The sequence below is a fragment of the Miscanthus floridulus genome, chromosome 18 (assembly GCF_019320115.1).
Source record: "Miscanthus floridulus cultivar M001 chromosome 18, ASM1932011v1, whole genome shotgun sequence".
NCBI classification, from domain to species: Eukaryota; Viridiplantae; Streptophyta; class Magnoliopsida; order Poales; family Poaceae; genus Miscanthus; species Miscanthus floridulus.
In genome coordinates this window covers 118,001,602-118,056,022 of record NC_089597.1, presented here as the reverse complement: position 1 = coordinate 118,056,022, position 54,421 = coordinate 118,001,602, and the positions used below count along the sequence as shown (strand labels likewise).

Sequence of the window (54,421 nt, the reverse complement as noted above, 5' to 3'; positions counted from 1 at the left end):
TTCTCAAACTTTAGATAAATGTAAATATTATATTTTGTGTATTTTTTATATCTAGCTCGCGAACTTAATGAGCCAGCTTGAGCTCTTAACGAGCCAGAACGAGCCGAGCCGAGCCGAGCCAGCTTATTATCCGGTTAAAAGCATGCATAAGGTCAAATGACTCCGTACACCGATAGAAAAACTGGACGAGAGGGTTAGAACATACTCCTAGAAGATAATAATCATTTGGAGTTGCATATCCAAAATGTCAACTTTTTGTAAAACGATTAAACATGAATTTACGTGTAGTTTTTGCTTACACAAGAGTGCAAGACATTTGACACTTCGAAAAGGTTGGCAACATCGCATCCAAGATTAAGTTACCTTGAAAATCCCCTATCTATATAAGCTTCAAAATTTATCAACTAAAATATAGACATGAAAATATTATTTCACTAACACTTTTTTTTTGTCACGAATGATTGTGTAAGTCTTTGAGATATAGTGATAAAGATATATGATCTATTTGGATGGGCTAAAAACAACCTAATTTAGGTGTTGAGTATTTTTTTGGGGTCTGTAGCCACTAGAGCAACTTCAAAATCCTCTTTATATCATTTTGTGTTGATAGGAGATTTTCAACTACAGTCATCCTCTATTCTTAGTTTTCTCACTAAACAAAGATAGAGAACAAAAATGACTCTCCAAAGTGCGCATACAATATATAGAGAAGCCATTAGATGGAAAGATATAGACATTATTTTTATTCAAATGGCTCGAAACGAGAATTTAGAGAGTAAGCCTAAGAAAAAAATATAAGGGTAAATTTAAAAACGGTAAATTTAAGCTAACTTTAGCTAGCTAGTTATTCAAGTATGTCTATAGAAAAGTAAGGGTACGAATATGTGCTTGTAATTGTGGTCGTGCTCATAATAAAAAAGAAAATAATAGGCTTAGCACTTAATCATTGGTGGTCGTGATGCTATAGAGTTTTATTAAGGGCTTGTTTGGCAGGGCCCTAACTCCTTTGAAAATGGCTCCTACTCTGGCTTCTCTGAAGGAGCAGCTCCTCTGAAGGAGCTGAAGCCGTTCTAGAAAATGTTTGGCAAAACGGCTCCTTTGCACTAGACGACGTGAACCCACAGCAAGGAGCCGCGCGGAGCTCATTTTTTAGTTTCTCCTGCGCAGGCAAAAAATAGCTCTAGTTCTTGATCGGCTCTCCATGCGGAGCTCTTTCCAAAACAGACGTTTAGCACAGCTTCTGCAGGAGCCGGAGCTGAAACCTCTGCAAAAGCCTCGCCAAAGAAGCCCTAAAACAGCATAACCTAAATTAGGTGGAGTACTCCAAGATGGACCAGAAATGCCTAGAGGAAAAGAGCACGTCGGCATTCCTAGCGTGCCGTGCGCTTAACGGCCACGTCCGTTTGGCCGACGTGACTTTTACCTGCCCATCAATCCATTGCGCTCTCGTAGTCCTCCCTCCCAATCTTGCGGTTGCTTTTTGCTTTCGTCCAGTTTTATTATTCTTTTCGTTATTTTATTTGTGAAAGACGTATGATTAGACCGAACGTCCTTGTTCGTGTGATCGTGTCGGGGCCATTTCTCAGCGAGAAAAATCGTACAATACAGAAATGGCCGTCAACACACATTTCTTAATCGCGCGAGACAGAGACATTCCGCCTGGTTTCTTCGGGCGTGTGTAGTGGTGGGTCGACTCACCGAGGCCACGTATGTACACAACAAGATGCAATTGAGTCGATACCTTCGATCTTTAGTGGTAGCTCAACTCATCCTATGGGTCATTCAAATTAAAAAAAAGTTTTGTTCTTTTAAGCCGAACACATGGGTGAGCGATCCGGTGCTTTCCGTCCCTTTCCTCTTCCTTCCTCTTCCTCTTCTTTCCGTGTGTGCATGCATCGACTCATGCCAAATAAAATAATTCCATGAGTCTAGAAACACCAGTGGAGAAGCTCTTCTCCTCCTTCGAAGCCACAATCACATACGTAAGCAAAGCAAAGAATATTTTAATCATCTAGCAATGGCAGACAGCAGCATCTCCCTCTCTCGTCGTTTCCCTATTGGAAGGAAAGAAAAATTGGCATTGCTTGGTCCGGCAGACTTGCGCTGATGTAGGGTTCTAATTAAAAAAAAAAGATCATGAATGATGGAAGGATCCAAGATTCCAAGACCTCCAAAGAGAAAGCGTAGACCATACTCCATCCATTCCAAATTTTTAGTTGTTCTAACTTTTGTAGTATGTGTCTAGACGTGACAATATATATTTAAATATATAGTAAAAGTTATGTATTAAAAAAATCAGAACGACTTATAATTTAGGAGAGAAAGAGTTATGTTTGAAAAATTCAGCCGATAAGCAGGATTTTCTACTCAAGAATTATCAGGGTTTTTTTAGCGTCAAAGAATGCCTGCCGCTCAGAAAGTTTTTTTTGCCAAGTCATCACCTTTTTTTTAGGGGAGCCAAGTCATCACCTGCTCGAGTATCAAAAACCCACCAATTAGGCCATGACCGACGATGTTCTTAGAGTTCTGAGTGGGCCTAATACCGTAACACGCCAGGCCCGAGTATTATACACTGAAATGTAACCGAACTGGATGCAATGCAAGCTTTCGGGCTAAAATTAGCCCGCCCATTTTTTTTAAAAGAAAGTGTATCTTTCTTCTCTGAGTGATATCTTTTTAACCAGATTTTTTAGTTGGATGTACACAGGAGAGCAAATTTTACAGCAGCATTAAAAGTTGCTTGCCGTGGTGTTTTTACACTACTGTTTTGGCACTATCCACTCATCTGATTTAATTTTTGAGGGTTAAACCGGTAAAGGACACGTCGACATGGACACGAACCAAGCATGGTTGAAAAACTGCTATTGTTTAAACCTGCACTTTTTGGGGTTAGGGCAGGAAGAGATTTTCGTTTTTGAGCTATATAGGTAAGTTAAAACAAAAGCCATGAAAAGTAGACACATTTTTCTTGAAGGCCATACACGTAAATATCTCAATGTTCCAAGTTCTACCACACACACTTCAAAGTGTGACCCTCTCCAACCAACAGTGGAGGAAAGCAACAAAAGTCCATGGAAATAACTGGAAACAGGTGAAACTATATTCAGTCCATGGAAACAACATGTAACCGCGGTTGCAACGCAAGAGGTTGCAGAGATGGGGATAAAAAAAGTCTCAGTGTCTCTTACCACAGTAGATTTTGTATGTTATCTTATACTCATTGCTAACAACTTCTAGAATTTAGATAGAAAGGTAGAGAATGGTACAATGCATTGTACTGATGAAGATTTTAAACCGCATATTTGGGGTAGTACCTAGCTCCGGAGATTCTTAGATCTAGAGCCCTGTGTTAGTTGATCTCCACCAATAGACCCTTATCGGGCCCTTGCCTCTGCTCCCTGATCGGGGGAGCCCAACCCTAACTGGTTGGTGGGCCCCTGTCGCACAGCACATACAAATAGAGAAGGTGGGGATCGGGGCTCGTTTCACGAGGTTGACCAAAGCCGCCACACCCACCAAAAGAAAACCCTAATCCAATCTAAAGGCCGTACTGCCAGCGACGGGATGTGCCCCACCAACCTCACCCTCGCGCCTGCAGGTTCTCCGTCAGCGCCACTAGACTTCTCTCCACCGCGCTGGATGACTCCTACTACACCGCGGCACCGGCGTCTACGTTGCTGTGCCGCAAAGAGAAACGTCAAGGAGGCTAACCGGATCTACGGTCACACACAGAGGTACTAATCATCGATCCTAACAATGGTACCAGAGCATGGTTGCCTCTGTGTAACCCTAACCCTAATCGGGTAAAAGAAAAAGAAAGAGTGACCGGGGTGGCAGAAGTCACTGTCTATCGGTCGCCACCGCCACCGCGCGGGAAAAGTGCCGCACTGACACGGCAAGAAAGAACAGATCCGTGTTTGGATCAGAGAAGAAGTAAAGAAAGGGGAAAAGGATCTCAAGAACCCTAACCCTAACCCGCACAGAAAGCTCGGGGAAGAAGAAGAGAAAAGAACCGAACACTTCCTTTCGGATCTAAAAACAGAAGGGGTTCACGAACCCTAAACCCGTAAAAGCCTTCAACGGGGAAGAGAAACAGTACCTAGAAAGTACCCCCATCTCGATCTTGAATCCAAAACAGAAGAAATCAAAGAAAAGAAAGGAAGGAAAGAAAAGAACAGGGGTCGGCACACGAACCCTAACCCTAACCCTAATCCCCACCTTCGGTTCAGAAAACAGAGATCAATCCAAATCGGAGAAAGAAAAGGGGAAGAAGGGAAGAGATTCGGATGAACTCCGAAAAGGAAAAGAAATCAAAAGAAAATGAAACCCTAACCCTAGTACCTCGAATCGGGTTAATCCCAAAAGAAGAAGGGGAAGGGGGAAGAAGGGGAAGGGAAGAGATTCAGAACCCTAAACCCCTCATCCCAATTGGAATCAAATCCGAAAAGAAAAGAAAGGAAATTCAAGCGAAAAGAAAAAGAACAAAGAAAAGGGGTCGGCACACGAACCCTAACCCCAATCGGTCAAACAAAGAAAAGCAAACAAGATCTAGATCCGATTGGGGAAGAAGAAGAGAAAAAGAAGGGTTGGAACCCTAACCCTAACCCTAGTTTCCCATTCGGATGAACTCAAAAAGAAAAGGAAGAAGAACAATACAAATCCGAAGGGGAAGGGGTGGATCTACCTCGCCGTGCGTCGGGTTGTCCCTTCGTCGGTGCGGGAGAAGAAACCGAGCGGGGGTAGCTAGCTTGCCGGGCTCGGCCAAGGGGGCGCCGCGGCCAGGCCGCTCGATGGCGGCGTGCTCACCAGTTGGGGAGCACGCGCGCCGGCGAGGGGGCCGGCGACGGCGCCATGGTCGCTCCTCCATCTTCGCTCGCTCTCGGTGTCTCGCTGTGGCTGCGCTAAGGTAGAGAGAGGAGAGAGCGACGAAGAAGAGAGAGAGAGCAACGAAAGGAATGAACACTAGGGTTTGCTGACCGCGGCCGAAGGAGGCTTTTATTCGGCCGAGATGAACGGATGGCCGTCGGATGAGATCTGACGGTGATGGAAGCAAGGGCCGGTTTTCAGCCCAGGCGGGCGCGAGCACGCGCGGCACTTTGCCGGCCCAGGCCCAGGTTGCGGCCTGGGTGCGGCCTGTGCGCGCGCGGACAGATGGGCCGAACCGGCTTTTGACGTTTTTTGGGCCGACAGAGAAGGATTGAGCCTGTTATCTCTTTTTTCATTTTCCTGGAAAATTGAAAAATGCAAATTGGCTCAAATGAAAAATAGAAAAATGATTTTTCCCGTGGGTAAAATTCAAGAAATTGAGTATACGTTTTCCGCTGCTAAAGAAAAAGTATATTCTCTAGTGATTTTGAACCGACGTGATATTTAACTGGAGAAAAAGAAAGTTTTTCCAGAAAATGTTTATTTCCTGGAAAATGATTAATGGATTAAAGAAAATAGAAAAAGCAATTTTTCCCTGGGGGTAAAATTCAAGAAAAAGAAAGTTTTCCACAGATAAAGAAATTATTTTATGATGTTGTTGTTTTCTGACCAACGTTGTTAATAATAATATCATAATGTTAATAATTTATGCATTAATTCTACTTCTGTCCAACGGTGATGTGGAATTAGTGTATAAGAACATATGTTAATTTTAATGATTTATGCATTAATTCTATTTCTGCCCAACGGTGATGTAGAATTAGTGTGTAAGAACAGTTGTGAAAGTTAAAGATTTATGCATTAATTCTATTTCTGTCCAACGGTGATGTAGAATTAGTGTATAAGAATAATTGTATGTTTTGATTTTGACCAACGTTGGAATCAAGGCATGCAAATGGTGTTATTTTTATGTTAAGAAAAGTTTTGACCTGGTTTTCATCTTATCTAAGGTGGACTGGGTAGTCACCTCACCGTGTTCCACTGAGATTGTGGCACCAGTGAGGGAGACAAAAAGAGAATGATGCCACTTAGGCAACTAAAGAAAGGGATTTTGAATCCCAAAAGACATCATATGGCTTTTGAGCATAGGAAGTGGGTCACTGTAAACAAGAAATGTTTGACTGTGATAAAGAACATGATTGAACCTGTAATTGTGGGTTCAATCCTAGAATGTGACATGGTTACCGAGTACCTCGATAGAATAAAGAGTCAGTTCACTGGCTCTTCAAAGACATATGCCACTTAGCTGATAAAGCAGCTGGTCACAGAGTGTTAATCAGGAAAAGGTGGCATAAGAGAGCTCACGATGCGTTATCGAAATTATGGCACTGTCGTTTAGGCCATATTTCGAGGAGGAATAGAAAGACAAGTTAAGAATGATATTCTTTCTCCATTAGAGCTCTCGGATTAAGTTCAATGCAGGGAATGTATAAAAGAAAAGTATGTAAAGAAGATTAAGAAAGATGACAAACGAAGCGCAGGAATTTTATAGATTATTCATACAGACATCTGTGATCAGCTTTCCTGTAAAGAGTATAGATGGTTATGATTCGTTCATAACATTCACATATGAGTACTCCCATTATAGCTATATTTATCCAATCAAAGAAAGAAAAGATGTACTGGATAAATTTAAGATATTAAAGATTAAGATAGTCAGGTCTGACCGTAGGGGAGTACCGCGGTCGACATACCCTAAAAGAATGGCATAGTAGCCCAGTATTCTATACTGGGTGAACCTCAGCAGAATAGAGTAGCTAAAAGAATCAATCGTACCCTAATGGATATGGTGGACAGTATGATAAGTTACTCCACCTTACAGTTGAGCCTGTGGATGGAGGCGCTAAAAACCCTATTCATATTCTCAAAAGAGTACCAAGTAAATCGGTGCCCAAAACACCGTATGAGTTGTGGATAGAAAGTGTACCCTCACTAAACCACTTGCGTGTGTGTGGGGGAGCCCTGCTGAGGCTAAAGTATTTAACCCAAATATTGGGAAGTTAGATCCCAAAACAGTAAGGTACCATTTCATTGGCAACACAGAAAAGTAAAAATGTTTTCGTTTTCCACTGTCCAGAGAGACATACAAAGTTTGTGAAAACGAGACACGTTGTTTTCCTAGAGGATGAAAAGATGAGGGGGAGCATGGTAGCTCGAGTAATTGTCCTTGAAGTGAAGCGGGTGTATGCGTTCACTCCAATGATTCATGAGCCATTTTTCTCACTACCTGCTATAGCTGTACCGACAGTGCTAGATACTGTGGTGCCAGCACCTATTGTTATCCCACCTGTGACAACAATGAATGACGATGAGGAACCTGTTCCTCAGGATCCTATAGAACCTATTGCTACACATGAGGGGGAGCAACAACAGCCTCAAACAAAAGTTGTGCCAAATGTGGAGGCCCCTAGAAGGTCTCAAAGAGTTAGAAAATCAGTTATTTCTGCTGATTATGAAGTGTATAACACTAAGGAATTTCAAATGGAGGATGATCCCACCTCATTTTAAGAAGCCATGAGAAGTGATCATTCATCAAAGTGGCTTGAGGCCATGGAAGATGAAATGAAATCGATGAATGTCAATAAAGTTTAGGATTTGGACATAATTCCTAAAGGAGTTAAAACAGTAGGCTATAAATGGATCTACAAGACTAAACATGACTCTCAAGGGAATATAGAGACATATAAAGTGTGACTTGTGGCAAAAGGCTTTATGCAAAGAGAAGGAATTGATTACAATAAGACATTTTATCTAGTCTCTTGTAAAGTTTCTTTCAGAATCATAATGGCATTAGTGGCACATTACGATTGAGAATTACATCAGATGGATGTAAAGACGGCATTTCTCAATGGAGACTTGGAGAAAAATGTTTACATGGCACAACCAAAAGGTTTGTCATGGAAGAAAAAGAACGAATGAGATGCCGCCTAAAGAAATCCATTTATGGATTAAAACAAGCTTTAAGACAGTGGTACTTGAAGTTTGATCAGTCAATAAAGAATTTTGGGTTTTAAAAGAGAATATAGAGGACAATTGTGTCTATGCAAAGTTTAAGAATAGGAAGTTTATCTTCCTTGTCCTGTATGTGGATGATATCTTACTTGCTAGTAGTGATGTCAGTCTACTACAGGAGACAAAGAAGTTCTGTTCTCAAAACTTGATATGAAAGATCTTGACGAAGCCTCGTTCGTTCTAGGGATCGAGATTCACCGAGATAGAAGAAAAAGGGTATAATGACGGTCACAAAAGACATACATGGAAAAGATCTTAAAGAAATTCAGTATGCACAAATGTAGTCCCTCACCTGCTCTTATAGTCAAGGGCGACAGATATGGAGATTTTAAATGCCCCAGGAACCAATATGAGCTCAATCGATAAAGTGAAAGTGGTTCCATATGCTTCAGCTGTCGGAAGCTTGCAACATGCTCAAGTATATACACGCCCTGACTTGGCATTTGTTACCGGGTTTTATTTGGCAGATTCCAGAGCAATTCTGGAATAGAACACTAAAATTAGTAAAGAAAGTCTTGTATTATTTGCAAGGAACGAAAGGCCTCATGATGATATATAGAAGATCTGATTCACTCCATATGGTGGGATATTCAGATTCTGATTATGCGAGAGTGAATGCATATCCAGACGTGGATTTTCTATCATCTCGCAAAGGGGAGTTATTTCATGAAAAAGCTCAATGCGAACCGTCAGTACATTGTCCATAATGTATGACAGTTTGTAGCGTGTTATGAGGCAACGGACAGATGAACTGACTAAAGAAATTCATACCCGGTTTGAAGTTGGTTGACGATATCTATAAATCACTAAAGTAATACTGCGATTATAATCTGACAGTACAGGATGCTCACAACACAAGTCAAGTGGTGCTGCCAAACACATTGACATAGAGTATTATGTTGTGAAAGATAAAGTCTGGGATCAAGTCATAAGTCTTGAGCATATAAATATAGAAAGGATGCTCGCGGATCCGCTTACAAAAAGCTTACCACCCAACATGTTCAGAGAACATGGTGTTCAGAGAATATGTAGCTAGCAGGTTTAAGGGAAAGCCTCAAATATTCCTGGACAAAAGAAGGCCCAAAAGATAAGTATCTATTTCAGAATAGAGTAATGAGTTGTAGCTGTTAAGTCTATCGGTAATAGACCGTGACGATGAGACATGCTCTATGAGCTAATCTGTAATGGAATGAACAAAAGTAAATGATATGAAAATGAAAGATGGAATGAGATCAAGGGGAGAATGTTAGTTGATCTCCACCAATAGGCCCAACGGTCTATTGGGCCCTTGTCTCTACTCCCTGATCGGGGGAGCCCAACCCTAACTGGTTGGTGAGCCCCTGTCGCACAGCACATACAAATAGAGAAGATGGAGATCGGGGCTCGTTTCACAAGGTTGATCGGAGCCGTCACACCCACAAAAAAAAACCCTAATCTGATCTAAAGACCGTGCTGCCAGCGACGAAATGTGCCCCACCAACCTCACCATCACGTCTGCAGGTTCTCCGCCAACGCCACTTAACTTCTCTCCACGACGACGCTAGACGACTCTAGTATACCGCGGCACCGGCGTCTATACCGTGAAGAGAAACGTCACGGAGACTAACCGGATCTACGATCACACACAGAGGCACTGATCATCGATCCTAACACCCTGAGCATTAGAACATATTTGATTGAGCAACTTTGTTATTATTTTAGTTCATCAGCCTGTTCGTTTGATCCGGCTCCGCAAGGAGAGCCGCGGGAGCGCCCTCCGAGGAAGCGCTGCTCCGAGGCGGTGCCGTATGCACAATCGCACCCGCCGGCCCTTGAGAAGATGGTGGGTTCGGCATTGGTGTTTTTTTTCCCTTTTCGTTCTACAGTAGATTTGTTCGTTCCGTTCTGTTTTCGTTTCCTGTTTTTTTCTATATCTTGCGGGTGTAGTTGGGGAACCTGACGCAGTTGGCGGCAAGGTTATACTCGGATGAGAGCAGCATGCAATTTGAGGCGGCCAGGGAGTTTCGGAAGTTGCTCTCGATCGGTGTGTAGCTTTCGTCACCTGATGCGACTCGCAGAAGTGGGTATCTTCCTCTTTGATTTGTTGCTTCTTGGTAGAAATTTTTGTTTCTTATCCAATTTCTGTTTCCTATGCGTCCGGCCATCTTACAAATTTTTATTCTTGTTGTGTTTGAAGGGCAAAATGGCAGATTGGATCTTGAGATTTATGCTATGCATCAATCATGGATTCATGTCCAAACGTGACTCAGCAATGGTGGCCATGAATGATTTCCTTTTTCTGTCCCCGTGAATCATGCCAACAAGGGTGCAGACTGCTGACTAGCCTTCAACTGACCAAGGAGCAGGTTCGGACTGATCATCGCAATCCATCATAATTTGTTTTTTTTTGCTTGCTACGTTCCATCTTTATTATCAGAGTGTTTCCAGATTGAAAATTTGTTTCTTCTTGCAGTATGATGGGCAACTAACGAGTCAATGTTATGCAGCAACTTCAATTTGATTATTATACAGCCTGTTGTTCATGTAGTCGGTCTCTAATCAAACGCACTGGGATAAGCACAAAGAGAAAGGTCATGAATGAGCCAGGGGCTGTGGAGGAGCTTGCCATCCAATGGCTGGATTACGGCTGCTGTTATTCTCTTCCCATCTATTTAGGACTCTTTCACATTCTCATATGCAAGGTAAAACTGCAGTATGGCGTTTGGACTTTGGATCTCTTATATTTGTTTCGCTGTACAGGTGGCCTGGGTTTCAGGCATTAAAATATTTTGTTTACACAGGTTTATGCTGATTGAGATAGCTCACTGTCGACATATGAAAGGCAGGAAAGGGGATGAGAGGTATCCAAAGTCCTGATGAATTTATGGATTTTGTACTAAGAATTCATAGCGAAAGTGTAGTATCATTTGGTGTAAACGGAGTATCCGTTACAAAGAATATTACATGGACTGTTCTTTGCATTAAATGAAAATGGAGTTATTGTAGGGTTTGTTTCTAGAGGCTGAATTAAATTTGGCCAATATAGAGTATTTTCCTGCTCACCCTTTTCATTTCTTTGACCTTTGTTTTAACTTGTTTAAGTATTTGCTGATAGGCTGATGATTATTGTGTTGTTTATAGATGCCAAATGAGGCAAAGGAAAAGTTCAACAGACTGCAGATTCTTATCCTTTTACTTCCAATCACTTTACAGGTAATATTATTGCAATATCAGTATGCAGGTATTGCGATACCAACATCACTTTACAGTGAATAAGTTGAAACTGTATCTAGATAAAAGCTAGATCACATTTAGTTGTTTAAATTTGCATCTTAGTGGCCTGGAGGTGTGGTTTGGAATAACCATCATTATATATTGAGTATATTCTGGTGGTTGTGCATGCCTACTTGTTGGAAAAACAACATTGACCATAAGCTGATCATTTTTACTGATTACTAATGATTTACAGGTAAATTCATTTGCCTTCTGTCCAAATGTAGAGGTTGCATGCAGATATTTTACTAGAAAACCACTCTAGAATTCACTATGATCGCTAGGAGATATTTTGGGCTTCAACTTAGGTATGAGCAATTTCACTTCTCACTCGCAGGACACCTCATTTGATCATATCATTGTGAAGTGCAACATCACTAATTACAATATAGCAGCTATCTGTTTTTTTTAAGCACAAGTACATAATTTTTATGGGGATTGTTTCATCAGCCCTAAACCATGGTATTTCATTTCTGTAAATATGGTAGTGTTGAGGTATCAATCAGTCAAAGACCAAGGGCATTAGTGAAATCATTTTTAACCCTTTTGCCAAGATTCCTCTATCAGTTGATTAGGGTTATGCTAAGAAAGAATATTACCAAGCTAAATAACTAGAAATTACAATTTTTGACAATTTTACATGGTCAAAAATAGTTGATCAAATGATATTGCAAGAAGAGGGTAATATTAGCTCCTGTTTGAGAATACTGAAAAGGGACTGCTACTTAAAATTTGATGTTTCCATCCAATATTGACTTTTCAGTATCAGTGACACATTGGGTCAAATTTGAACATGATTAGCCTTAATTCCATTTTACTCTTTGTTGCTGTTTTTTTCTTGCTTGGAATATATTGGGTTAATAATTTTATAGAACTATTTTTTTGCTTGATAACATTGCTTAATGTCTAAGATATATTCTTATGTTTTTAGGTTCTTGGGAACAAATACCAAAGTAAGCCTCTTCAAATAATTGACGCTAGATAAGTGATGTTCAATCTACTACTTTCAGGGAATTTGTTTCCTTAATTGGTCGCTTATGATTATTGTTTCATTTGTAAAAAAAAATGCTCAGTGAATTGCCGGAATTCCTTGGTGGCACTTGTCATGCCTATGAATTTCTATGGTTGTTATTTACTGTGTGACTCTTATTAAATGTACCAAGCTCCAAGAGCACATTTTATTAATGGAAGCGTAAATTTCTCTTTATAGTTTTTATCACCAGAACAATTATAAGTATTGTTTCCCGTAGCGTTTCATCCATTTGAAATTGGTATATGAGATTATGGAGAATATGTGTTTGATCAATTTAGAGTTGGATGAAATGAACGGCAAAACCACTAGACCAGAGTGACAACTGTGAGTTCAACGCCATGGTGGTGACCGGCAAGAGTTGGTTTAGGTAGAGGCGGAGCGCGGCGCCGGCGAGAAAGGCATACTGTTTTTTTTTTTTTTTGGCTCTACCCGGCACAACGCAGGCATAGCCGAGTGGCCCATTTCTAATGCTGACGGTTGTGGCTGTATCTATGGCACTCACTTTTGTCGTACAAGGCTTTGTATCTATATGACTTCTGATTGCAGTTCATTGATGGATATATCATGCTTCTGAATTCCATCTTAGAGCGGCTCAGTTTTTTCATCTGAATCAAAATCGACTACAACATTGCTTGAAAAAAAAACTAAGCTGTCTTCTCTGTGCACTTTATAATTCACATTCCACATACCATACTACAAACTGTTATCACAGGATCATTAACCAATATATGTCTTCTTGGCAGATAAAAGACACAGTGACTAACATGCAGTCCATTGTTTCTCAAGAGGCTGTTGCTAGAAAGCGAAGTTGACAGAAAGGTCAGTTTTCAGTTTACATATAGACAACCTGATTTTGTCTTCAATTTCTTTATGCCATTCACTTATCCTCAAATAATCTACTGCTATATGATTGCCAAAAAAAGAAGAAGGAAAAAACGAGAAGAATACACATTGCATTTGCTACACTTAGATTTATATATGACTTACCTTCCATTTTTCCATGCTTCCTTATCAATTTAGCTTTTCTTGCATAAACTAAGTATCTTCATTGTGAACTCCGTAAATTAAGACAGACCGAGCTGAATGTTTTACAGATATTTGCATCACCAAATATTCTGGCGCTCTCATTAATTCTAATCATAAATGATTGATATTCAGCCTTTATGGATCACTTCTTTGATGCTTCCATCAGTACTTTATACAATACCTTTGCAGACAAAAGATAGTGATGATCAATTGGAAGGCAAAAGAAGGTAAAATGAAAGAACTCGCTGCAGCTTTAGAAAATGAAGCTACACTGCAGGCCCCCTCCCCTGTCCCCCAGTAAAAGTTTGGACTTACAAAAATGGCATGTGTTTACTTATGATCAATCAGACTTTTTGTACAAAGGGACAAAAAAACATCTGAGTGTTTCATGCATCTTCTGCAGGCTGAGAACTGAAAACTGGTCAACCAAAAAAGAAAAATGCAAGAGAGCTGGTGTTGATAAAAACCAAATCATCACTAAGAACACCAAGTGATTTAGATAAGCTTCTGCCTATAATCTTTTATGTAGCCACTGCAAATCCATTAACACTAATCAGTCTCATTCGACCTTCATATCTTGTAGCCCAACAATGAAACCCAGTCATGGTTACCTTTGCTAGCAGCTGTTCCCCAACTTGTGCAGTGGCAAGAACTACACCTTTCGCAATGTATTTGGAAGTGTTCTAGGTTCTAACTGATATTTTTGAGCAACGATGACTCAAACGATGCCCCACTTCAAATGACTATACAAATACAAAGCTAGCCATCACTGAGGATGCTTTAGTCAACAATAATCTAAACAATGTTCTCTTCTCAGTGCCTACAAAATCTATCTGTTTGTAGCTAGTGTCCAAAGTTGCAAATGTCATTTTCTCATCTATGCAATTTTGAGAATGATAAGCTGGTGGATCCATAAGTCGTTTTTCTCTAATGGATGATCTGACCATGCATCTGCTGTCATTTGACATGATGCTAAATAGCCTCTTGGTCTTGGAAACATCTTAAATCTGAATCTCGTGTGGATGTTTCTTATCCGGTTGGTTATTTTTTACAAAGTTCAACTTTGATGAACTTCCATTATAAAACACATTTGAACCTACAATCAAATAGTGACATGTACATGTGGAACCAAGTGAATTATAACCAAAGCCACTATGCAAATGTAGGAACGAGCGCACCTTATAATCATTGTTCGTATCCGAAGGTGCCTTCGGATACGAGCAATGATTATAAGGTGCGCTCGTTCCTACATTTGCATAGTGGCTTTGGTTATAATTCACTTGGTTCCACATATACATGTCACTATTTGATTGTAGGTTCAAATGTGTTTTATAATGGAAGTTCATCAAAGTTGAACTTTTGGTTGTTTTATATAGGTTTGCCGGTGCATTGCTACGGAACTGAAACAGAGTCTGGAGGTAGCGCGAGATGATCCACATGTGGATCTGAACGTCACTTGTGTTTGTTGCCGGAGAATTTTAGAATAGAAATGTTGATAATGTGATACGGTAAATCTGATATGAAAATGTATGCATTTCCAACCTATGATAAAGATTGTTTCTCATGGGTGTTTTCGGCTATTTGCTGTGTCAAACTGGCGGGCCTCCTAGGACAGCCGTTCCATCGTGATGACTCTTGGAAAAGGATATATTCCATGGGCCTGTTTGAAAGAATTGCTGTCTAATTTAATTTGTGGACTTATTGAAGGATATATATCCTTTTTCTTCTTTGATTGATTGTTGGCGTGGCTAAATAAATCATTTCTTGGGCACTGCTATATATATATGGAGAATTGGAGATACTATTAAAGTTTGAGAAAATGTGTCAAGAGAACACAGAATTTTCTCCACTATTTTCAAAGGTAGCACCTACTACTTCTCTGCAGACGGGTTCCATAGTACTATTGTAAACTACGAATAGATATCGTTTTCTAGACTACTGAGCAAGCACTGTACTTGAACTTGTGTGACTTTTAAAAATCTTGTATTTAACACAGGTCTTGCCATTCCTGTCTCCTTTTTCTATGTTATTTTGACTGCCGCGCCCTCGTCCGTGAGCGGTGGGTTTCGTGTCTCAACGGCAACCATGAGCCACGCGGCCCACGCCCATCACCCACCCCGCGTGAACTCGACCGTTCGGCCACCCAAACGACGCCAATGCAAGCAGCTCGTCCCCGGCTTGCCGCAGCGCATCATGCATCTTCGAGTTCGACTCGCGCGGCGCACTGCTGCCTGGCTGCCTGGCTCGCTCGCTCACTACATCGTCTATAAAAGAGGCGGCAGGCACCACCGTCCGGCCGGCCCATCACTTGGCATCTTCCACAACACGTACGTAGCTAGTAGCTCGCAGACGAGCATCGCCAAACCACAGAGTAGTGCTAGCGACCGCTCCACCGATCGAGACCATGGTGATGAAGCAGCTCGCCGCGCTAGCAGGCGTAGTGGTGGCGCTGGCGCTGCTGGAGCCGGCGGCGGCCGCCGGCGTGAAGTTCAGCAGCGACGCCCTCAAATCCAAGAATACAGCTGCCACAGTGACTTCTCGGACTTGAGGTCTTTGCTGCTGAACTTGAGGCCGACGGCCGCCGCCGGCTCCAGCAGCGCCGGCGCCACCACGCCTGCTAGCGCGGCGAGCTGCTCCATCGATCACCATTTCAAGTAGTGAACAGCAACTGCAAGGAGTTGTATTGTGTTTGCATAATCAACGCTTCAATTCGAGTGTGAATGAATGAATACACTAGCAGCTGATTGATCAATCTCTATTTTTTCCCTGCTGCTATGGCTGTAGGTGTACGGCGAGTCGGCGACCCTTGCTGGAGGAAGGCTCCTACGAGGTTCTGCAGATCAAGCTCTTCAAGAAGGAGAACGAGGAGAAGCAGAAGCTGGACTAGACCCTGTTCTGGTCTCCTGGAGCATCAGTAGCTGACTAGCAAGTGGAGGATGAGCCTCCACAGGTAGGGTGATTCCTCATTTTTTTACTTGCCTCTCTCAAATTCTCATTTTGTCATCAGCATTTAACAGCCAACCCAAGTAGCTGTGCTACCACCAGATCCACAAGCCATCAGCATATTTCTATTGCTCTGCTGCATCGTATTCCTTTGGTTACCTTTGGTAAACTGATGCATATGGATTTCGGATGTGCCAACTCCATCTAATGCACTTTGATCTTTTTAGCACTATAACCTATTGAGCTTTTGATTGATTTTATGTTCAGTTTCAAGGCACAGCCTTGTCTACACTGTAGCCTTAAATGTTTCGTTAAAAAAAAAGAGGTTGCGCTTGATTTTAGCTAAGAAAAGAAGTATGTGTCTGACTTTTTTTTAGTTCTCCAACATTGATCAAAACCTTAGTAACTCACATTTTGTTGTATATGATTTCAATGCAGAAAAATATCATGATGACAGCAACAAAACAAAAATAAGGTAGTACTCTCAAATTTGATTGTATTGGTTCAATCGTACACATGGAATTTGGTCATTCAATCATTCATGCTAGCCTCAACTAATTGGTATAGTCATTTGTTCAATGTTCTCTAATTTCTTCTCTGCCGACATTTGGAAAGGGTAAGAAATTAGTTATCAAGGAGAGTGGTGGTTCTCTAATTTTTTCTCTGCCGACATTTGGAAAGGGTAAGAAATTAGTTAGGGCATGTACAACGGTCCCTTAGCCCCGTCTCTTCGTTGCATCTTTTACAAAAAACACCCCGTGCGAGCCTGGAGACGGCACCGGCGTCGCCTCGCGAGACTACGGGAACGTCCTGTTCTCCGATGCATAGAAGACAGCTCCAGCAACGATGTACGGCCGAGTCGACGGCGCATGGATCTCGTGCGCGCGGGGGCTCTGGTTTGGTCGCGCGTGTGAGGGACTCCGCTCTCTTCGTCGCCCAACATGTCGAACGCCTTGGCCAGGAAAAGCAAGGAAGTCACCGGATCTACGAAGAGCAAGGGCGCCTCGACGGCGACGGCGGCGGCCGAGACCCTTCGTCGCGGTTGTGGTTCGGCGGTGGCTCCTCTCCCACAGCTCTCCCCCAAGGTCAAGCTCGGGATGGGCCACAACGGCCATGTGGCGAGCTCGCTGGTCGCTGCGTACGCGGCCGGGGGTAAATTTTCTTTGGTTGTCATGATGATGTATGGAGTTGCAGAAATGCCAATGCATATTACCTTGAAAAAAATTCTAATTTCTTTGGCTTCATTTTGTGTAGTCAACGTAGCTGTGAATCCATTATCTATCAAATAGCAACACAATGGTATACAAAATGATATTCATGAATGATCTTGGCTACATGCAAAGCATTAAACAGTTTGCAGATGACCCCTTATCTGTGGGTTGTACGATCTATCTTTCTAACTGTCTGTACACCAAATTCGAGGCTCTTACAGACGACCTTCTGTCTGTGGGTTGTATATGCCCTTAGCAAGGAGAGTGGGATACCTCTGCAACCACTTAGATCGAGAGGTGAGCATTACATGAACTAAAGGTCAAATAATAATTTATCATTGGTTGCTGGTTATCTTTTAGCATTCTGACTATTCGGGATCTATTGTAGTGTGGTCAGTTTTCGCAATTAATAATGACACTCCGATTTGACATTTGCACTGCATTCTGGTTCTGTCTGATGCAAGGCCTGCTGGACAAGCTTGTTCCCTTGCTAGGAGAGCAGTTGCTGAGGGACTACCATTCCTGGGTTCAGCTTCAGCAGCAGCACGAAGCATCTTGATGAGATCTGAGGTAGACGGCCCGCATAATTTTCCATGCCTTGCGCGCTTCATGTGTCGGTGGTTCGAGTAATCGGCTAGTAAATTTCTAAATTATGCGTTCGGTTCGGATGGTGTGATCAGAAGATACAAGGTTTATATTGGTTCGAGCTAAATGTCTCTACGTCCAGTTCGCTGCTACTTATATTACTGGCACTTGTCTGTGGCAGAGGTTACAGACGGGCGAGAGAGGAAGTGGATCCCAAGTTTCTGTGGGGAGAATGAGAGAGTGTTCGAGTGTGTTGCGTACGTGAGTCCGTCTCCGGGGTGTCCTGCTTCCCCTTTTATACGAGAAGGGGAGGATACAGGTTACATTGGGAGAGAGAGAATGGAGAACAAGGAGGAAAAAAAGTCTTCTGGGGACCGTCGCTTCCCCCTTTTTCTTCATGCGGGTCCCGCCGACGCTGTAGGAGTCGATGGGGATGGCTCCATGTTGTGTACCTGTTTATCACTGCTGTTATACCCAGCGTCATCAGCCGGTCGTGGCTTTCCTTTCCGCCCTATCAGGCGGTATGGCTGGCCTCTAATCCCATTCGTGGTCGTACGGGGAGTAGGCGGAACAGTGCCGGCGTGGCCATCATTGTTGGGGGCGCGTTGCCCTGGGTATGGCCCGGCGTGGCCATGGGTCACATCAGGACATGCGCTTGCCTTTCCCGGCATCAGGAGTTTGATGCAGGGCCCACGCCCTCTGACCTAAGGTGGATGGGGGCGGTACGGCCCTCGTCGGGCGAGGCAGAGCCTTTGCCCGAGGGTCCAGGCAAGGTGGAGCCTGCGCCCGAGGGGCGGGGCGAGGCGGAAACTATGCCCGAGGGGTCAGGCGAGGCGAAGCCCACGCCCAAGGGGCCAGGCTATGCGAAGCCCATGCCCGAGGGGTCGGGCGAGGCGGAAACTGCGTCCCTGGGGCCGGACGACACGAGGCCCTCGCCTGAGGGGTCAGGCGAGGCAGATCTCGTGCCCTTAGGGTCGGATGAAGCCATAGTGAAGCCCTTAATAGTCTTGGCGGATTAATGCCGATGGCCGTTAACTCTTCTTGTTCGGGTATCCCAAATATTGATACCCGACAGTAGCCCCCAAGCCCCCGAGCGATCCAAGAGGGATCGATTGGGGGATCCTTCGATTGCCTGAGGGTGCGCTCATGATGGATGTAGCCCTGAGCCTGTGGAGGAGTTAGGTATTCCTTCGTAGGCTTTTTTCGTGTGGGGGAGCGCCACAGTTCTTGCTTGTCCTCTGTGACTCAGGGGATGCTTCGGCAAGGTTGCAATGGCCGATCCATCGTCGGTATGCGACCGCGCGATGGGTCTCTTTGCGATTCCAAGCCCCTGAGCCCCCGCGTGTAGCAGGGGTTCGGTCAAGGGGTCGATTCGTCTTGTGGTCGTTCTCCCTCAAGCGTTTTTTCGACAAAACGGAGGGGTTGAGCCGTGCCATGCTTTCCTCGGTGGACGAGTCATGGTGCTCAGTGAACTGCTGACAGGTCGGTTCAAGTGGAGCTCCAGCGTCCCATTTGTGGGGGTCCGGCGTGGGCCAGCTCGTGATGAACTCCAGATTCCTACGGCCAGTCTGTATAGTTCTTGGGTCCATTTGACTGGTCCTAAGGGCTCGCTGCCTTTCTTCAAGGAAAAACCATAGATCGAACTCTGACCAGGACTTAAATGTGGGCCAGGTTGCCCTCAGTGCTCGTGCGCTTGGGTTTTGGCCGCTAGCGGGCCCATTCCTTTCCACCCCTTGCTCTGAGGGTGCCCTAGAGCGGTCACGAACCCATTGGTGGGTCGACCTTCGAACTTGTGGGCCATAAATGGGCCATGTGAGCGCGATTAAGCCCTGTATCCCTTCTTACCTGTAGCGGATCACAGCGTTTCCATCAGGCAGATCCGTTGTGCGGCGTGTGATTCGAGGGAGCAGGCGGAGATATCGTGTGCGTGGTTTTTAGAGGGGAGGCGACATGACATGGCGCAGCGGGCACGCATATCTAGGCGGACGATTCGCCTTCCATCTTTATCCTGGCTTATATATATATATATATATATATATATATATATATATATATATATATATATATATATATATATATATATATATATATATATATATATATATATATCGACCTCCTCCTCGTTTCGGTACGCTAGAAAAGCAATCTTGCCCTCTCTGCTCCCAACCGCCGTCGCTTGGGTCTGCTTCCTCAGCTCCTCCACCGCTGGCGCCCTAGATCCGCTTGCTCTGCTCCTCCGCCACCGCCGCAAGGCCTCAGTCGTCACCCATGGGGTCGTGGTTCCGTTCCACCATCACCCATGCGCACATGGAGGGCCTCGTGAAGCATGGTCTTCTCCGTCTATGGACTGACATGATGGAGTGGATCGTGCCCGAGCGTGAGGAGCTACCAGCGACGCCGGATGGCTACGTCATCTCCTTCGCGCACTCCATGAGCGTGGGCTTGCGATGCCCCCGCACTCGTTCTTCTGAGGGCTGCTACACTACTATGGGATCGAGCTGTAGCACCTCAACCCCAACAGCATCCAGCATATCATGGCCTTTGTAGTGATGTGCGAGGGGTACCTAGGGATCGAGCCCCACTTCGAGCTCTAGAGGTACTTCTTCTCCATCTCCCTGCAAAACAGAAAGGAGAGAGACAGGAGCAGGGAGACCCCGGTGCTGATCAGGTGCGCAAGCATCCATCTTCGGGGCTCGTGGTCGGCTGGGTACATGCCGTGCCAACTCACCAAATCCAACAAGGGTTGGCACTTGCAATGGTTTTATCTGAAGAACAATCCCGCCGCCCCTTGCCAATCTTCTCTGGGCGCATGATCGAGGAGGTGCCTGAGCCATGGATTTGGGGGCCGCCAGCCAAGTTGAAGAAGAAGAGTCTACCCGCTCTCCTCCAAGCCATCATGTTCCTGAGGAGCCATGACCTTCATGGGTCCAGCGTCATCGGTGCGTACCACGCGCAGAGGGTGGCCCCACTGATGGCATGCACCCTCTCGCTATACGCGATGGCCACTAGCGTGGACTTCCATGGAACAATGCTCGCCATGGAGCCGCTTGCCCACAGTGAGGTCACGCAGCACGTCAAGGAGGCGACAGATGAGTCCATCGTGTTCCTGATCCTGAGGCGATGGATGTGGCTGGTGCGGGACGCCATCGAGCTGCCGACGGATGTGAGCATCTAGTCCTTCACCGCGCCACTGCTGGAACATGTGGTGGTGAGGGCGGTGAACCATGCTACCGATGAGAAGAGGAAGAAGGCGAAGGATGACAAGGAGAAGAAGAGGAGGGAGAAGGACTGGGCGAAGCTGTAGCACGGGAGGTGGCAACAAGGCTCATCATCAGAGGACGAGGACGATGAGGAGGAGGATGACGATGAGGAGGAGGAGATCTCGTGGGAGGACTTGTCTCGCGTGGATGAGGTTGAGCCCCTATCGTAGGAGGGGCCCTTCGTGTTCCACCACCTAGAGCAGGAGGGTGACGTGCATCCAGAGCTGACGGAGGTAGGCCGCTCCGTCCCGCTCGACCCCCCTACGGTGCTTCTAGGGTCAGTAGGGGCTGGCAGCTCTGCCCTGTCGGGGCGAGTTGCCCCATCCCATGTGACCCTTCTTTGGCGCGCCAGGGTTCAGCGGGCTAGACCGATGGCTCCGCCTCGTCTGAGCCCTCTGGCCAAGGGGAGGGCTCGAAGCGACGACGTGACGAGGTGTCGTAGCGGAATCAGGCGAGCTGACCCAAAAATGTCGATGCTCGGTGTCGTCGGTGTAAGCTTACATGCCATTCCTGTTTCCCTCTTTAACGAGCTCTTTGCTACGAACTAAATGTCATGCTTGCTGTAGTGTAAGGGAGCACGGAGGTCACCTAGTGTTGGCGTCGAAGAAGGCGCTCACCAAGCAGGCGCGCTAGGACCCGACTAGTGCCGTGCCAGGGGCTGGTGGGGAGGCACAATCAATGACCATGCTCGGGACACCCGTGGTGGGTACGGTGGCACCGCAGGCGGAGGCGGCGTTGCCGAAGGTGGCTGAGACACCACAAGCGGGGACGGTGCTGCCGGTGGTGGTCAAGGCGCTGCAAGAGGAAGCGGCGTGGGCGGTGCTTCTAGAGGTGGTCGAGGCGCTGCAGGAGGACATGGCACGGGATGAGGCGACCATGACGCTGCAGGTGGAGGCGACGCGGCTAGAGTCGTCGGTCGCGCCAACGGACGCGCTAGTGACAGGACAAGCGAAGAAGGCGGCTCCTGAGACATCATCTAGGGTCGGTGCTAAGATGTCCTTGTCATTGGTCCATGCGGACGGCGGCAGGCTCTAGTGGCCTGACCCGTGGAAGGCTGGGGCGACGCTGTTCTCCCTTGACGATGCTATGGAGAAGAGGGAGGTGAGCGGCTACTAGGCGGAGGTGGGGGTCATGATCAGCGCCATGACGACCACGCTGGTGTCTATGCACGATGTCGTCTCCCCCATCAGCCAGGTATGATGTGATGATGCTTCTGACCTCTGTTTTTCCTTTCCATGCTTCCCAACCCGTATCCTTTTTGTAGGTCCTACTGGACCGCAACCAAGAGAAGTCAGAATTCCTCTGATGTGAGAGGGGTGTCTGGGATCACCTCGCCGATGAGGAGCGGCTGCACAAGGAGCTAGAGGCATAGCTCGCCCTCGCCTATCAAGAGGTAGCTGAGCTCACCCCTATTCGCCAGAAGTTGGCCGATCTCTAGATCAGGTACGTAGATGCTTGTGATGACACCACTAAAGCAAGGGAGAAGCTGATGGCCCTTCTCAATAGGGCACAAACAAATGCTGAGGAGGCCGAATGGCTGCGGAAGGAACGGGCAGAGCTGCTCAAAGCCACGGAGGGGCTCCTCACGGAGCGTGCCAGCGCCCAATAGCAGGTTGCCTCCTTGGAGGATGAACTCCAAGTGGAAAAGATCTGAAGGAGGCAGTGGAGATGGTGACGGCCAATCTTGCCAGGGAGGCTACCCAGTGTCAAGAGCGAATTCGGAACCTAGAGGCCGAGGCACGCTAGCTTCGGGCGGACATGGACGGTAAGTCTTTATTCTTCCTTCGTTGTTTTTTCTAGAATCTATGGTAGGCTCTCTTTTTGACACGGTGGCGTGTGTCTTGGGCAGGTCTTAATGGCCAGCTTGAGACAGAGGTGGAGAAGAGCCGTAGCCTTGCGTGGGTGCTCAGCGAGCTGAAGGTCACCCTCTAGAATGAGCATGATGAGCATGAGACTCTACGCACTGCCGTATAGCTGGTCTACAAGGACCTGGAGCTGACCCTAGCGTAGGAGACGAGCTAGCTCGCGGTCCATGCCATCGGGATCACGGAACAGGCTTGTGCCATGGTGAGGGAGGCGCTTCGCTTTGGCGTTCGCCAGTCATTTGCAATCGCTCGTTCCCATTATAGGAACATCGATCTACAGGCGAGGCTACGCGCCTGGGTACTCCAACACCGAGCTTGAAGCCCTTGAGACGGACATGGCACCCCTAGCGCAGGATCTCTCTATAGCAATCGAGGACGACATCATCGCCCCAAAGAAGTAGTTAGTCAAATTAGGATGAGTGGTGGATTTTGTAATAATTGAACAAGTCCTAATCCTTTTGTTAAGGTCGGACGTGGTTTTATTACTTTATTTTTTATGCATGTTTAAAAATGGTTGCTATGTTCTGACCCCTTTTTCATTGTCAAGATTATAGAGCTTAAGGCACGGGCGAAAGAGTTCTAATCATGTTGGTGAGCAAGGGCGCCATAGCCGCTAGGTCATAGGTTTCTTACAGTCCGACCAACTTTACTTAGAATTCGTTTCCACATCTCTCGCCTTTTAGATCTTAATGTGAGGGAGGGGTTGGATGCGGTGTTTTGTTACTGAATAGATATGTTCTTAGTAGCCCCCGAGTAAGATCCGATCCTAAGCCATTGCTTGGGTCAGATGTCACTAGAAATCAAAGATAAGGTAATAAGAACAAAAAATCATTTCGATATTTTAGAAACACCCTTAGTTTTTATGGATACATGCACATGCTAAGGGTAGAAGCGACGTAGCTGCTCAATGTTCCACACATTGATGAAGACCTTGCCATCGATGGTCTTGAGCTTGTAGGTGCCGGGTCGAAGTGCTTCGGCAATGACGTATGGGCCTTCCCACGGTGGAGAGAGCTTGTGGCAGTCCTTCTTGCCCTAAACACGGCGGAGCACTAGGTCACTGATGTTGAAGGCCTAACCCCTCACTTGACGGTCGTGGTACCAGCGCAGTGCCTGCTAATACTTGGCCGAGCAAAGGAGGGCGACATCATGGGCTTCATCGAGCTGGTCCATGGCGTCTTCGAGGGATGCCTCGACTCCTTGTTCGTTGTAGGCTCTGACCCTTAGCGCCCCATAGTCCAGGTCCATCGGGAGGATTGCCTCAGAACCGTAGACCATGAAGAAGGGCGTGTAGCCGGTTGCCTAGCTAGGGTTCGTCCTCAGACTCCAGAGCACCACCAGGAGCTCCATAACCCATCAGCCACCAAACTTGTTTAGCCGATTGAAGATCCTAGGCTTAAGGCCTTGCAAGACCATGCCGTTCGTGCGCTCGATCTGCCCGTTCATGCAGGGCTGTGCCATAGTAGCCCAGTCGACCCGGATGTGGTGTTTGTCACAAAACCGGAGGAACTTCTTCTTGGTGAACTACGTATCATTGTCGGTGATGATGGAGTTTAGGACTCTAAAGTGATGGATAATGTCATGGAAGAACATCACGACTTGCTCGGATTTGATCTCAGAGATCGGCCGAGCCTCTATCCACTTTGTAAACTTGTCTACGGCGACAAGCAAGTGCGTATAGCCCCCGGGCGCCTTTTTGAGAGGTCCAACCAGGTCGAGCCCCCAGACCACGAACGACTACGTGATGGGGATCATCTAGAGTGCTTAGGCTGGTAGGTGGGTCTGCCGAGCATAGTACTGGCACCCTTCATAGGTGCGTACGATCCGCTCTACATCGGCCACCATGGTAGGCCAGTAGAAACCTTGCCGAAACGTGTTTCCAACCAAGGTCCTAGGTGTGGCATGATGCCCATAGATCCCACCATGGATGTCTGCTAGCAGCTGCTTCCCTTGCTTGATGGGGATGCAGCGCTGCAGAATCCCAGTGTGGCTGTGCTTGTAGAGCTCTACCCCAATGATAGTAAAGGACTTGGTGCGACGCATGAGCCGTCAAGCCTTTGTCTGATTTGTCGGGAGCACCTTATGAAGGAGACAGTCGAGGTAGGGTGTCCTCCAGTCAGGTAGAGGATCAGGCTCTACCGTTAAGCCCTCATCGAGCTCCATGACCTCGGGGTCAGAAGGAGCCTCTAGTTGGTCAGCCCCCAAGCCCGAGGCCGGCTGCCTATCGCCTATCTACTCCATGTGCTCGTAGCAGACGGAAGGCTGGTGCTGGTCACTGGCGAAGATGCCTGTTGGAACTGGCTCCCGTCTAGAGGCCATCTTAGCCAGCACATCGACTGCTTCGTTGGGCCACCATGGGACATGATTGAGCTCGAGCCTATCGAACTTATCCTCTAGCTGGTGAACCTCCCAGCAGTATGCCGCCATTTTGGCATTGTGGCAACTCGACTCCTTCATGACTTGGTTGACGACCATCTGATAATCGCCTCGGACGTCGAGGTGTTGGATGCCTAGTTCAACGTCGATGCGTAGGCCGTTGACGAGGGCTTCGTATTCCGCCACATTGTTGGAGGTGGGGAAGTGAAGGCAGACCATGTATTTCATCCACACCCCAAGGGGTGAGATGAAAACTAGCCCCACACTGGTGCCCTTCTTCATCAATGACCCATTGAAGTACATCGTTTAGTACTCTTGGTCGACGACTGCCGACGGCATTTGGACCTCGGTCCATTCCGCCATGAAGTCAGCCAACGTTTGGGATTTGATGGCCGTGCAAGGGGCATATGAAATGCCCTGACCCATCAATTCAATCACCCACTTGGCGATTCTCTCCATTGTGTCCTAGTTTTGGACGACCTCGCCATGGGAAAAAGACGTCATGACTGTCATCGGATGTGACTCGAAGTAGTGACGTAGTTTTCTCTTGGTGATGAGGATGGCGTAGAGGAGCTTTTGGATCTGGGGGTAGCAGGTCTTGGTATCAGACAGGACCACACTGATGAAGTACACGGGGCGTTGTACTCTGAGGGTGTGTCCCTCATCCTCCTGCACTACTACTAGGGCGACACTAACCACCTGCATTGTGGCAGCGATGTAGAGCAGGAGCGGTTTCTCATCGGTCAGTGGGACCAGGATCGGGACCTTCGTCAGGAGCTCCTTGACCTTGTTAAGTGCTTCCTGAGCCTCGGCTATCCACTCGAAGCGGTCAGCCTTTTTTAGAAGCCGATAGAGGCGTAGGCCTAGTTCGCCGAGGCGTGAGATGAAACGACTAAGTGCGGCGAGGCACCCCATGACCCTATGTACCCCCTTTATGTTCTGAATCAGGCCCATTCTCGTGATGGCCAAGATCTTTTCTGGGTTGGCTTCGATGCCATGCTCGGAAATGATGAACCCAAGTAACATACCCCTCGGGAAACACATTTTTCGGGGTTGAGCTTGATGCCATTTGCTCAGAGTTTCACAAAGGTTAGCTCTAGGTCAGCTACTAGCTGGTCGCTACGTTTGGATTTGACTACGATGTCATCCATGTAGGTCTCAATGGTCTATCCGATGAGGTCGCTGAAGTATTTGAGCATGCAGCGTTGGTATGTAGCCCCAATGTTCTTCAGACTAAATGGCATTGTGACATAGCAATATGATCCGAAGGGGGTGATGAAAGAAGTCACAAGCTGGTTGGACTCTTTTATCATGATCTGATGGTGCCCGGAGTATGCATTGAGGAAGCAGAGGGTTTCACACCTTGAGGTTGAGTCAACTACTTGATCTATGTGTGGCAAAGGAAATGGATCCTTCAGGCATGCTTTGTTGAGACCCGTGTAGTCAACACACATTCTCCATTTTTCACTCTTTTTCTTTACAAGAACAGGATTGGCTAACCACTCAGGATGATACACTTCCTTGATGAATCTGGTCGCCAAAAGCTTCGTAATCTCCTCACCGATGGCCCTACGTTTCTCCTCATCGAAGTGGCACAGACGTTGCTTTACTGGCTTGGAGCCCGGCCTGATCTTCAAGGCATGCTTGGTGACTTCTCTCAAAATGCCTGGCATGTCTGATGGCTTCCACGCGAAGATGTCTCTATTGGCGCGGAGGAAGTCGACGGGCGCGCTTTCCTATTTGGAGGACAACATGGTGCCGATGTGCACCATCTTGCCCTCGGGGCTGCTGGGGCCCTCCACAGGCTCAAAAGACCCAGCCGATCACTTATTGTCGGGGGCCTCCTCGATGGCCTTCTGCTCGATGGCCATGAGCTCCATGGAAGCGATGACTACTACGGCACATTCGTAGCACTCCACCTCGCACTCATAGGTGCACTGAAAGGAGGTGCCTATGGTGATGACCCCTCACGGGCCCAACATCTTCAGCTTTAGGTAGGTGTAATTAGGAGCATCCATGAACTTCGCATAGCATGGCCGTCTGAGGAAGGCGTGGTAGGTCCCATAGAACCCAACCACCTCGAAGGTGAGGGTCTCCATCCGATAGTTGCTCAGAGTCCCAAAGGTAATGGGTAGATCGATCTACCCGAGGGGCGTGGCCTATTTTCCAGGCACGATGCTGTGGAATGGCGCCCCGGTTGGCCAGATGCATGACTGATCGATGCCCATGGCATCCAGCGTCTCGGCGTACATGATGTTGAGGCCACTGTCTCCATCCATCAGTACCTTGGTGAGCCGCTTTGTGTTGATGATCGAGTCGACGATGAGCGGGTACCACCCTGGCCGAGGGACGCTGTTAGGTGGTCAGTTCGGTCAAAGGTGATGGCGGACTTCGACCATCAGAGGAAGGCGGGCGTGGCAGGTTTGGCTATGTAGACCTCACGGTGTGCCAACTTCTATCGACACTTGTAGTCGTAAGCCGCTAACCCCCCAAAGATCATGAGGCAGCCATCGAGGGTTGAGAAGCCATCATCCTTCCCCTTGGCATCGTCCGCCACTGGCTTGGGGTCCCTCCTTGGCTCACCCTTGTTGGCACCGTCGAACAAGAACCGCTTCATGACAGCGTAGTCCTTGTACAGGTGCTTGATGGGAAGGCGTGGTTCTGGCACGACCCCTCAAACAGCTTCTCGAAGTGGTCAGGAGTGCCCTCGGTGGGCTTTCGCCCCCCTTGCGGTCAACAGCAGCCACGAGCGAGCCCTCGCGCCATTGCTTGTTCTTCTTATTGTTGAGGCGGTTGGAGGTGCCTTCACTAGTGTCCTTGTCCCGCTTTGCCTTGCCCTTGGAGCGGTCAAAAATGGCTCCGACCACCTCCTCGCCAAAGGCATGGCTAGTGGTGATGTTGAGGATCTCCTTGGTGGTCCTTGGGCCTTTGTGACCCAGCTTGTAGACTAAGGACTCACAGGTAGTCCTCGATAAGAAGGCTCCGATAACGTCGGCATCGGTGATGTCAGGAAGCTCGTTGCATTATCGAGAGAAGCGTCGGATATACTCACAGAGAGTTTTCCCAGACTTCTGTTGGCATTTTTTGAGGTCCCATGGGTTCCCTAGGCATGTGTAGGTGCCCTAGAAGTTCCCCACGAAGATCTCCTTCAGTTCCGCGCAACTATGGATGCGGGTTGGGTGGGAGGTGCTCTAGCCACGTTCGCACCGAGTCAGCGAGGAATAAGGGGAGGTTGCGGATGATGAAGCTGTCACTATCCGCGCCACCGGCTTGGCAAGCAAGCCGATAGTCCTCAAGCCACAGCCCGGGGTTTATTTCCCCGGAGTACTTTGGGACATTGGTCGGTGGCCGATACCACGGCAGGAAGGGCGCGTTGAGGATGTACCGGCCGAAGACCTGAGGTCCCGGTAGGCCGGGGCTCGGGCTTTGGTCCTCGGCGTTGTCGTAGCGCCTGCCCCGGTGAGGATGGTAACCGTGATCGGCCTCCTCCCTCTTGTCATCCCGTCCGCGCCTGCAGGCGTTTAGGGGGTCACGAGCGTGGCCGAGACACTCACGCACCGAGACCGCAACACGCCTTCCATTGTATTGTGGCTCCTAGTAGATGGAGGCGTCCTTGCCGTGCTGCCCCGAGGGCTCACATTGGCTAGCGTCGAGCTCGCGCTGCCGAGACAATAAGCTCTCCGCCTGCTGCACTGCAGCACGCTCGAGTAACACGCGGATCTCTCGGTGAGTCTAATGGTCCCCGGGCGTCATGGGCTTAGGGACCCTCGGAGCAGAGCTGCCATGGTCGCTATGTTCTAGCTCACCCGAGCAAAACGTGGGAGGCCTCTATCGTCCTCGATGATCCTCTGGTTCACGTCATGGGCCCTGGCGTGCGGACGCCCGCCGTCTCCTCGGTGCTCTACCTCTCGCTCGAGCTCCGCGAGTTCCAGCTCGAGTTCGAGCCACGCCTCTTGCTAAAGTTTTGTCCTTAATCCTATTTACTGGCTGTTAGTTAAAACTATTTTTATTGTGAAAAAGACTTATTAAATATATAATATATTAATTGAATGTATACAATCCTTCTACTGTGAGGCTTTGTTTAGTTCAAAAAGTTTTTCCAAAAAGTGCTATAGTAGCCATCACATCGATACGTGCATTAAATGTAGACGAAAAAAAAACTAATTGCACAGTTCGGTTGGAAATCGCGAGACGAACGTTTTGAGCCTAATTAGTCCATGATTGAATACTAATTGCCAAATAAAAACTAAAATAATTTATAATTTATAAAGAAGAGAGTATTTTTTGAAGAAATTCAGCCGAAAATAAGCAGGATTTTCTACTCACAAATAGCAGAGGATTTTTTTAGCGACAGAGAATGCCTGCTGCTCAGAAAGATTTTTTTGTGTGAAATCATCACCTGTCGTGTTCCAAAAACACACCACAACGCCATCACCACCAATGCAATGAGACCATGACCGATGTCTTTGGAGTTCTGAGTGGGCCTAATACCGCAACAGGCCAGGCCTGAGTAAATATATACACTGAAGCCTAGCCAAACTGGATGCAAAGCTTTCGGGCCGAAATTAGCCCACCCATTTTTTTTTAACTTTCTTCTCTGAGTACACGAGAGAGCAAATTTTACACTATACTGTTTTGGCATTATCTACTGATCTGATTTAATTTTGATGGTTGAACCGATAAAGGCCACGTCGCCATAGACATAAACCAATCCTGATTTCCTGGTCCAAACACTGTTATCGCTTAAACCTGCACTTTGCTGAAGCCTAAAGTCATCAAGAAAAAGCTTGAGCCTGAAGATCTGAGGTTTATTTATTTTGGGGCGAGTATCTTGTCAATCAAAATGGTATAATATAAGCCAAATTCTGGAGAAACGAAAGGAATACGTTGCTGATGTTGAACTTTCAGCTAAAATTTGGACCGCGACCGTAGGAACGAAATTCTCTAACCATATAGGAGTAGTATTTAACAGCTAATGACATTACTGATGGAAACAACCGGGAATTAGAAAAAGTGCATTTTAATTAATGCGCAAAAGTTTTGAAAGAGTGGAACCCAAGGAATTGGTCGTCACTGACGCTGAACGCCCAGCTAAAAATCTGTACTTTGGTAAGGAAGACCTCCTGACCTCAGGAATCAAATTTTGTACTCACATGTTTAACAACTAACCTATTCCACTTGATACTACTCAAAATAATGCGTCCTCTTGTTGGTGTCAGTCATCTTGTCAATTCACTGTTCCACTACAGCGTCCCAACATTTGCATTTGCTTCTGCAATTCGTGATGATTAGAAATAAATAGGACCATCAGACCCCATGCATTTGCATTAGCTGCTGTAACAATAGGACCATCAGACCATCTCCAGGAATGGCACTACCTCCAGACTCTGTTTCTTTCAGTTCCGTAGCAATGCACCGGCAAACCTATATAAACAAAACAAGTAAAAAGTAACGAATGAGAAGACACTGGTACCAATAGTAGGATGTTTTCCAAGACCACACGAGATTCAGATTTATGATGTTTTCCAAGACCAAGAGGCTATTTAGGCTTGGTTTAGTTCCAAAAAATTTTCACCAAAACTATCACATCGAATCTTGCGGCACATGCATGGAGTAATGAATGAGTAAACAAAATCAATAATAAGTATGTGGGAGCTGGAAACAAAATCCATAATCCCCATGTTTGATCAACTAATAAAAACAGCTAGCAAGATGGATGGGTTACCTGGTACCGAATCAGCCTCCCATGGCCGGAGTCCGGGTCGGCTTGGCACCTGGCGCTCAGCTCTCGGTCCTCCATCTTCGGGTAGCAGCGTTCGCGGACCTCCTCGTTGGTGAGGTCGCCGAATTGGTTGAGGCCGTACACATCTTGCCCGGCGGCGGCGTTGAGCCGGACGACGACGCGGCGGTTGCCCTTGAACAACTCGTACCGGCACTCCTCCTCACCGACGTCTCTGTAGGTCTTGCCGTACTTGGCCTTCCACCCCACAAACATCCGGCGGGTCTCCTGCTCATACGATTTCTCCCCCATCCGGGCCCCGAACATGTTGTTGAACTCCTCAATGGTGGTGGCGCTGAAGCCGTTGAGGCCAGATGAGGTCACCCCGGCGGCTCTGGCGCGGGCGACGTGGCGGCGGGTCTCCTTGAACACCGCGTACCGGCACTCCTCTTCGCCGACGTATCTATAGGTCTCCTTGACCCTGGCCTTCCACTCCACGAACATCCGGCGGGTCTCCTGCTCGTACGGGTCCGCGGCCCGCAGCGATACCATCAGCATCGGCAGCGACACAAGCAGCGCCGCCGCCGCCGCTGCGAGAGCAACCGTGGGGCCCCGCCCCATCGTGTCGCCGCCAACGACGACGACGAGGGTGGGCTGCGGGCCGGCCTCGACACTAAACGGACCGGAGAGAGTGGAAGAGCCAGAGGAAACCCCACCTAATTTGTGATCAATCAAATCACCTCTATGTAAGGGGAGCTGTGCTGTGTTGTCAGTCTCTCGCTCGCCGGCGCCCGTCTCCGGAGAGGAAGACGATGAGCTGAAAATTCAGAGAACGCACGCGAACACAGTGGAACGCTGGTGATTTTGGTGCCGCTAACCAACGCAGCTTTTCTGGACTCTATTTGATGAACCTAAAACACACAAGATTACAAGCGAAAACAATGGCCACGAACAGCCATGACGCTGCGGTCTCCACGCTCCGCCATTGCCGTGCCATCCCACGACTTGGAGCGTGCTGATCGCCACTACTACGACTCAACGAAAAGAAGGAAACAACTAACAGCCGCTGCATGAATGGAACATGCGTCTGGCTTGTACGAGGACGCGCTCAATCCGGCTAAATTGAGCTCCATTATTCTCGCTAAGTCTAGGCCGATCAGAAAAGAGTGGAGCATGAACCGAGCCTGGGTTATCTGACAGGTTCAGATCTCCTTCCTTGTCATTTGTATTCGCGATCGTCACCTTTCCCTTCGCCGCTGGCTCCATTTCTGAACCAGGATGTCTGTATATCCAGCATTCCAGCTCCTTCTCCGCCTCTTGCATTGGTACCCAAGGAAAGGAAGCTTGCTGCTTAGATATATACATACATTGCTGTGAAGGGTACAGCTACTTTTGCCTGCTCTGAATCGTAATCAGTATTCATAATTCATCTACCGATTCATGCTAGTCCTGCCTGTTCGTAGTTGGCACCAATTCATTGCCTGTGTTTTTTAGAGGGAAGGCCAAAGGCCTCGCCAATGGCGGATGAAGGGAATATTCAGAGGCCCGAAGATCATCGCACAAATATTCAGTAAGAGCCATTTCTTCCATCTTCCATATCCCACTCTCACCTCCTTGGCTACCTAACAGGATGGGTTTTGATCTGCTGGGCCATTTGGATGATGAGAAATGATGTTATTTTTCAGAAACAAAAAAAAAACCCTCGGTTGCGGACTGCAAAAGGCTTGTCACAGTGGAATCACTTCTGCTATTGCACAGGACAAAAGCTAGGATCACCCCTGTTTTAGAATCATGGATCAACTCCTTGTAATTTTCTTGATTTTCTTCCTCTCTCTCTGTTCCCTGAGCACTCCTACTGGACCTGTTATGTCTTGCACTTTCTTTGTATCCTCTTTGTTAACTTTTTTATTAATAAATTTACAGTAGGAGCCTCTGGCTCCTCCTGATTCCTCAAAAAAAACTTAACAGGATGTAATGGATCTTTTTAACCAGTTTTTTAGGAGAGCAAATTTTATGCAGCATTAAAAGTTGCTTGCTGTGGTGTTTTACACTACTGTTTTGGCATTATGTACTGATCTGATTTAATTTTGAAGGTTGAACCGATAAAGGCCACGTCTCCATGGCCATAAGCAAAAGCAAGCCATATTTTCCTGGTTGAAAAACTGTTATCGCTTAAACCTGCACTTTTCTGAAGCCTAAAGTCATCAAGAAAAAGCATGAGTCTGAAGATATGAGGTTTATTATTTCGGGACAGGCGAGTATCTTGTCAATCAAAATGATATAATAAGCCAAATTCTGGAGGAGTGAAACCAAAGGAACACGGTGCTAATGTTGAACTTTCAGCTAAAAATTGGACTCGGAATTCTCTAATCACATAGGAGTATTTAACAGCTAACGGCACATAGATGGAAACAACCGGAAACCTTTCAATTAGATAATCAGAAAAGCGCATTTTAGTTAATGCGCAAAAGTTTGAAAGAGTGAAACCCAAGGATTTGGTCACTGATACTGAACGTTCAGCTAAAAATTTGTACGTATTTGGTAAGGAAAACCTCCTGACCTCAGGAATCAAATTTTGTACTCACATGCATGTTTAACAGCTAAAATCTATTCCATTTTATACTATTCAAAATGATTGGACCTAAACAGGCACACATCTTGTTGGTGTCAGTCATCTTTTAATTTATCTACTGTTCCTGTTCCAGTACAGCATCCAAACATTTTCATTTGCTGCTGTATTTTGTGATGATTAGAAATCAATAATAGGACCATCAGACCCCATGCATTAGCATTTACTACTGTAACATGTGTGCATCATCTCCAGGAATGGCGCTACCTCCAGACTCTGTTTCTTTCAGTTCCGTAGCAATGCACCGGCAAACCTATATAAATCAAAAAGTAAAAAGTAACGAATGAGAATATATGAGTAGGCACTGGTACCAATAGGAATAGGATTAAGAAACATCCACACGAGATTCAGATTTAAGATGTTTCCAAGAACAAGAGGCTATTTAGCTTAGCATCATGTCAAGTGACAGCAGATGCATGGTGAGATCATCCATTAGAGAAAAACGACTTATGGATCCAATCCACCAGCTTATCAAGCATCAGCACACTATATTTTTCCCCCTCTTCAGCTAAGCTTATCTCAGTCCAAATGCCGAGAAACCTTAGTGTACTTGTTTGATCAAACGAATATGTTTTTCTATAACGCTCACTCATTGATCATAAAACCAAACCCTTGATTCTCTTCCATACAGTGTACTCCAGTCGGTAATAGAATCACACAATTATATAACAACTTTGGGTAAAACCATGTAGGAATTCCCTGTTACCATATAGTAGTAGTAATAATACAAATTGAACTGCTAGGTTAATCAATCATATCCAAAGAGAAGTTAACAAAAATCTTCACATACTTGTAGTTAGCTCTAGAATATTGTTCCGGCCTTGTCTACCGACCAAGGCATTACTCAAAATCTCGCGAGTTCTTTGCACATACGAAGCCATTACAAACTGGTACACCATAATCTTGAATGAGATATGGAGGAAAACTAATTGATGTTGCTAAAAAAAAAAAGAAAACCTACGTTACAATTACCGGTGCATCCTAAATACAGTGCATCTTTCTATAGTTCTTCTATTAGTGCCTATCAGAGATGGATTTGATTTGCACTAGTGTCAGAAATCTTAACCACTGATCAGCTCAAAGAGCCGCAATTCACATGCACACTATGCCACCAGTTCGCGATTCGGGATTCCCTCCTGCTTGTGGTGACCGATGCAACTATAGTATCATCAATTGTCAGTGGATTTCTTTTATTTGGGTGCAGTAGTCCATCTCCCTGTTGGATTGGATTGTTTTCTGCATGTCTATAGTTATCTATCACTCTGTCAGGCTAGCCTCATTGCCATTGGAGGCTTCATGCTTCAGTTATCCATCAGGCCAGGATTAGGCTGGGACCTTATCGGCTGATTGGTATTTGGCTGATAAGCAAGTGGTTGATTTCATCAAGATGGGAGGGCAAGGTTGCTTCCAATGGACACCCATGGACGATGGTTGTTCATTGGAATTCAAAGTCTGTTCCTCTTCATCAGATTTGGAGCTTATCTCTCAACAATATTATGTTTTTTCTTCGGAGCACTAGCTTTGTGATTTTGAAGTTCACCAAGCATTTTGATGCTATAGATGAAGAGCATATAGAATTGGTCATGTCTTAATCTTCTTATTTTAATATTTTACTTTTTGGAAAATTAAAATTAAAGAATACCCTGTCATGAATGAAAGTACACAGTAAGATCAGGACATCCTTACATGGTTGGTTTCTGGGCTGATAAGCCCAGCTGGTGCTGGTTTGTTGTGAGAGAAAAAACACTGTTGGCTGGCTGATAAGCCCTGGCTGAAACCATCAAGCGAACAGGCTGATTGACATCATTGTTGTTCCAAATTTTCACGTAACTAGCGGAACTACTGCATTGTACTGATGTTCCGTGTGAGTTTATCAAATAGTTTAATCATGAGCTTTGCTGCATTTGGTACATTTATTTATGTTTCTAATGTTGGGTTTCACTCCCTGATTCAATTCACTTACTGCTAATTATATTTCTATAGACAAATCATAATGATTTGAACATAACCAATGAGCACGAGAAATTTACTTTCCTAGACAGAGCTAAAATTGCACTTAGATTCGTTAAGGCAACAAAATCAACACTGGCTACCTCAAAATCCATAGTCCCCATTTGATTTGATGCAAATTGTAATCAACCACATGTAAAGAAACAACAACGATAATAATAAAGAAACTAAAAACAGCTAGCAAGATGATTACCTGGTACCGGATCAGCCTCGCATGGACGAGGTCCGGGTCGGGGGCGGCGGCTTGGCACCTGGCGCTCAGCTCTCAGTCCTCCATCTCCGGGTAGCACCGTTCACGGACCTCCTCATTGGTGAGGTCGCCGAATTGGTTGAGGCCGTACAGGTTTTGCCCGGCGGCGGCGGCGGTTGCCCTTGAACAATCTGTACCGGCACTCCTCCTCACCGACGTCTCTGTAGGTCTTGCCGTACTTGGCCTTCCACCCCACGAACATCCGGCGGGTCTCGTGCTCGAACGTTCTCTCCCCCATCCGGACCCGTGCCCGCAGTAGATCTCCTCAATGGCGGTGGCGCTGAGACCGTTGAGGCCAGAGGTCACCCCGGCGGCCCTGGCCCGGGCGACGCGGCGGCGGCTCTCCTTGAACACCGCGTACCGGCACTCCTCTTCGCCGGCGTATCTATAGGTCTGCCTGTACTTGGCCTTCCACTCCACGAACATCCGGCGGGTCTCCTGCTCGTATTTGTTCACGGCCCGCAGCGATACTAGCAGGATCCGCAGCGATACCAGTAGCATGGGCAGCGACACCAGCAACGCCGCCGCCGCCGCCGCCGCCGCCGCCGCGAGAGCAACCGTGGAGCCCCGCCCCATCCTGTCACCACCAACAACGACGACGAGTTGGTCGACCTCGCGCGCGCCCAACGTTAGTGGACCCATCACACTGCGCTATATAAAAAAGGCGAGGGTCGATGGCTCGCTGGAGCGCAGCAGCGGCGGGAAGCGCCGCCACATCTTCACCACCGCTCTCGGCTGCCACTACTCTCCGCCACCGGATCTACGGCGCCACCGTTCCTACTACGTCCACGTATTGAAGATGAGCAACAGGACATCTAAGCTCAAGCCAATGGACTTGAGGGTCGAGAATGAGTTCCTAATTCATTTGATTTTTATTTCTTTATCTTAAGAGTATGAGACTTTTGTTGTGAACTACAACTTACATATAAGTGAGATATTAAGAAGCTCATTGCCATGTGTGTGAAAAAGAGGAGAGGCTTAAGAACTCACATGGTGACTCAATCAACCATGTGAAGGAAAATAAAAAGAACTTTAACAACAAGAAAGACAAACCAGAAGAAAAACCTCGGTGGGACAATAGCTCCACCTCAAAGTCACAAGGAAAAGCCCCACAGAAAGATCACCATCAGAAATTCAACTGTGTTCAAGCATACAAGGACACCTGCATATGGTGCAAGAAGACTGGACACTACCAGAAGGATTGCCCAAAGTTCCTAAAGCACCTGATGATGAAAGGTGAGAACATTATTACATTCGTAGATGAGTTCTTGTATTTAAGTTATGCAAAGTCTACTTGATGGATTAATTCAGGTGCAACTATTCATGTTGCAAATTCATTACAGGAATTCCATACGAGGAGGACCCTGCAAAGAGGAGAAAGATACATTAAGGTGGCAAATGGAGTCCAAGTTGAAGTTGAAGCCGTTGAAAAACTCCCATTAGAATTAAATGATGGCTTTGTACTTAAGCTTACAGATGTCCTTTATGTACCCTTTTTGCGTAGAAACTTAATAAGTGTGTCTCGTTTAGATGATGATGGTTATGATTGCCATTTTGGTAATAGCAAATGTCAGATTTTGTTTAATAATAAGTGTATTGGTCTTGCCTTCCGACAAGACAAGCTTTATTTATTATCAGTTTCAGAGAATATGAATGTTGTGAGCAATGAGAATAGGAATACCTTCTCATCTATGAATATAAGAAATAAGTGAAAGAGAGTTCATAATGTATCATCAAAATTATGACACTATTGTTTGGGTCATATTTCGAGGGGGAGAATAGAACGATTGATTAAGAAATCAATTCTTCCGCCATTAGAATTTTCATATTTAGAGTAATGCATTGATCGCATAAAAGGAAAGTATGTTAAGAAAATAAAGAAAGATGCCAAATGAAGCGCAGAAATTTTAGAAATAATTCACACAGATATTTGTGTTCCTTTTCCTGTGAAGAGTGTGGATGGTTATGATTCACTTATAACATTCACAGATGATTATTCTCGTTATGGCTATATTTATCTAATTAAGGAAAGATCAGAAGCGTTAGATAAATTTAAAATATTTAAAGCTGAAGTAGAAAATCAGCACAATTTAAAGATCAAGATAGTAAGATCCGACCGTAGGGGGAAGTACTACGGTCGACATACCCCATATGGCCAAATTCCTGGACCTTTTGTAAAGTTCTTACAGAAAAATGGCATAGTTGCTTATTGATGGTCATTAACACCAATTATAAATAATCAACATAACCTATATTTATGTTTAAATCCATCACCAAACATAGGTATAGGGGTTTAAACTAATAAATTCCACGAGTGTTGGTAAATTTGTGACTGTAGGAGGATTTAATCAGAAAACCGTCAAAAGGGCCTATTCGTCAAAGTAAATCACGTTTATCCACGGCGGCACCGACGTAGAAAGGATCTAGAAGACACCAGAAGACGCACCACCAAAGCTTGGGCCAAACCGCCACAAAAGTGGGTCGGCCGGCCTAAGCCCTAGGCCGACCGGCCTGCTCCGGAGTTCGATCGCCCTCCGCCGCCTCGTACACGTTTCTGAGATCTACACCATTGATTTAAGATGGTTTTAAGTTGGTGCATCCAACGGTGGTCGAGGGAGATGACGCGGATCGATGACGTGGCAATTTCTTGCCCTCTACTCCATCTCCCCTATATATACCAGCCCCTATCCCCCTTCCTGGAGTGATCCCTGAAACCCTAATTCATATTCATCTCTTTGGATTAAGACCACACCAGGAGGATTAGGGCTAGACTATCTAGTAGTACATTAGGAACTTGAGAGTTAGGGAGAGTTGAGCCATGGTTCTAGAGAAATCTTCAGAGGTCTGGTATATCTTTGTATCTTACCGTTGCAAGACTTATGCTTTAATATAGTTATCTTCTCTATTTACTTTTATGCCTTTCATGTATATGGTTGGTATAGTTATCATACCTTAGCAAGTGATCTCAGTTCGTATTGAGTGCTTTAGTTATCGCGCATGGCTAATGTAGTAATCGATGTGATGTTCGCGACGCCAGGGGGCCGGGAGTTCACCCTCGAGGTGTGGTACTTCGCGACGGTGCGGGAGATGAAGGAGGCGGTCCACGCGCGCGAGGGCATCCCCGTGGCGTCGCAGCGGCTCTTCCTCGCCGGGCAGGAGGAGGAAGAGGAGAACGACTAGGAGCTCGACGACGTGCGCGGCACCGCGCACTACGGCATCGTCCAGGGCTCCCGCGTCCTCCTCGTCCTCCCCGATGACGCGCCGCCCTCGCCCACCCCGTCCCCCGCGCCCGCCGCCGCCGTCGTCGTCCACCTCGCTGACCCCGAGATCGGGCCGTGCAGCATCGCGCTCGATGACGTCCCGGTCTCCGATACCGTGGCCTGCCTCAAGGAGCTCCTTCAGGACCGCACCGACGGCGCGCTGCCTGCCGCGAGGACGGCGCTCGTCCTCGGCAAGGCGGAGATGGAGGACGGCAAGACGCTGGCGGACTACGGCCCTCCGGCCGACGGCATGGACGTGAGCGCCGTCGTGCGACCTCAGGCCCCCGTGGCGTCAGGCGGCGGCGGCGGCGGAAACGGCGCCAGGGCCAGGAACCAGCAGAGGATCGAGGTGAGCGTCATGTTTGGCGAGACGGCGGTGGCGCTGGAGGTGGGCGCCATGGATGTGGTCCGGGACCTGCGCAAGGAGGTGGAGAGGCTGCGCCTCCCCGTGCGCGACGGCAGCGGCGGCGGATACTTCTTCGTGTACAAGCAGAATGTTATGGATGAGGACCGTACCCTTCGGTGGCACGAGGTTAAGAACGGCGACACCATCGAGATCTTCAACGGCACCGTCACCGGCGGCGCCTGATCGCCCCCATCAGATCAGGGGTTTAACAAAGGGTTTATGCCTTTAGGGTTTGTCTCATCTCCAATCCTGCATTGCCATATTTCAGAGCTTCGTCGTTTTAGGGTGGCATGTCCAACAGCGATCGAACAATGCTATGCTATAGTAGGAAATTTTCTTCTATATAAATTCAAATGGTACGGAATGGAAATGTAGGAATGTCCACAGTACCAGGATTTAGTTAGATCCAATTCAAGAGATTTTGTAGATTAATTAATCAAGGGTTGGCAGAAGAACTTGAGAAGTTTCCAGGAATTAAAGATCCAAATCACGAAATTGCATTTCAATTATTTGTGAAAAGGATATCAATCGCTAGAACCCTTGATAAAAGAAAGCAATGATGCTTATGGATCACTCTCCTATTCTTCCGAATTATATGTTTCCATGAGATTAATTTTCCTAACATCTAGTTTCCATAACCATCGTATTAGCAAGAAACTATCTTTGGGAACTCCTTATCACAATGCATGATTTCAATACCTAAGCCCTAATAATTGTATCTATCATTTCACTCACACCATCATCCTCGTCTATGAATGTCAAGCAGCTGGCGATCTCAACCTCTGCATGACAGCTGGGCCCAATGGATCTCTAGAGTCCCACATTAGATCTGTGCGCATACAGGCAAGACTCCATTGTCTGATTCGCGATAACCGCTAGTGGCTATTTTCTAGCTAGCTACAACCACACTTTGCAACGGGCAAGGCACTTATGAGCACGGTGCTAGGGCATAGTCTTGTCCCCATCTTAGGCCCCACAAACGTGTGGGGCGAAGAAACGCCCTCTCGTCCACCCCCTCACAAAATCACCAATTTCTTCGTGTGATGGAAGTTGTGGATTTCGTTTCTTACATGATAGACGATATCTTTCTTTTTTTCTTGTTAATTAACTCCCTTATCAAAGCATCTCCAATAGTTCTCCAAAATTAGTTGGTAAATCAATGAGTTTTAGAAGTGGCTAAAAAAAGTTGGGAGTATATTTGATGGCTTTCTCTAACAGTTTCCATAACCTCACTCCTAAAGTATACAAGACAATCATATGATCTGACTAGTTGGGTCTGCCCCAAGTATATGGCCATATCTTGTTCTGAATCATAAGGTTTAACAAGGGGTTTGTGGTGTTCGATCCGCAATCCTGCATTGGGATTTTAGAAGTTGTTTTGTCTCTTTAATAGATTTCCTCTGCTTTTTAGAAAGCCATTGAGTTTAAAGAGTAATGTTGAGGTCACTAGCTAACAAAGTTGCAAAAGTCAAGAACTTAACTCCACTAGGCAATTACACACAGATTAGATTTCCCCAACATCAGAAAGCCAACCTACCTTTCTCTTGCTAGTCAACTCCAAACACAAAGACCCACAAAAGTGAGGTCTTTGTGTATTTCTTGCAAGGACTACTCTGCTAGTTGTACATGAATTTCTGAGATGATATAATTCTGTATTCACACATTGTCTTTTTTTTATTATTTTGAAGAGTTAGCTTAGATTATTAGTCTAGTCTCTCAGCTTGATTAAATTGTCCAATGCACTGTAGATCCATGCTTACTTTTCCTTGTCGTGATGATCAGAGATGTCGCATTGTTTGATGATTACAAAACAGTTCTCTGATGGATTGAATTTGTGTGTTTGGTCCTTCCAGAAGTAGACGTAGATTATTCTATCCCAAGGAATAATATCCAGCAACTACTTGTACTCTACCACTTATTAACAACGATGACACAAGGTCCGTGCCCAGTACGGCCACAGTTTAATCTAAAGGCATTAGGGAGAGTTTCAAACAGCCCCCTCAGTCTCTTGACAAGCAGCAGGCAGAGAGACGGGTGGAGTAGCGCATCGAACTGTCTTGGTGCTTTTTTCGGTTAAAACATGGTAATTTTGCTGTCGGCGTAAAAAAGTTAACCATGAGACATGCTCCAAAAAGATACTTGAAAAGTCTATGCGAGCTTGATAACGTCCTGCATAAGGATCATGTCCAGAGTTTTTTTTTCTTTTTATTTGGTCTTATATATGACTAGCTGCATTATAATTTACACTAAAATACTCTTAACTATAATTCCTATATTAGTAGATTGGATAAGGGCTCCAGCTTTTCATTTTAGTTCATGAGCTCTTATTCAAACTACAGAGTCTATGATATGTCATATGTCTTTTTCAGCAAAAGAACAAGGAAATGTTTCCTTCTATATGTAATAGAGGATCGTGCAACTCAAAAGCTTTAAGAAATTGTCTTCACTCCTTCAGTTTGCCGAAATTGTCTTCATAAAAGGTTCCTAAAGTAAGAAGAGATAAACAATGTATGTCAGAAATAGATTGTTTGGTTATAAATATAAGAAAAATCGTAGCCTTTGCTACCACTATATTCTAATTCTAATACTGCTGTATTTTCAAATTTTCATTGCATAAATATAATATCTATAGGATGTGCGCAGAAGTCATGTATGCTGCTATCAAAGCAAAATGGTTGTTTAGTGTACGGTGGGCTAACATATTATAATGTAATAGGAAGATCATAGCTGTACACTTGTATTTTTCAGGTAAAGAGATCTTATATTTACCTCAATGATACCCTTTGCTTCATTGGTGCTGCTTCTTTGATTTGTCAAGGTGATATATGGACCAGATGAGGTCTGATTCGTTATCGGTTAAGTATAAGTTTTTTTTTTTAAAAAAAAACCCTCCGTAGTAGAGTATTTTGGAGAAATTGTGCACTCTTGTTCAAGCACCCATCTTGATCCCAAATGCTGAAAGTTTAAAGTTCATAGAAGGCTTTAATAAATGTTAGTTTTGAAAATAAACTATTTTGTCCCCTCTGACATCGAGTTTGTTCCATATCCATGTACTGTATCCCACAGAATGCTAAACATGCTCTAAATTTGTAGCCTTGCAAAATGGAGCAACACATTTTCAAATTATGCAGTGCTGTGTCAGAATCGAATTGGTGGCCCAATAGTACCACTAAAGTACTAATCAGCAAAAATTACAACGTGTGTAGGAGAGATTGATCAGGAAGCCACTGGAGCTGGCAAACATTTCTGCAGGACCATGACAGAGGTTCTAAGGATGACTTCCGGTGTCTAACATATCTGAATATTTTTTATCTAAAGTATACTATTTATCAGTTGAAACAGAGTGCAAGGTTCTAAGAATTTCTTACCTAAGTAAAGGTGTACCTTTCCTAGGGATTGATCAGTTGAAACAGAGTAGTTACCAAAGATTACGACTCTTGAAAGTTACTCTTTTGCAGTATACAGAACTGAGAAGATGGAACCCGAAATCAAACGGGGGATCTAAACCTGTTTAGATGTGAGGTCCTTGTGTATTTTCTTGCAAGGACTACTCTGCTAGTTGTACATGTATTTTGAGAGGATATAATTCTGTATGCACACATTGTCTTTTTTTTTTTTTTGAAGAGTTAGCTTAGATTATTAGTCTAGTCTCTCTGCTTAATTAAATTGTCCAATGCATTGTAGATCCATGCTTAATTTTCCTTGTCCTGTTGATCAAGATGTCGCATTGTTTGATACAAAAACAGTTCTCTGATGGATTGAATTTGTGTGTTTGGTCCTTCCAGAAGTAGATGTAGACTATTCTATCTCAAGGAAAGGCATTAGGGAGAGTTTCAGACAGCCCTCTCTGTCTCTTGACAAGGAGCAGGCAGAGAGACGAGTGGACTGTGGAGTACAGCTTTCTTGGTGCTTTTCGGTTAAAACATGTTCATTTTCTTGGTGCTTTTCGGTTAAGAAATGTTGATATTGCTGTCGGCGTAAACAAGTTAGCTATGAGACATGCTCCAAAAAGATAATTGACAAGTCTATGCGATTTTGAGAATGTCCTGCATAAGTATCATGTCCAGAGGTTTTTTTTTTTTGGTCTTATATATGACTAGCTGCATTACAATGTACACTAAAATTACTATAATTCCTGTATTAGTAGATTGGATAAAGGCTCCAGTTTTTCATAGCAGTTCTAGATCTATAGAGTCTATCATATGTCATATGTCTTTTTCAGCAAAACAAGGAAATGTTTCCTTCTATATGTAATAGAGGATTGTAACTCAAAAGCTTTAAGAAATTGTCTTCATTACTTCAGTTTGCGAAATTGTCTTCATAAAAGGTTCCTAAAGTAAGAGGAGATAAACAATGGGTGTCAGAAATAGATTGTTTGGTTACAAATATAAGAAGAATCGTAGCCTTTGCTACAACTATATTCTAATTCTAATGCATTTTCAATTTTCCATTGCATAAACATTATATCTATAGGATGTGGGCAAAGTCATGTATGCTGCTATCAAAGCAAAATGGTAGTTTAGGTAAACACTCGGTCTTTTTCATAAGTAAACACTCGTCTTTTTCAGTAAACGAGATCTTATATTTACCTCAATAATAATACCCTTTGCTTCATTGGTGCTGCTTCTTTGATTTGTCAAGGTGATATGGAGCAGAAGAGGTCTGATTTATCTGTTAAGTATAAGTTTTTTTTTTTTTAAAAAAAGAACTCTGTAGTAGATTATTTTGGAGAAATAGTGCACTCTTGTTGGAGCACTCATCTTGATCCCAAATGCTGAAAGTTTAAAATTCATAGAAGGCTTTAAAAATGTTAGTTTTCAAAATAAACTCTTTTTTTTCTGACATAACAAGTTTGTTCGATATCCATGTATTGTATCCCACATAATGCTAAACATGATCTAAATTTGTAGCCTTGCAAAATGGAGCAACACGTTTTCAAATTATGCATTGCTGTGTCAGAATCGAATTGGTGGACCAATAGTGCTGTGTCAAAATCGAATTGGTGGCCCAATAGTACTACTACATATATACAGTGCTCAGCAAAAATTGCAGCCGATTAACAGGCACTCCACAGATTGATCAGGAAGCCACTGGAGCTGGCAAACATTTCTGCAGGACCATGACAGAGGTTTGTAAGGATGACATCCGGTGTCTAATATATCTGAATATTTTTCATCTAATAAAGTATACTATTATTATCAGTTGAAACAAAGTGCAAGGTTCTAAGAATTTCTTCCCTAAGTAAAGGTGTACCTTTCCTAGGGATTGATCAGTTGAAACAGAGTAGTCACCAAAGATTATTACTCTTGAAAGATACTCTTTGCAGCATCAACCACCCAACTAAATGCAAGTACACAGAACCTTTTTTTTTTTTGAATTAAACGGGAGAACTAAACCTTTTTAGATGTGAACACCGGTGGTTTTTGACGATCACTCGAGCAGCACAAAACACACCGGTTGTTTCTACCACTCAACCAGCACAAATGAAATCTAGAAAACCAGAGCAACCAGCATGACCAATTGAAGAATGACCCAAAGTTCAACTGCATCTTAATCTGTTGAAGCAGAACTTCCTCTGAACCAACTAACAGAAACCAAGAACCATCAAAACACAAGCAGAATTGTAGTAGCAACGCAATAGAAGATTAGAGCTTCCACTTCAAAAACATTAGCTAACACACATATACACCCTGTTCGCTTAGCTTATAAGCTGTACTTTTTCAGCCAACGAACAGTATTTTTCTCTCACAACAAATCAGCCTACACTACTTTCAGCCATGGCTTATCAGGACACGACCACGACATGAAGATAATCTCCATCGGAGGGACAGAAGGCACCAGACTTGTGAACCCTGGAAGGACAGCTGCTCATGGTCCAGGACTTACTGGCCACCACGGAGACGGAGCACCAGGTGGAGTGTGGACTCCTTCTGCATGTTGTAGTCTGCCAGGGTGCGGCCATCCTCTAGCTGCTTGCCGGCGAAGATGAGACGCTGCAGGTCCGGGGGATGCCCTCCTTGTCCTGGATCTTCGCCTTCACATTGTCGATGGTGTCAGAGGACTCCACCTCCAGGGTGATCGTCTTGCCGGTGAGGGTCTTGACGAAGATCTGCATACCACCGCGAAGGCGGAGCACCAGGTGAAGGGTGGACTCCTTCTGGATGTTGTAGTCTGCCAGGGTGCGGCCATCCTCAAGCTGCTTGCCAGCGAAGATGAGACGCTGCTGGTCCGGGGGGATGCCCTCCTTATCCTGGATCTTCGCCTTCACATTGTCGATGGTGTCAGAGGACTCCACCTCCAGGGTGATGGTCTTGCCGGTGAGGGTCTTAACGAAGATCTGCATACCACCACGAAGGCGGAGCACCAGGTGAAGGGTGGACTCCTTCTGGATGTTGTAGTTAGCTAGGGTGCGGCCATCCTCAAGCTGCTTGCCGGCGAAGATGAGACGCTGCTGGTCCAGGGGGATGCCCTCCTTGTCCTGGATCTTCGCCTTCACATTGTCAATGGTGTCCGAGGACTCCACCTCCAAGGTGATGGTCTTGCCAGTGAGGGTCTTGACGAAGATCTGCATGCCACCCCTGAGCCTGAGCACAAGGTGGAGAGTCGACTCCTTCTGGATGTTGTAGTCAGCGAGGGTTCGGCCATCCTCAAGCTGCTTGCCAGCTAAGATAAGACGCTGCTGGTCCGGGGGGATTCCCTCCTTGTCCTGGATCTTGGCCTTCACGTTGTCGATCGTGTCAGAAGACTCGACCTCAAGCGTGGTAGTCTTGCCAGTGAGGGTCTTGACGAAGATCTGCATGCCTCCCCTGAGCCTGAGCACCAGGTGGAGGGTGGACTCCTTCTGGATGTTGTAGTCAGCTAGGGTACGGCCATCCTCGAGCTGCTTGCCAGCAAAGATCAGCCTCTGCTGATCCGGAGGAATGCCTTCGTTGTCCTGGATGTAGTATACTGCAGTTGTAATTGTCATACGGGGAAAGATTATTATATATTAATATCCACGAACATAATTGTTGATTATTTTGAACAAAGAAGTAAATTTAAAAGTTTACGTTGACCGAAATGATCACAAATTAAATTATATATGTAATAGTACAAAACTTTTATTTAACTTGCTTTTGCAATACCCAATACTGGAAGACTATGTAACTGGTTGCTTGCTCAACACAATCTACAATTGCGTACGCTGACAGAACTGCCTTGGCCGGCCGGCACGGAAAGGCAGCGAGCGGCGACCTGGTGCCGGCGATTCCTGCGGGCGGGCGTCCTGCAGTGAGGGTCTTAACGAAGATCTGCATCTGCAAGCATTGAGGACCAGAAGAGTAAGCGACCATAAGTTACTATGAATCTAACAAAAACTGATCAACTGTTGAACAGAAAAGAATTGAAACATGAAACAAAGTTATAGGATCAGCTGCTCAGCATCCTAATTCGAGGGATAGGCAACTAAACTATGAAGCAGATCTTTCTAACAAGTACCAGAACTATATAGCATTTAAAATAAGAGAACCATTACCAAAAAAAAAAAAAAAAAATACATGATATATGCCGCGGGATCACGCGCAACGGCGCATGCAACATCATCCCAGCCCAACCCTAGAGCGGCAAACGAACCAACCGGTCCAACCATCATATCTACTCGAGCCAACCCGCAGAATCACGCGAGCACGATCACACCAAATACCTTCATCACAGCCCGCAGATCTACAGCACGACCCGCAAATCGACTACAGATCGAAGGACGCGAGCAGGCCATCGCCTCACACGACCTAATCAAACACTACGACGAACACGAACAGGGAAAGCATACCTAATCAAACGCTACGACGAACACGAACCTTGAGAGGATCGGGAGGATTCGATTCGCTTCGATGAATTTCTCCGACGATGGGATTGGGGACTGGGATTTGGATGTATGAGGCAGGGAGGGGATGAAGCCAATTTATACACGGGGGAGGAGGGAGAAAGAGTCCCGTGACTCCGTGAGGCACGGCACCGAGCGGTGTGGGGCCCAGCGACGAGAGGCGGTTGCGTCACGGTCTCGTGGAATTCTTCCCCGCCAAACATGAAAACGGGACGAATATTTTTCGAAAACCGAATCGAAGGTTGAGATTTGTCCGTATTCAAGTTCGGATATCCAACATTCGATATTGTATTTGTATCTGAATACTTAAATCACATGTTTATGATGTCGATGTCCAATCGTATTCTGTCCGACATTCGTTCTAGTCCCCACCGCGCAATTACGCGGAAAAAGTCAGAGGCCGCCGCGGAGATATCGAGGAGGAGGACGTTTGCTTCCCGCGGTTGGTGGCCGTTAAGGATTACAAAAGATCTCTAGATCAGGTTAACACCGTTACTATACCGTTTGCTTCAATCGTGCATTGGCTTGATTTTTTCTTTTCGTAGAACATTAAGTTTTCTATATACCGTTTGCTTCAATCATGCCCATGCATTGGCTTGAATTCCCCCCCCCCCATATAGAACATTTGAAGTTTATATATATATATATATATATATATATATATATATATATATATATATATATATATATATATATATATATATATACATAGAACGCGGGGCGAATCCCTAGATGGCCACCGCGTTCATTCACGAGCACCGTCGACACTTTAGTCACTGTTCATGTTAATTTGAATACGATACAGGCATAGGTCATTTCGCTATTACATTTATGTCTCGCATGTCGAGAATTAGCACCGCTAAGAATGGTGTGGAACTCCACGCTTTTCGGTCTTTGAATTGAAATCGAGTTTATCGTTGCTCATGCCCCCTCTACATTTTCGCACTACCGGAAACAGTGCCATTGTCGTGTGCCACAGGCACTCGCAAAGACAAAAAAATACTCGGCAAAGGCTTTGCCGAGTGTAACACTCGGCAAACAGCACACAACATCTATAGTGCCAGCAAACGTCTCTTTGCCGAGTGTTTTCTATCGGGCACTCGGCAAATACTTTGCCGAGAGCTGAAACCGATGCTCGGCGAAAAAAAGTAACGTGACGGCGCCGAGACGGTCACGACGCGTTTGCCGAGCGTTCCGGACCTGACACTCAGTAAACCTGCCTCCTTTGCCGAGTGTCAACTCCCGAACACTCGGCAAACCTGGCTGGTTTGCCGAGTGTCAAATCTCGGACACTCGACAAACCTGCCTTCTTTGCCGAGTGTCAAATACCGGACACTCGGCAAAGACTGACCCAGAACGTACAAATGTTGGAATCTTTACCGAGTGTCACAGCACAGACACTCGGTAAAGAAGCCATTTTAGTCCCAGAATGCACAGAAATTTGCCACGTGCCCGCTTTGTCGAGTGTTTTTATCCTGACACTCGGCAAAAGGCCTCTTTGATGAGTGTAACACTCGGCAAAGCGACCATATATTTTCAGTTTTTATTGTTCGATCACGTATAACGTACCCCACTCAAATAAACATTACAGGCATCACACATAGTTCACAATAAGCATCACAGGCAGTTCATATAGATATATCGACAACACATAAATGCAAATAAACTTCAGAATCATTAGTAGGTTCATTCACAACCACAAATAGTCACAAGTAGTCACAGGTAATCCATAAATGCAAATGCAAATAAAATCACAAGTAGTCACTTAGGCCATGGGTTCCACTGCAACCACGCTAGGTCATGAGGCTCATTCGATGCCGCCGATTAATTCTGCACAAAGAAGAAGAGATTACATGTGTGAGACAAGATTGACCAACACGTATGGTCTCTCTGTTGCCTAACTTAACCCTTACAACTATCAGCAATATCTTCCCAATTGCATTGTGCTCTAGTATGATTGTTTAAGTACTAGTTGGTAACAAACATATAGCATTAGTCACTAAGTTTCTAGTGTCTGGACATCTTTGTAAGATTGATTCTGCATAAACTAGAAACGGTGATTATAAGGTTGTAAAGTGACTCATAGTGCATGAAACAGTATTTGGAGCAGGTTGAGGAGGAGGGACTAGCATCGGTGGCAGAGGTTGACCGATTACAGCGTAAACACCCTCATATATTCAAACATCTACAGCCGCTCTGCCTCCATCCTCTACCGCTCTGCCTCCATCTTTGCCTCTAGCTCCTCCCGGCGCCTTGTTTCTTATTCCAGCTGAGCCTACAATATTTTATCCCAATGTTATAATGTAATGCAAAAGGATGTAAAAATCAATGAACGATAAATAAAACAGAAATAACCTAGAGTGCGTTCATCTGGAACCGTGTAGAGTCTGGCCGTGGGCGTATCGCCGGGCTAGAACTAGTGCTCCGTGCTTGAATCTAGGAGAGAGTGGGAGTACTGGTCGTATTGATTGTGCCATCACCAATCTAGAACCAACCATGCTTCTTGCCTCCTCCCGCCCTCATGACCACTTCTCCATCAAGGTCATGGGCGCTTGGATCATACTCTGGGCCATAGACCGCCCTTGCCATCAATGTGTATCCATCGAGGCGGCTGTGGATGGACTCGTTGCTCTACGCCGAGGGTAGGTCCTCTGGGTTGTAGATGACGTCGACCGTCTCGTTGCCCTTGTGGGCCAAAGCATATGCCATGAACTAGGAGCAAGGCTCGCCATCATGTGTCGCCAACTGCAAAAAAAGCAATATAATTAGAAATTATGCAGGATTGAGAGTTAGAATAAAGAAATAAATCCGCGTACCCATCTAGCCGCGTATTCTGAGAGGTTGAGGTTGCCTTGATGGTGTGGTGCACCCAGCATCAGCAAACGCCGCTCCCGGCAAGCGTTGTGATTCTCCTCCCACGTGGGGTCACACCACATGTCCACCATCCGGGCCTAGCACTACAGATCGTAGGCGCACCACCACGGAGGCACCTACGTCATCAAGTATATGACATATAAAAAGATGAAATTAAGCGTAATTAATCTTAGAAAAAATAAGTATTAATGTTCTATATTTACCTTCAGGTATTGTTCCGGGGTCATCCTCATGGTTCTTACCGCACTTTTAGGGAGCCTCACTCTAAGAATTTCCACGTGGTATTGGATCATGGCCTAAATGCGCGCCTCGTAGTGCATGTCCTTAATGAGTTTCTTGGTGGCTTTGTCAGCCACAGCATCCGCCTTAGCCTCGTATCCCTCTTTCCATCTAAAGAAATCCTGCATATAGATGTGATGTATCCAGTCATTATTTCAAGAATGTCCAATCAATGCGATGTATTGAGCAATGTAGTGCGAGAAATACTTACCCAAAGCTCGGGTCGAATCAGCGGGCGTCTCTCAAGAGGTATCGGTTGCCTCGAGAGGGTCATGGGACCTCGCAACCACACACGCGATGAAGTAGAGGAAGAGGTACCCCCTGTCTCCTCCTCCACCCCTGCCTCCTCAAGCCATATGTGGTAGTCATGACTCTTGAGCCCGTTGATTCATAAAGTAGCTAAGTTCACTCTCCTCTTCAGATTTGCTATATACCCATCAGGAAACATTAATGTTTAGAACCATTCTAGTTCTTCCCTCCTTTGGGCTCTCATCAGAACGAAATTGACCTTAGGCTTTCTCCATGACTTCCCACCTTCGGGAGGCGCCATGTCTAGCTTTGGTCTATTGCATAACCTCGCTTGATCCACTCTAGCCTTAACATTATCCTTTGTCTTATCAGGAATGTCCATGATTGTACCAAAAATTGCCTCGACGACATTCTTTTTAGTGTGTATTACATCAATGTTATGTGGAAGCAGAAGGTCATCAAAATAGGGGAGGTTCCACAAGCACGACTTGTGAGTCCATGCATGTTGCTCACTATATCCTAGAAAATGATCTCCTTGGTCATTGACCTCGAGAGCGTCTAACTGAACACGAACCGCGGCACCAATCATCATCTAGGGTGCAGGGCCTTCAACTACTACATCTTTTGTAAAGTTCTTGATGTCTCATTTGAATGGATAGTCAGGAGGGAGGAATTGTCAAAGTTTATCGAATGAAGAATACTTGCCCCCCTTGGTCAACCAAATGAACATCAGAGATGCCTTGCATACTGGGCATGAGAACTTTCCGTGAACACACCAGCCGTAGAATATCCTATACGCCAGAAAGTCATGCAGGGAGTACTAGTACCAAACATGCATTTTGAAGTTTGTCTTTGTAGCTCGGTCGTATGTCCATACCCCTTCCTCCCAAGCACAGACCAAATCATCAATCAGAGGCTCCATGTACACACTCATATTATTCCCTGGGTGTTCAGGAATTATCAACGATAAGAATATGTTCTGTCGTTGAAAGAGAACGCCAGGAGGGAGATTGAGAGGGATAACAAACATGGGCCAATAAGTGTATGAGGCAGCTACCATTCCATAAGGATTGAACCCATCTGTTGCCAATGTAACACGTACATTATGAGCCTCTAGAGCTTTCTCAAGATAAATCATATCAAACCTTGTCCATGCTTCACCATCGGATGGATGCACCAGCTTTTCAGGATTGTATTGACGTCCGTATTTGTGCCATGTCATCTGTTTCGCGGATTCCTCGGTCATATAAAGCCGTTGGATCCTCGGTATGAATGGAAGGTACCGTAGGATCTTCACGGGGATGGCGAGCTACCTCTTCTGACCATCACCAGAGTCTACCTCCAGGAACCTAGACCATTTACACTTCACACAGTACTTTGCTTCCGCATGTTCTTTCCTAAATAAGATGCATCCCTTCGGACAAGCATGTATATGCTCATATGGCATCTTAAGTGCATGAAGGAGTTTTTGTGCCTCATACATGCTGTTTGGCAGGATGTGACCATCCGAGAGTAGGCTACCAACAACTGTGAGCATAACATCGAAGGCTTCTCGACTCAAGCTAAATTGGGACTTTACAACCATTAGGCGTGCAATGGCATCCAGTTGAGAAACCTTGGTATACCCGTGAAGGGGTTGCTGTGCCGTAGACAACATATAGTAATATGCCTTTGCGGTTGCCTCTGGCTCCTCCTCCCAACGTCCTTCATCGAAGTGTGCTTCATGATAGTAATTTAACATGTCTCCTACCCTGGCATCAGTATCATAATCCTCGATGCGTTGTCTCACGACCTTGTCTCTCACACGATCAGATTCACCATGGTAGATCCATCGGGTATAGTCTATCATAGAACTGACCAATTTATAAGAGCACAAAGTACAATGGCAGCCCGCAAGCAGTCGCACTGTCATACTTGAGCCCATATAAACCCGGTAGTCCGTCGAGTACCATGATGGGTCTCGATAAATGATCCACATACAACAAAGATCATATATGATTCAACATACATGTCACATGTCACATAAAGTTCATAGATACAATTCATTCATCAGAGTACGAAATAGAGTTATTACAAACCAAGTTCGATAGATAGTAGCGGAAGCAAATTAAGTTTGAAACTAGCATTTATCAACATAGTTCAACTACAGTGCCAACTCATGATCATGATCCACAAAAGCATATAGAAGGATTAATAAAGATACCTACCCAAGGCTCACTCCTCATCCACAGTGGGATAGAAGCAGTTCTTGTAATAGCCGTGATAGACTGTACCATCTGCAACAATGGGAATAAAACCCTGAGTACGAGAAGGTACTCAGCTAGACTTACTCGTCATAAACTAGAAATAAATTGAGTCCAAGGATTATGCAAGGCTTTATAAGTGGAGGTAGCTTGACAACAATTTACATAAAAAGCGATTAACTCAATTATATGATTATACTTTGGTCATCAAGTTAATTATAGTTATTCATCTCTAGATTAGCAACTATCATGTGCCAAACATGTGGTACATCATTTGATAACATACAATAGTAACCATAGCAGGTGAAGTAAATCCATGTTTATTTGAACCATCATATTCCATAATATAATTACTACGATGTTGGTGCTAGCCAAGTTTCTCATTATCCGGGAGAGACGGCGATTTGAATCAATTTCAACCAGCTGGGAATTTATTCCTAACACAAACCTAGGTCTACCAGATCAACGGTCACCTTAGGTCACCTTTGGTACAACTCAAGTTCACATTTCGCGGGTTCGCCCAACACTGCACAATTAGAGACAACCAGTTGCCAGGACGTTTAGGCCCGGCCTGCCCTTAGGCTCACGTCTGGCTCCCCGCACATCCTTACTACCATCCAGAGTGCGCACTCTAACATAATAAGGCCCGACTTGAGTTGAGCTACTTGGCTTCATGGTCGGAACGAGTTATCCGGCCAGCTAAGTGATAGGCATGCGTTCAATCTTGTCAGAAGGGCCAACAATGGTACGGTCCTTAATCGGCACAGACAGAATCACATGAGTCAATCTACACATAGACTCCGCCCGACCACCATTTACATTACCCCATGGTTCTTTTCTATGATAGCAAATATAGCCAATCGTCCTTCGGTATCCACCTATATCTCACAGGTGACAAGAAATCACCCGACTTCTACCGGTCTAAGCATGGCTAAGCATATATTCGATCATGGACCTACACAGGGTTAAAGGTGTATATATTAGGATAAGGTAGTTCCATGCATCAAGTGTTTTCAGTCAACTCTTATAACCTAATGCATCAAACATAAAGGACTCAAGTATTTTTTTATAAAACATGGGAGACTTAGAATGCTCCGAGGCTTGCCTTTGAGGAAAGAGGTGGGTCGGTGATCGGGGCACTCAGGGAGCTCT

General features: G+C 45.6%; 1 protein-coding gene, 2 long non-coding RNA genes and 3 pseudogenes across 6 annotated transcripts; 3 read left to right on the top strand and 3 right to left on the bottom strand.

The window, feature by feature from the left end:
- The first annotated feature begins 9,518 nt into the window (after positions 1-9,518).
- On the top strand, positions 9,519-14,959 carry LOC136520151 (uncharacterized). Of its 4 annotated transcripts, XR_010775174.1 has the most exons (9): positions 9,519-9,997; positions 10,115-10,283; positions 10,391-10,619; positions 10,719-10,778; positions 11,059-11,130; positions 11,387-11,498; positions 12,122-12,143; positions 12,967-13,042; positions 14,626-14,956. It is a non-coding gene; the product is annotated as an uncharacterized lncRNA (long non-coding RNA). The 4 variants fall into 4 exon arrangements; XR_010775175.1 differs by having other exon boundaries at positions 9,519-9,760; positions 9,894-9,997; positions 11,387-13,042; positions 14,626-14,959; XR_010775173.1 differs by having other exon boundaries at positions 12,122-13,042; positions 14,626-14,958.
- A 15,395-nt stretch (positions 14,960-30,354) lies between these two features.
- LOC136520147 (uncharacterized) lies at positions 30,355-32,121 on the bottom strand. Its single transcript, XM_066513577.1, has 2 exons — positions 31,215-32,121; positions 30,355-30,913 (listed from the first exon to the last, which is right to left on the bottom strand). The coding sequence occupies exons 1-2, from the start codon at positions 31,827-31,829 to the stop codon at positions 30,797-30,799; spliced, it is 732 nt and encodes a 243-aa protein (XP_066369674.1). The 5' UTR covers positions 31,830-32,121; the 3' UTR covers positions 30,355-30,796.
- A 277-nt stretch (positions 32,122-32,398) lies between these two features.
- LOC136520150 (uncharacterized) lies at positions 32,399-33,229 on the top strand. Its single transcript, XR_010775171.1, has 3 exons — positions 32,399-32,588; positions 32,703-32,778; positions 32,894-33,229. It is a non-coding gene; the product is annotated as an uncharacterized lncRNA (long non-coding RNA).
- A 521-nt stretch (positions 33,230-33,750) lies between these two features.
- On the bottom strand, positions 33,751-36,825 carry LOC136520148 (uncharacterized; annotated as a pseudogene).
- Positions 36,826-39,094: 2,269 nt separating this feature from the next.
- Positions 39,095-39,946, top strand: LOC136524469 (polyubiquitin-like; annotated as a pseudogene).
- A 5,444-nt stretch (positions 39,947-45,390) lies between these two features.
- Positions 45,391-47,727, bottom strand: LOC136520145 (polyubiquitin-like; annotated as a pseudogene).
- Between the last annotated feature and the right edge of the window lie 6,694 nt (positions 47,728-54,421).

Coding starts and splice junctions, on each gene's coding strand:
- LOC136520147 (XM_066513577.1), bottom strand. CDS start 31,829: ATGGGGCGGGGCCCCACGGTTGCTCTCGCAGCGGCGGCGGCGGCGCTG. Junction 30,914..31,214: donor GGAGGCTGATTCGGTACCAG/GTAACCCATCCA, acceptor TTGTTTATATAG/GTTTGCCGGTGCATTGCTAC.